Source organism: Centroberyx gerrardi, chromosome 13 (genome assembly GCF_048128805.1).
Source record: "Centroberyx gerrardi isolate f3 chromosome 13, fCenGer3.hap1.cur.20231027, whole genome shotgun sequence".
NCBI lineage: Eukaryota > Metazoa > Chordata > Actinopteri > Beryciformes > Berycidae > Centroberyx > Centroberyx gerrardi.
Genome location: NC_136009.1, coordinates 30,849,382 through 30,916,146, shown reverse-complemented (window position 1 = coordinate 30,916,146; position 66,765 = coordinate 30,849,382). Strand labels below are relative to the sequence as shown.

The 66,765-nt window shown below is 39.1% G+C and overlaps 2 protein-coding genes across 2 annotated transcripts; both read right to left on the bottom strand.

Annotated features, from left to right (window-relative positions):
- Positions 1-12,136: 12,136 nt before the first annotated feature.
- LOC139908976 (immunoglobulin lambda-1 light chain-like) lies at positions 12,137-17,651 on the bottom strand. The gene is made up of 5 exons (XM_078287902.1): positions 17,621-17,651; positions 17,175-17,528; positions 14,135-14,182; positions 12,509-12,845; positions 12,137-12,393 (listed from the first exon to the last, which is right to left on the bottom strand). Exons 1-5 carry the CDS (start codon positions 17,649-17,651, stop codon positions 12,222-12,224), a joined length of 942 nt encoding a protein of 313 aa, XP_078144028.1. The 3' UTR covers positions 12,137-12,221.
- Positions 17,652-25,923: 8,272 nt separating this feature from the next.
- On the bottom strand, positions 25,924-37,285 carry LOC139909992 (immunoglobulin lambda-1 light chain-like). The gene is made up of 6 exons (XM_078287901.1): positions 37,255-37,285; positions 36,835-37,164; positions 32,994-33,059; positions 31,326-31,760; positions 30,822-30,899; positions 25,924-26,027 (listed from the first exon to the last, which is right to left on the bottom strand). Exons 1-6 carry the CDS (start codon positions 37,283-37,285, stop codon positions 25,924-25,926), a joined length of 1,044 nt encoding a protein of 347 aa, XP_078144027.1.
- Between the last annotated feature and the right edge of the window lie 29,480 nt (positions 37,286-66,765).

Genomic DNA, 66,765 nt, shown 5'->3' with positions numbered 1-66,765 from the left:
GTTAGAGACCACTTCACATTCAAAATTGGATTTAAAAACTTTTAAAAATGAAAACTGAATTTATTATGTTGCTGCTCACATCATAATAAAGAGGATGAATTATTGTATATTTGATAAATTTCTCATTTAATTAATTGCCAGCAAATAAAAAACAAAACAACAAAAATACAGAATTCTGAATGTAGAACAAAATAAAAGCCACCAGCTGTTATTCAGAAATCTCACTACTATATTTAACAACTGGAAAAAATAAGAGAGAAATATTTCTATCAATCAAATATTGTTTTCACTATATACCATATTCTCTATACAGTGTTCAATTAGAATCAAAAACATCAATGATGAAGAATTGATTAGTTATTGGAAACCAGCTAATATTACCTAAATCCTCTGAAACACAACAGGCTGCTGCTGGCAGGAACTGTCCTTTAAAACACAAAACCATACACACTCATCCATAATCAATAACAAAGTGTTCCATAATACATTATTAATAGCAGAGAATTAGATAATACAGTCAATAACAAAGAATTAGAAAATATAGTCAATAATAGAAACAGAGACAAACAGATGCTGCTGTCCACTTGTTTTAATATTCTGATTTAAATGAATATTTTCTCCTTCCATTGGCTTTGAAACAGGAAACTGACTCACGGCAGAAAATATTTTTCCCTTGTTGTGTTTTAGTAAAATATAAACTTCAGTTCAGACAAAAACAGAATTGAATAGAGTCCAGATGTCAAACCGTCTCAGTTGTCAGAGTTTTAGTCCCAGTCCAGATGAAACCTGATCACCAAGAAAATCACACCGATATGGAGTTTGATTCTGTGATGATATGACATCAATATTTGAAAGTGAGATATTTTGAAGTGAGATTTCCTCTGACAAAATGCTTCATAGCACAAAGTCAAACCAAACGACGGTATTTTTAATGACGGAGACACTTTACAGACCGGATCCAACAGATTTTACAATGATTGAATAATAAAGTGAATAATGAAGTCTTCATGTGGTCTTTTAAAAGGATTTGAAAAGGTGAAACAGTCAGTATATATCCTGTCACCATGTTGAGAGGGAACTGGATTTATTTGGATTGTGTTGAACTAGATGTTTCCCTACAGAATTACACTTTCTGCATTAAAGGTTCAACCTGCCATCCAGTACAGAGAGAGAATACAGAGGAAAAACTACTTTGAAATTCTTACACTTTAGTCATTTAGTTGATGTTTTTATCCAGAATAACTGACAGTGATCATCAGGAATATTAGTTATCTGTTATCTGCTGCTGTGACCTCTGACCTCTGACCTCTGACCTCCCTGCTGATCTAGGAACTGAAGCTGATCAGAGGTGATGAAGCGGAGGTGCTGAAGAGGAGGTAATGAAGAGGTGATGAAGAGGAGGTGATGAAGAGTAGGTGATGAAGAGGAGGTAATTAAGAGGATGTGATGAAGAGGAGGTTATGAAGAGGAGGTGATGAAGAGGTGATGAAGAGGAGGTGATGAAGAGGATGTGATCAATATGTGATGAAGAGGAGGTGATGAAAAGGATATGATGAAGAGGACGTGAGGAAGAGGATGTGATGAAGAGGTGATGAAGAGGAGGTGATGAAAAGGATATGATGAAGAGGACGTGAGGAAGAGGATGTGATGAAGAGGTGATGAAGAGGAGGTGATGAAGAGGTGATGAAGAGGAGGTGATGAAGAGGTGACACTGTCTTGACAGAGGAGTGATTTGTCTTGTTGGAAGATGTTGAGTTAAATGGGAAACAGCACATTGGTTCATGTTTTTACTGAAGAAACAATACTGTTAGTGGATGTGACTGTTAAAGTGAAGTTCATACAGTCCAGTCCTTCAGTCAGACCAGAACCAACAGTGAATCCAACCTGATGACATCATGAAGGTTCTTCTGTTATTATTTCTGCAGCTGTGAAAACAACACAGAGCCATCTAGTGGAGAAAATGAAGAGAGAACACTGACTGACCTGAAGACTTACTACTACTACTGTTACTACTACTACTAATACTACTGTTACTACTACTACTAATACTACTACTGTTACTACTACTACTGTTACTACTACTACTAATACTACTGTTACTACTACTACTAATACTACTGTTACTACTACTACTGTTACTACTACTACTACTGATACTAGTATTACTACTACTACTGTTACTAGTATTACTACTATTACTACTACTACTGTTACTACTACTACTACTACTACTGTTACTACTACTACTGTTACTACTACTGTTACTACTACTACTACTGATACTAGTATTACTACTACTACTGTTACTAGTATTACTACTATTACTACTACTACTGTTACTACTACTACTACTACTACTACTGTTACTACTACTACTGTTACTACTACTGTTACTACTACTACTACTGATACTAGTATTACTACTACCACTACTGTTACTACTACTACTGTTAGTACTACTACTACTACTACTGGTACTACTACTGCTAATACTACTACTGTTACTACTACTACTAATACTACTACTGTTACTACTACTACTACTACTACTGTTACTACTACTAATACTACTACTGTTACTACTACTAATACTACTACTGTTACTACTACTACTACTACTACTACTGTTACTACTACTGTTACTACTACTACTACTACTACTATTACTGTTACTAGTATTACTACTACTACTACTGATACTAGTATTACTACTACTACTACTACTATTAGTATTATTACTATTATTACTACTAGCACTACTACTACTACTGATACTACTACTACTAGAGATAACAGTGTACAGCCAGATGAAGGTGCAGACAGGTTCAGGTAACAAAAAAGATAATTTTTGAGAGAATTTGAATTTAAAAAAGACATTTATTCATAGTCAGGCTATACAGTGTGATTGACCTATATCATAGAAGACTGAAAATATATACATTTGTTTAAAAACCTAAACAAAATAAAGCAATAAATACAAAGTAAAAAAGAGAACAAATTCAGAGATAGCAAGTCCTCCTCAACACAGCACAACACGTCCCCAACACCCCAGATGTTCACAAAAGCATCAATGTTATCAGTCAGTTTGTAATATTCAAACTCTACCCTGAGCCGGGCTGAACAGACCAGTCAGCATCAGACCAGGATCCACTGACCCCCGACCCTGAATCTGATTCTTTCTGCTTTTCCATATCGACAGTTTGGCCTCTTGACAGCATGTTAACCAGCACACACACAGACTTTTTTGACCATAGATAAAAAAAGTCAAAAGAAAAACCTCCGCCCAGACCCTGAGAGTCTAACAACCTAAATAAAGCAGTAAGTCTAGGACACAGGATGAAAAGATGTTGTAAAGACTGGACATCCCTCCCCTATTGTGGGATCAAGGTGCACCAGATGTCTGTTTGTAGCTACGGCCCAGTGTACGATCCTCCACTGGAGCTCACCCGTCCGTTTGTCAACGGGGGGTTTGTACAGGGACCAGCAGCCTCTTGGGGAAGATTCTGGGCCAAAAAACTCAGTCCACCTTCATCCCTGCCAGAGAGCGTCAGTGTGACACTTTAACACAGGTGCAGTAAACTGCCTTCTTACCCACAGTCTCAAAATCCCCTAACTCTGGTTCTGAAAGACAGTTCCTCCTCCTCCTGCCACTCCAACAGCAGGAGAGACAGTCAGAGAAGGAAAAACATCCTCACATCCATCATCCCACTGGTCTGACAGAGTCTGGTTTTCAGCAAACGCTCTGAGGGTCCAGGCAGGGACGCACAGACCTCCTCCTCCAACCTGTACAGCAGTCTAGAGGACTCGATGCCAACGGCTCCTCAAAGAGCCACATGCCTGGTGTCATCACAGCTTCTTGGTGGCACGGTGGCGCAGTGGTAGTGCTGTCGCCTCACAGCAAGAAGGTGCTGGGTTCGAATCCTGTCTGGGTTGCTGTTGGTGCCTAGTGCCCAGGTGGGTTATCTTGTAAAAAGGATGCATGTTCTCCCTGCGCTCACCTGGGGTTTCGTCCATATATCATCGATAAGAACCCTCCACTAAAAGCATGCAAGAAGATCATCGATGGCCAAAAGAGAAGTTGGTTCCTGGGCGCTGAGCCAGGATAGGATAAATGTGGAGGACATATTTTACGGCGCCATTAGAAGCATGTGTGTGAAAAATGGTTGTGACAAATAGAGACGGTTTTTGTTTAGAAAGTGAAGATCTTCCAGGACTGCAGGTCCGACCGGTAGAAAGGTGTCAAGCCGGTCAGGTCCACAACCTCAGGCCGGAGCAGGAACAGCTGCTTGTCGTATCCGAGGCCGCCGGCCCTCCTCAGTAACAACCGAGCGGCGTCCCGCCATCCGAGGCCGAAGCTGTAAAGCGGTCGTTGTGCAGTCTGGAGCCTGAACGCTGTTATCCTGGAGGGGAAGTCCATGAGGCCTTGACCTCCCTCATGTACCGGTAAGTACAGTGCAGCCGCATTAATCCAGTGTTGACCAGACCAGAAGAAGTCCACCATGATCCTCTGGATTTCCTCAATAAGGCCCCTTGGTGGAGGCAGGACTATCAGTCTGTGCCAAAGGGTCGAGGCCACCAAGTTATTGACAACCAGGGCCCTTCCCCTATAAGAAAGCTGAGGTAGCAACCACTTCCATTTAGACAGCCTGGTGCACACTTTCTCCACTACACCCTCCCAATTCTGCCTTCTGAGAGAGAGAGAGAGAGAGAGAGAGAGAGAGAGAGAGAGAGAGAGAGAGATAAAACCCCAACAGAGCGGCTCCACCTTAAATTCTGCAACACATCCTGCAGATCGGCCGAAGCTCCTCGAACCTCGCGGCGAGGGCGGAGCTCGGCAGAGTCCCGCTGCTGCTCGCTGTCCAGAAACCAGCCTGCAAGTTCTGGAGTCACCTGACCAATCAGATCCCAGCTCCTTACAACATGCTCCGGCCCACAGAGTCGCCCCTCACATCAACTGGCCCTGGAACATCATGTGGATGGAAACCGCTCCCAAAATACAATGTTTTATCAAATTGAAAAGAATATCAAAATTGATTACACCAACTATTGGCAAAACGAAATAAAAAAAATACAACAAATAGAAATGTTACGATGATCTGCAGAGAAAATATGAAATTGCAGATTATTAGTTAAAAACTGTAACAAAGTACAGAGTCAGTGAGCAGAACCTGGCTGTTGAAGAGGGACCACACAGAAAGACAGAATCTGCTCCAGGTCCAGTCAGGACAGACAGAGACAGAGAGTCCTCCTGCTGTCCTGTGTAAAATATAAAGAGGTCAGAGAAGTTTACCTTCCTGCATCATGTCCAACATCTAACATTTCATCTACTGACTGAGACAGAAAAGCTCAAAGTGTTGTTAGGAGAAAAGCAAGAAACGATCAACATTGCTGCAAAGTTTGTATCTAAATGCCACCAAATACAGGAGAAAATGTAAATATTGAAAATGATTTTGTAAATGTTGTCTAGTCAGAAATGCTCCCCACCCCTCCCAATGTCCTGTATTGTTATACACTGACTTCAATTATTTTGAATGTATTGACTTACTTTTACATGCTATTGATATGTATAGAATCTGTAGAATTGTTAGTTTATTATACATTATTTATTTACCTTTATCCGCAAATCTGCAAATGCTTTGGCAACATAGATCCTTTCTGTCATGCCAATAAAGCAGATTTGAATTGAACTTGAATTGAGAGAGAGAGAGAGAGAGAGAGAGAGAGAGAGAGAGAGAGATTAAAGAACTGAAAGATAAATACATTGATGACTGAACAAAGGAAATAAAAGACCATCACAAACTCAATAGTTACTCTCAACTCAATCAGGAATATCAACTGGCCAATTATCTTCAAATAAAACTTTTGAAAGAAAGAAAGATGCTTTCTAGATTCAGACTGTCCGACCACAACCTGGAGACTGAAAGGGAAGCAGCTGAAAACTCAGAGGCTGTAAACACTGTGATCTAAATAAGACAGAGACAGAGACACACTTTCTGTTTGAATGTCCAACATATAACTCCATGAGAGTGTTGCGGCCGTGGCCGTACCCCCAGAAGACTCCCTAGTGTTTCCTTGTGTTTCCCCTTCCCTGTGTTCCTAGTGCTCCCCTGTCTGTCTCTCTCTCTTGGTCTATGTTTTGTTTGTGTGTGTATTGGCGTGGGCGTGGTCTCCCTTCCTCGTTCTCCTGGCTCCCGGCTCTGCTCATCCTGCACACCTGTCACAATCTGCTCCTCGGTTTCCCTTGTCGACCACTCTTTCATCCCCAGCCCTCCACATTGCTCTCGGTCCCTGTCTCCAGCCCCTGCTCTCTTCTCCCAGGCCGTGTTCTTTCCTTCAACTCCCCAGTCCTGCCATCCTCTAGCCGTCCGCCAGATGTCCTGGGACTTTCCCTCCTTTCCTGATCACCTGTTTCCACTTCTCATCAGCCCTGCGGTCACCTGAGCTTTCCCTCCCGTCTCCCCACCTGCACCTCATTCCCTATCAGCCTTCACTACTTATACCAGTTCACTTGCTTTGTTCCCTGCCAGATCGTTAAGTCAAGTTGCCGTGTGCTTCATGTCTTGCTCTAGTTTCCGTATCCTGTTCTTCTGTTGTCCCTGAGGCCTGTTTTGGACCTTGCTTGTTTATTGGACTTTTTGATCCTTGCCTGCTCCTTGTCGGATTTGTTTGCCAGTTTGGACTGCCTTGTCCGGTTTTGACCCTTGCTTGCCTCACCATCCCGTAAGCCTTTGTACCTCATTGTGTAATAAAATCACTGAACTGCATCAGCTCTGCCTCAGGCGTCTGCATTTGGGTCCTATCCCCTGTGTTCCTGTACCCTGCTAGCACCAGCCGTGACAGAGAGACTTATTTTAATAGGTTAGTGGTGCAGGTGGGCAAGTGGCTCACTGAGTGCACTGCCCCCTCTCCTCAGCTGCTGATGGTTAGGAAGCTATATAGTGTCACTACTACCTCTGTCCATTGACTCTGATGAAGATGCAGTAGCATCGAAACGTTAGTCTTTGCACCTTCAATAAAAGGCTAAATTGTCCGTGTGCTCCAGTGAATCTTTTCTTCATTAAAACATTAAAACATCCTGAGTGTTTGTTCTGTCCTAAATGTCAAAGATAGGAAAAATCTAATTTTGTCATTTAAGAAGCAAGTCCTAAACTCCTGACCGTCTCCTGTCTCTTCTCAACTTCACTGAGGAAATCCTAACTAGGCCTGTCAATTAAAACTCTAATCAAACTATTATCGGCGATCATTTGCTAATGCCTGAATTCAAGTTAGAATGCACGAGAGAAGTTTAATTGCTGGAATTATTAGTATTTTGTCCAATAACTCGTCCATACATTGATAACTCTTTGTCCATTTTGACATATTGATAGTTCAGGTCAACTGCTACTGGGAAACCAATGATGTCACTGATTGGCCCATAGGGGGCGCTGTAATAAGCTCCCAAAGTCTGAGGCTCAGCCCCGCCGTCCTGTTAGTCGTAGAGATGTGAAACTTGGTACAGATATGTATCTGATCATGATGAACAGTTTTGCCTCTTGGACCAATAAGCTCCGCCTATAAAACATTCTGCCATTTTGGATTTTTGGAAAAAGCTTAAAAAATCTTCTTCTTATGAACCGCAGGTCAGAATGACTCCAGATTCGGTCTGCAGGCTTCTTGGACTTGCCTTTACTTTGTTTGAAAGTAGCTAAGGAATCAGGTAAAAGATGGCGGAGTTGTGACCAATGCAGTGGAACCGTTTGGTTCTATTTGACTTTCCAGCTGACAGTAGCGCTCCGCTGTAGCTGCGGCCTGCAGGCAGCAGGGGGCGACACCTCACTACAGATAGTCTGCTTCATCTGCTGTTACTGTTACCACAGAGTTCAGTCAGGATCTCCTGCCTGTCAACCAGCTGTTACATTACAAATATCATTTGTTGTATCTTAACATTTGTTCTTGTTGTTTTATTTGTTCTGTCTGGTGATTTGATGCAGACTGAGCTCAGTCAGCTCACTGCAGGATCAACTGACTGCTGCAGGAATCAAACATAGAATCTGAAGTGATAGAACCGTCATTCCTGTTCAGATCTACACTCATGGTTGACTTGTGCTGTTTGTCTTGTCTCCAGTCTCCTTCCAGTCCCAGTGCAGGGTGAAGCTGCTCTCTCTGGTTTACACAGTGATGATAGTGAAGAGCATGGTGTACTGCTGTGGACTCTCTCTCCTCATGATCCATACAAACAAGGGAGGCTCCACCAACACACATGCTGACTGACTGTTTTCTGACTGGATTACTAACTGGAGCGGCCTCGTCACTTATAAACAAATAAATATGACTAAAATCAAATGAATTATTAGATAGATATTGTCAATAAACTGCATCATCACTGTCTGAGTTGTGTGAAGATCCTTATTTTTATTGGATGCTCTCTGTCATTTCTCTGCTCTCTTGGCGCTGACTTTGGCAAAACGTCACGTGACGAAGGCTTTTAGTTTCCATCAGCTTGTGTAGAATTCAGCTGTAAAGAAAGCAGTTTTCTCCTGTTAGTTACTGAGTCGTATCTGCTGTCTCTATAGTGCAGACAGCTGCTTCAGTCAGATTTATCCCTCACTGATCACAACCACACTCCACATGTTTTTCTGCAGGAATCTATGAACTTTATGAAGCTATTTAACTAATGAACTGAACAGCAGTTCATTCCTCTGCGCTGTGAGGAATCAACGCTGACATCGAAGTTCTGCTTAGAAAAACAAAACACCGACATGTTTTTTTGTTCCTGAAACAGGAAACTGAGAGTCTTGGCTGCTGCTGCACAGAAACTTCACACTGAACCGTCTCAGTGTGTTTTTGTGCTTTCAGTCTGATAAATCATAATGTTTATTATATATGATTTCAAATGTTTTAGTGTAGCAGTGACGTCGAAGGAGGATTTCTGGAAATCTTGCTGCAGAGCGACTTGTGATGTGAGGCTGAAAATGCAAATAGAAAACACTGAAAAATGCACATCATGAATACATAAACAATTAGTAGACAACAACTTTTTTGAGTTAGGGTTACAACAAAGTCAGTCTTTTCAGATTTGAAGGAGAAATTTCTCATTTCCTCTGTGGAAACGACTGAATGAGTGAAATATATGAGCTTAGAATTATATGGTTCCATCTCCCTTCAGGAGTTTTGACATATTGAGCTTCAAAATGTTCAGCATCCACTGAGTTAAATGGAGTCGGGGCCTTTTGTTTTAGAAATGACAGACTCAAAAATAGGTAGAATAGGTTCCACAGGTTTATGTGACCAACTCAGTTTGGACAAAAAGTCACATAGAACCGTATAATTCCAAGGTCACAAACTGTCTGTTTGCATGTGAAATTAAGTTTTCACATGTGAAACAAATATTGTTTGACATGTAATGGAAGATGAAAAAAACACTTCAGCTATGAACTGAAATGTTCACATCTGAAGTAAAAACTGTCACATGATGTCAGAATACAATGTAAAACAAATCAAGACGTTCACATGTAAAAAGCAACATGTGTCCAAAATGCACATGTGCTTTGAATTCACATGTGACTTCGGTCAGGAAAATCCCACAGATTGAGTTGAGACTCTGTGGAAATAAAGCCGGGCTTCCTGGAAGGATTCTTAACCAAAATAAATAATTGTAACTGTCATTTTGTTGATATGACAAACCACAGTGAGCGGTGTGGAGCTGCAGTGAAACCACAGCCTGTCTGTTATCGTCAGCGTCACCCAGCAGCAAATCACATGTTGCTTCACTGGCAGCAGGACGGGTTTGATGAGTCCTGACTGCTGAACAACTTTCTTTAAAGCAATATTCCACTTAGTTTCAACATGGACTTATTTATTTGAAAAGCAGAATATAATCTCCTCACCAAGATCAGATGCAGCCGGACCAGTTTGTAGCGTTCAGATTTTGACTTCCCATTCATTTGAATGGAAAGTGACATTGAACACGTTGGTGAACAGATTCAACAACAGATCTGCTGCTGTGATTTCCAGCTGACTGTTGGTCCCACGCTTCAGAACAGAATCTCACCAAACAGCATTTTTATTGATAGAAGAGAACACAGCGGAGGGATACCATTTAGGAGAGATAGTTCCTGTTGGGGAGACCGGATCTACTTTTATTTGACTCATTTTAGTGTAAAGCAAGAATAGAAATGCAAAATGAGGACGGACCAGTTGCTGCTTTATTGTCTTCCAGCAGGATCTGTTGTTGAATCTGTTCACCAACGTGTTCAATGTCAGTTTTCAGGAGATTTTGGTGGCTCATTCAAACTCTACAAACTGGTCCAGCTGCATCTGGTCTTGGTGAGTAGTTTATATTGTGCTTTTCAAATAAATAACCCCCATGTTAAAACTAAGTGGAATATTGCTTTAAGATCCTCTGAATCACCTACAAGGCCTGGACCGGCCTGGAACCCGGTTCTATCTGTGAGCCGCTGACTCTTTATCGGCCCGTGACTTCACTTAGGTCCTCAGGTGGAGGTCTGCCGGTCGTCTCCAATTCTAGATTCCAAACTAAGGGAGAACGTGTCTCGGCAGTTTTGGCCCCAACTCTCTGGAATCGTCTCCCTCTGCCGATCAGATCAGAGTCTGTTGTCTCCTTTAAGCAGCTGCTGAAAACCCACTTCTACAGGCCGGCCTTCCTGACGAGGGGCTGGACGGGTCTCTGCTCTTTATTTGGTTAGGACTTGTGTGTATGGAGGAGTTTATGTGTGTATTGTATAGGTTTAACCTTTTCATCATCATGGGGTTTGAAATGCTTCATGCTTTTTACTGTTTTTACTTTCTATATGTATGGTTGTGTTGTTTTAAGATGCTTTTGTCTTCTCTTCAATCTTTTCTGTCTTTCATGTCTTTTCTGTCTTTGATCCTCTTGTTGGGAAGCGCTTTGTAAACTGTGAGTTTTAAAAAGTGTCTATTTAAGTGAAGCTTTACTGACTGACTTACTCCTGCTCCATCTTTCATATGATCTCCTCTTTCTCTCTATCTCTAGGAGGAAGAATAGCAGCATTAAAAAGCTAATCATGTTGTTGAGGAAGTGGTTTTGTTTCCACACAGTAAGACTGAAACAGAAACCACATCAGCTCGTTTACAGCCTGAACCCGACCCTTCCCGCCTCATCGCTGCTCAGCATTCACCAACATTATGATACACGAATGTTGACTTCATAAACACACAGTCTGAAATGTAACAACAGATTGGCAATTCACAAAGGGATTATTATTATTATTTCAGTCCCATTTATTTCTGTTTGAGTTCATCTTCCAGCAACATTTCAGCTGCTGACACTGTACAGCAAGCAGCAAACCTGACAAACATTATATAAAGTCAATGAACTGAAGCAAAACACACTTCATTACACTGAATAATGGAATTACCACTGAATTACTGACAAGGTCTTCATGAAAAAAAACAGATATTTCTCAGAGAAATTACAACCATCATGCTCAGTGTTCTTAAAATGACAAAATGTACAATTTCATGTCTTTATTTATATGGCACTTTTAAAAAAATGCTTACAAAGCGCTTCACAAAAATAAAATAAGAATAAAACGTTCCTGACAGAATGCAGATGTTAAGAAAAAAGAGAAGCAATAGTAGACAATAATAAACAATATATCTACTGCTGAGCAAAGCAATACGATATTATAGAGCAAAGCATTCATTGTTCAAATAAATGTTCAGAATATTATCATAGACAAAAAATTACAAATGCTGTAACTGATACTAACTTAAATATTTTGTAAAGTTTCTCTGAAAACAGATTAAAAAGATAAAAGGCAGCAGAAGAAACTATCTAGATGAAAGAAAGAAACTATATCAATGAAAATTTATATCTGAAAGTACAATGCTGCCTTCATAAAATCCTTTAATGATCTTAACACATCAAACATGTTCATTACATTTGTTTTAATAATAATGTCAAATTCACAATTTGGCTAAATAAGATAAACATAATCTGAATTGGTTATGATTGCTGCTCAGATTGTTCTGGTGAACTCAATTATGAGACAGATTGGATTATTTTTTTAAACTAATTTGTTAAAACTGTTTCTTTTTATTAATTAATACCAAATAAAATAACACAAATACACAATCATGAATCTGGAATAAAAAACTCAATTTTTTCCTCTATTGAAACAATTTGAAACAGGAACAACAAGATGAGAGAAACATTTGTACGGATGAAAAGCTGGACAGAAAGCAGAGGAACATGGCAGTCAGTCAGCATGTGTGTTGGTGGAGCCTCCCTTGTTTGTATGGATCATGAGGAGAGAGAGTCCACAGCAGTACACCATGCTCTTCACTATCATCACTGTGTAAACCAGAGAGAGCAGCTTCACCCTGCACTGGGACTGGAAGGAGACTGGAGACAAGACAAACAGCACAAGTCAACCATTCCTCTCTGTTTGCTCATTCATCCAACTATGGAAATGTTTTGCATTTAGTCTTCAGTAAAGCCGTTTAGATTCTGATCATCACACACTGTAAATCCCCCAAACTGTACAAATGATTTGTTGTGAATTTGCAAAGGCAGCAGGTGATCTTACAGTCAGTTTGTGCTGGTATCAGGGCTTCCACCGCGCCTCCTTGGTGCTTCACGGAGCAGACGTATGGATACGCCGCCGCCTTTTCCCGATCGATAAGCAGGATGGCGGCGGGGCGGCCCGGCTCTCCGAGCTCCACCGTCTCTCCCTCGGTAGTCCCGGTCTCCTCTCTCCTCCAGGAGAACCGGACCAGAGGAGGAAACATGGATGTGGCCAGACACAGCAGGGAGCTCTTCCCCTTCAGGTCCGCTCTGGACGCTGGGTACACGCTCACTTTGGGCTTCACGACTCGCTCAGCTGAGGTTTGACAAGACAGTCACACATTCATCTAGTCAACAGCAGTTTACAGCCAGAGATAAAACACCACATCACATCATGAAGCATACAACACACATTTACCATCAGATACCATACAACACACATTTACCATCAGATACCATACAACACACATTTACCATCAGATACCATACAACACACATTTACCATCAGATACCATACAACACACATTTACCATCAGATAATATATCAAATATATCAAATATATTTACCATCATATAAAGAGGACCACACTGGAAATAAGTTTTGGAAACTTTATGTGTTTTCCTCGATGATTTTAATTAATGCATGACTGATGGCTGTGCATTTTTTTTTATTATCAAATAAATGAATACATATAAATAATATATAAAATACATATGGTAAATATATTTTATATAGGCCTTTTATGTGATGATAAATATATTTTGAAATATGAAATCTATATAAAATAGATTTAACATCATCGACCATCAAAATATATTTACCATTAGATACCATATAAAATATATTAACCATCATTGAATAATTACAATTATTTATGATATTTTGTATATTCCTTTAGCAGTTTTAAAGCTGAATTAAAAATCTGGCTTAAAGCTAAACAAACATGCAACCACTGATTTGTAGACTGTAACTGACTTCATTTTTAAAGCACATGCACTCTGCACTGGTTTTTACATTTTGTATACTTCAATGTCTATTATGTGTTAATGTTGTGTGTTTGTATTTGCTGCAGATTGTATATATGTATGTTTTGAATTGTAACCTGCCAAGGGACTGCAGATGAAAATGAGCTCTAAGCTAAATCTGGTACAATACATCAAATGGTAACATTGATGTTTAACATTGTACATGGTCCCTTACAAATAAATAAGATAGATCAAATAATAAATAAAATATCTGTAACCTACAGATTAAGAGGATGTTATTATGGGCTGTATGAATATGAAGCAATAGAAATCCTTTTCCTCCATCATGATAATTCAGTCACATACATTGAATATCAGCCTGTGATAATATAGAATGGAATTAGAGAATCAGTGCTGAGTTTCTCAAATCACTTGGCAGATTTTTAAGATGTTCGGCTGCACAAGAAAATGATGAAGCAACACAAACGTCCTTCACATACTAATTTAGTTTTTAATGTATGAATGGCTGCATATTGAATTCTCAACCAGTGATGAAAGACTAACATGTAAAGCCTAAAGCAGCAGAAAACAAACTAAAGACACATTTTCACTGCAGGAAAAAGGAACATTTTGTCTTACCTGTCACATACAGTCTGGTGCCAGAGCCAAAGATCCCGTACAAGTAGCCTCCCACAGTGAAATATCCTGTAACATAAACTGTCTGTGTTGTTCCATCTGTCAGCTGAGGTGAACATGTCCAAATTATTGATCAAGTCTCATATTTGGGCTTCATGATGTTTCTCTAATGTTCATATCAACATGACTGTCAAATCTTCATTTCTGGTCCTTTATTTGAGCCACTGAGGCAGAAAGAGGCGGGATCCTAGATTCCTCCTAGATTTAAAATGAGTCCAACAGAGGAGACGTGTTGTCTATCAGTTTAGAAACATTTACTAAATTAGACTTTAACTCACTGGAAGTTGCTCTTCTGCGGCCGATTGAAACTGCTTTTGAAACTTTATTTGTCATTCCTACAGTTTCACAGCTTCACTCTTGAGCAGGGGGTTCAGCGCCTTGCTCAAGGGAACCTCAACAGGATTAAAGGAGGGGAGAGCGTTACTCCTTACTTTCCTTGGACACATTTGAACAAGGAGTCTTGGGATTTGAACCAGCGACCTCTCAGTCACAAACCTGCTTCTTTAACTTCCAGGTTTCTCTCTCCTGGAAGTGTGGAACCTTAAAGGTGCGTTCACATCAGCACCAGCAATCGGCTTGGCATCTCTCTCTCTCTCTCTCTCTCTCTGTGTCTCTATCTCTCTCTCTGTCTGTCTCTCTCTTCTCTATCATCCTTAACATTTGCAAAACAGTAAGTGCATTTCTCGAAACAATTCGTACAAACAGCACCACACACTGGATTACCTGCAAAAGCCGTAACTTGCTCAAAACCCTTAGTCTATCTCTCAAAAGTAAATATTTATGTCAGTGAACATGTCAGTGAACATGTCAGTGAACATGTCAGTGCCATCAGAATGACAAGTCCTTGTGTCATTGTTTACAAACAAGACAGTCAAAATGCTTAGCCATGTTGTCAATATAACAGTGACTCTGTAAGTATTTCTGATGTAAACTATGGCTCAGGTTTTGATGACAATGATTGAAAATGCACAAGGCTGCACTTTTTCTGTATGGCATGTATCAATTTCAACAGTACAAAGTTCCACATTACTGCATGTGGGAGACTGATTGCAAGAGATTGGACAGGATTCACATTTACGCTTTTACTGTTTGTACTGTAATTTGTTGACAGACCATGTCACTGCGATACAGAAAAGAAAAAGACAAGACTGTTTCACAGCACTGTATAGCACAAAGGAAAAAAATACAAAATTAGAAATGTAAACATCTATATATGCTTGCCAATTAAAGGTTCATGAGATGCACCTCTGAGATATTTTAGAGAACCGGTTGATCATTGGTTGATCAACCGGTAACCCTAACCCTACGCATCACACATTCCCCTTCTTTAGTGAAAGTCAAGATTCACCTGAGAGCAATTCATCAATTCAGGACACATTTACAAAAAAAGTCTAATAGAAATGTATAGAAAATATGCTTGACAGATTATGACAACTGGTTCAACCATTTTGCATGTAATGACTTATGCAATGAACTAATGCCTAGATGTTTTGGGGGGTAAGACTATTCAACAGAAAACCAGTATAATACATTTTGATCAACATGACATGAGCAATTGATAATGTAGGAAACAGCAGACAATTGTACATAATCATTTGCATGAATGTGCCAAAGCATTTGCAATTTGTTCAAAAGAATGAGAAATTGCTTTTATGATGTGCACAAGTGACTAGATGATGTGGAGGTTGAACAAGAAGTTTTGAGAATTTCAATTCTGATCTGAGAAATGTACCAAAGCCACAGAGAAAAACTGTAAAAGCCGGGTCTCCGATAATGGCCGGGGGCGTGGTCGACACGAACAAATAAAGGCCGGCCTCAAATACAGGCCGGGGAAAAAAACAAAGGAAACAAGACTAGCCCTCGGTGTGCCGAATCCTCCAACGGCGATATGAAATAACTGTATAGATTCTATTCTTAGCTTCAGTTAGCTTCAGCTTACATGCAAACAACGGTGGATACCGGTAAACTCCTGCTGCCTGTTTGTAACTGTAGTTTGTAGTTATATAATGTAACTGTAGTTTGTAGTAACGTGCAAGTGCCACAAAACGGCTACCTAACGAACCCCGACAGAAGCAGATCAGAAAACAAGGAGGCTTCGTACTAAAATATGAGCAAATATACTTATCAAACAGAGGGAATTAGAAATAAAGGCCTGTTTCTAATATGAGCCTGCTTCCAATAAAGGCCTGGTACCCTCTGCAGTTGAGGTAAATAAAGGCCCGGGCCGATATTAGAGGAATTACGGTAGTCTGAATCAGATTTCCTGGCAGTAATTTCTAAATTCTAAAAAAATCTGTCTGTCTGTCTGCCTGTCTGTCTGTCTGTCTGTCTGTCTGTCTGTCTTACATCTAATCATCAGATCAAATGTATAAATCAACCCCAGCAGTAAAGACCCTGGCAGGTTGATCATTAAATCTATCTGTGATTTTGTGGTACAGATGTGACGGTGTTACAGAGTATTTCCACTGTGTATTTCTGTCAAATGTATTTTAGTCTGAATCAGATTTCCTGGCAGTAATTTCTGACTTGATAACATTGTTGTTTGAAGTCAAAGCTCTTCTTCAAAGTTTAAAAATGGATATAATATTGGGGGGGTTACACTGTCCAAAGCTCAATGTGTACGCTTCTTTAGATGTGTACACATTGGAGGAAGCTGGAGAACTGAGGACTTGTACCTCAGTTTATTCAACACCCAGGATATTGGTTCTTTATCGGCAGATGGGTTTGAAGAACTCACGGTGGCAACGACACAATGTAAAGAAAAGCTTCAGAGCTCAGAGACATTTCTGTGTCTTCAGCAGTGTCCTCTAAGAACCAGATGACAACTGAGATGGGAGGTGAAATATCTGAACCTGGGCTGTGGTTTCCTGCTCTCAGATCAATGTCTCTTCCTCTGAGAAACAGAGTCGCCATCTGTTCATTTCTTGGTTAACGCTGCAGAGTTTTTGTACAGGGTGGAGGGATCACTTCTCACTGTGGGAACCTGACTTCAAACAGGAGCAGTAGTAGGTGGCTGAATGGAGGAGTTTTACTTTATTGATCCGCAACTCACAGCCGTTCTCTGTTCTTACAGCTGAGAAATCATCTTTTTGAGGATGGTTGTAACGTGAATCAACTTCACAATTCTTTGACACCCTCCTATTAATATTAAGAATCACTCTGAATGTTTCTGTCTCTTTCTTCTGGTACCAGAATACATAACTGTTCTGATCTGAATAGGTGTAACACTGGTCAGTGTTTTTACAGCTGAAGGAAACCTTCTCATCTTCTCTGCTGGTCAATGATAACTGGTCCTGAAGCAGCTCTGCTGCCATGGCAACCGCTGCTGTAGAGAAACGGACACATAAATGAAGGTTACTGTCACAGAGTTTGTTAAATGTTGAGTTTGTTGGATCCTGATTGGTTGGAAACACTCACCTAAACACAGAGAGCACAGAGCAACACTTGGGAGGAAAAGCATTTTCTCCAGTGACGTTTCCTCTGTTGAACCTGGTAGAAGTGCGGCTCCGGTTCAGCTGAGGCCAGATAAGGACGGCTTGTGAGATCACATGAGGGCCGCGTGGTTTCTAACAGGTCCTCAAACCTCCCATCGCTCCCTGCGGTGGACAGATAAGGCCGCCGGTTGTGATCGACAGCTCAGTTGAACCTATGGTGTAGTTTTCCATTGTGTCAGAGGTTTTAAAGGGGAGAGGAGGCGGACCAGAGGAGCAACAGGCAGCACACAGTTACCATCCAGATGGACGACTGGATCCTGGATCCTAGAACACATCAGAGAGTTAGTCACTATTTTAACACTGAACATAATCATCTGTATTCATAAAGCACTTTCCAAAACACAGTTACCATCCAGATGGACGACTGGATCCAGCATCAGCCTGCTGCTCTTTCACTAAATATGTCGTATTCTGTAGAAACTGCATCATGGTGGAAATGAGTCTCAACCCAACAAATAAATAAACTACAAATATAAACAAAATAAACAACATGATGACAGAGAAATGGCTTTTAGTATATATTTACTTTATATTATTATATACTAAATATATTGGATTACATTATGATCAGTCCAAGAAGCAGCAGAACTAATTTATGAATCTATTTCTCCCATTTGCATCTTAATAAAGAAAAACATTTATTATGTAAATTACTGCTGAATATTTAAAATATTAACAAAGGCAGCCTGACACAGTTATCATAGAAAACATCAATTAGACATTTTGCAAATCATATAAAATAAATATAATAAAATATATAAAATTTCTTGTAAAGTTACACTGAAATCAAATTGAAAACAATTTATTAATTTACCCTGGATGAAATGAACACAATACTGAATACAATTCAACTTTATTGAATATAATACTCCCATTTTAAAATCCCTTGATGTATATTAATCTAATTTTTGTTCTTTACCTTTTTATTAGTTTTTTTTTTTTTTTACATAATCCAACATTATTTTGTTAGAGACCACTTCACATTCAAATTTGGATTAAAAAAATAATAATAAAAACTCTGAATTTATTATGTTGCTGCTCAGATCATAATAAAGAGGATGAATTATTGTATATTTGTGAAATTTCTCATTTAATTAATTTCCAGCAATTAAAAAACCAAACAACAAAAATACAGAATTCTGAATGTAGAACAAAATAAAAGCCACCAGCTGTTATTCAGAAATCTCACTACTATATTTAACAACTGGAAAAAATAAGAGAGAAATATTTCTATCAATCAAATATTGTTTTCACTATATACCATATTCTATATACAGTGATCAATTAGACTCAAAAACATGAATGATGAAGAATTGATTAGTTATTGGAAACCAGCTAATATTACCTAAATCCTCTGAAACACAACAGGCTGCTGCTGGCAGGAACTGTCCTTTAAAACACAAAACCATACACACTCATCCATAATCAATAACAAAGTGTTCCATAATACACAATTAATAGCAGAGAATTAGATAATACAGTCAATAACAAAGAATTAGAAAATCTAGTCAATAATAGAAACAGAGACAAACAGATGCTGCTGTCCACTTGTTTTAATATTCTGATTTAAATGAATATTTTCTCCTTCCATTGGCTTTGAAACAGGAAACTGACTCACGGCAGAAAATATTTTTCCCTTGTTGTGTTTTAGTAAAATATAAACTTCAGTTCAGACAAAAACAGAATTGAATAGAGTCCAGATGTCAAACCGTCTCAGTTGTCAGAGTTTTAGTCCCAGTCCAGATGAAACCTGATCACCAAGAAAATCACACCGATATGGAGTTTGATTCTGTGATGATATGACATCAATATTTTAAAGTGAGATATTTTGAAGTGAGATTTCCTCTGACAAAATGCTTCATAGCACAAAGTCAAACCAAACGACGGTATTTTTAATGATGGAGACACTTTACAGACCGGATCCAACAGATTTTACAATGATTGAATAATAAAGTGAATAATGAAGTCTTCATGTGGTCTTTTAAAAGGATTTGAAAAGGTGAAACAGTCAGTATATATCCTGTCACCATGTTGAGAGGGAACTGGATTTATTTGGATTGTGTTGAACTAGATGTTTCCCTACAGAATTACACTTTCTGCATTAAAGGTTCAACCTGCCATCCAGTACAGAGAGAGAATACAGAGGAAAAACTACTTTGAAATTCTTACACTTTAGTCATTTAGTTGATGTTTTTATCCAGAATAACTGACAGTGATCATCAGGAATATTAGTTATCTGTTATCTGCTGCTGTGACCTCTGACCTCTGACCTCTGACCTCCCTGCTGATCTAGGAACTGAAGCTGATCAGAGGTGATGAGGAGGAGGTGATGAAGAGAGGGTGATGAAGAGGAGGTGATGAAGAGGAGGTGATGAAGAGTCCAGATGTGATGAAGAGGAGGTGATGAAGAGGAGGTGATGAAGAGTCCAGATGTGATGAAGAGGAGGTGAAGAAGAGTCCAGAGGTGATGAAGAGGAGGTGATGAAGAGTCCAGAGGTGATGAAGAGGAGGTGATGAAGAGGTGATGAAGAGGAGGTGATGAAGAGGTGATGAAGAGGAGGTGATGAAGAGGAGGATGTGACAAAGAGGTGATGAAAAGGATGTGATGAAGAGTCCAAAGTTGATGAAGACTCCAGAGGTGATGAAGAGGAGGTGATGAAGAGGTGATGAAGAGGAGGTGATGAAGAGGTGACACTGTCTTGACAGAGGAGGAGTGATTTGTCTTGTTGGAAGATGTTGAGTTAAATGGGAAACAGCACATTGGTTCATGTTTTTACTGAAGAAACAATACTGTTAGTGGATGTGACTGTTAAAGTGAAGTTCATACAGTCCAGTCCTTCAGTCAGACCAGAACCAACAGTGAATCCAACCTGATGACATCATGAAGGTTCTTCTGTTATTATTTCTGCAGCTGTGAAAACAACACAGAGCCATCTAGTGGAGAAAATGAAGAGAGAACACTGACTGACCTGAAGACTTACTACTACTACTGTTACTACTACTACTAATACTACTACTGTTACTACTACTACTAATACTACTACTGTTACTACTACTACTAATACTACTGTTACTGCTACTACTAATACTACTACTGTTACTACTACTACTAATACTACTACTACTGTTACTACTGTTACTACTACTACTACTGTTACTACTACTACTAATACTACTGTTACTACTACTGTTACTATTACTACTGTTACTACTACTGTTACTACTACTACTAATACTACTACTGTTACTACTACTACTACTACTACTGTTACTACTACTGTTACTACTACTACTACTACTACTACTGTTACTACTACTACTAATACTACTACTGTTACTACTACTACTACTACTACTACTGTTACTACTACTACTAATACTACTACTACTGTTACTTCGACTACTAATACTACTACTGTTACTACTACTACTACTACTACTACTACTGTTACTACTACTACTACTACTACTGTTACTGCTACTACTACTACTACTACTACTGTTACTACTACTACTACTACTACTGTTACTACTACTACTACTACTGTTACTACTACTACTAATACTACTACGGATACTAGTATTACTACTACTATTACTGCTACTACTAATACTACTACTGTTACTACTACTACTAATACTGTTACTAGTAGGCCTATTACTACTACTACTACTACTACTAATAATAATAATAATAATAATAATGATAATAAACTTTATTTGTAAGAGTATAACATATCAGTCACAAATCGAGTTAGGAGAGCCAAATAGAATGACCTCAGATTTGGACTCATTAAGCTGGAGGAGGTTTTGTGACATCCAGCACTTGATATCCGAGAGACAAGCCATAACACGTGAGATGTTATCAGCTGCACCGCTTTTAAGCGGGACATAGAGCTGGGTGTCATCCGCATAGCAGTGGAAATTAATATTATAATTGTGGAAGATCTGCCCCAAGGGAAGCATATAAATAGAAAATAATAAAGGACCAAGAATTGAACCTTGGGGAACACCACATGAGAGGGGGGCTGGGGATGAGGAGACTTCTCCCATTACAACAGAAGGACCTGTCAGAGAGGTAGGAGCGAAGCCAGGCAAGAGAAGTGTCCTTAATGCCAACCCAGTTTTCCAGGCGTTTATCAGGATACCGTGGTCGACTGTATCAAATGCAGAGCTCAAGTCAAGCAGGATTAAAACTGAACAAGCCCCAGAATCAGCGGCGAGCAATAAGTCATTTGAGACCTTAATAAGAGCTGTTTCTGTGCTATGCTGGGCACAGAAACCAGGTTGAAATTGCTCAAAAATGTTGCGGTTATTCATAAATTAAATTAATTGTGAGGCAATAGCCTTTTTTACAATTTTTGATAAAAAAGGTAAGTTCGAAATTGGTCGAAAATTGTTGAAAATGAGAGGGTCAAGTGTAGGTTTCTTCAGGAGAGGTCGGACTATTGCATGTTTAAAACTGGAGGGGAATGAGCCAGCACACAATGAGCAGTTAGTAATTGAAAGAATATTTGGACCAATTGTCTGAAATACCTCCTTCAGAAACCTAGTGGGGATGATATCTAATTGACAGGTAGATTAATTTAATTGAGAGATTATCTCCTCTAAGTCCAACATAGAAATGTGTTTAAAGTGAGTCACAGTGGCAGAGGGTTCAGTACAGATACAGAGGTTTCTGGATTCCGGTACAATCTGGAGCCTTATCTCATCAATTTTACTTAAGAAATGTTGGAGAAACTGCTCACATTTCTCAGTGGATGCTTCCATATGCTGACTAGGAGGAGGACTAACTACTGAGTTGACTGTTTGGAATAAGACCCTGGGGTTGTGGCAACTGTTAACAATCAAATTTGAGAAATAGGAATACCTTGCTTCCTTAACTGCATGCTGATAGGCCAACATCAAACTTTTATGGGTGACAAGAGATACCTTGAGTTTGTCTTTTTTCCATTTCCTCTCAGCTCTCCTGCATTGCCTCTTTAAATCTCTTGTATGGTCATTTAGCCACGGCAAGGCGTTGGGTTTTGTGCTTTTCATCTTAATAGGGGCGATGTCATCAAGGATAGTCGGGCATGTTCTGTTAAAATTATTTACTAGATCATTAGCAGAGAGCCCGTGCTGATTAAAAGTATTGCTATCTACTACTACTACTACTGTTACTAGTATTACTACTACTACTACTGTTACTAGTATTACTACTACTACTACAACTGTTACTAGTATTACTACTACTACTGTTACTAGTATTACTACTACTACTACTACTGTTACTAGTATTACTTTTACTAGTATTACTGCTACTACCTACTACTGTTACTACTACTAGTAGTACTACTACTGTTACTAGTATTACTGTTACTAGTATTACTGCTACTACTACTACTGTTACTACTACTACTAGTACTACTAGTACTACTACTACTGATACTAGTATTACTACCACTACTGTTACTAGTATTACTGCTACTTGTCAGTAAAAGAAAACGACACCTAAAACACTGAACTGTTCACTTTTTCCTCGTCTTTAACAGAAATGTGAAGTTGTGTTTTTGGTCTGTTAGACTGATCCTGGCACCATGGAGCTTCCCAACAGCATCTCTCTCTCCTACAGATGTGTTGTTGTTGTTTCTTCATTTAAAGGCGATATAATTCAGGTGTTTGCTGCCTCATTTCACAGACAGACTTTTTAAAAGCTTTTAAAACTCACTTTCTGGCCCCAACTGTTTTTTAACCAAATCTCTCCTGTTGTAATTCCCACTGGTCGCCAGTAGAGGCCGATAGAGGCGATAGATCATCTGTATGTAGATTTTACCGTTTGACCTCATTGATCTCTCTGTTTTATTGATCTGTCCTGTGTCTTTTATCTCTCCTGTTTGTGCAGCACTTTGTAACTTTATTTTGAAAAGTGCCTTATAAATACAGATTATTATTATATTGTGGCGGACTCTATGGACATTATTCACCATAATCTGTGGTTTGGGTATGTTTAACACACAGTTATATTGTGTGCGTCTCAGGGTTAAGCAGACACGGTCCCTTTAAGAAAGTCTGGTTTCCTGAGTGACGTCAGCTCGACGTAGTGTTGTTGTGTTTTTGGGCAGCGCGATGTAAATTCTCTTGCTCTGCTGGTTTCAAATAAATGACACACGAGTTGGTGTAGTCAACGAGAGAAGTTGTCCGTCTCCACATTCCTGCCACTTCTACAATATATTATTATAATGCACCTTGAACTACTTCTTCCTTCAGCCTCCAGTGTTCATTTTCACTGCATTTTTAAATCCAGTCACAGTCTCTTGTTCTTTTGATGAAAATAGCCTTAAAATTTAGTCAGAATTTATTCATGTCATATTGATTAAATTCAGTTATTTACTGAATAAAATGGCCTGTGGTTTTAGTCAACTAAATAATTACATTATAGTCAATGAAAATCCATCCAGTTCAACAGTTCAAAGTAGCAGAACTCTTTCAGTGCAGATTTACATTTTAACATTTTTCTGAACTCGACACTCAACCTTGTAACATTTTTTTTGTGAGAAATTGTGTAGAAAAGAGTTACTCCCTCTATAGAACTCAGTCTCCCATGATTCTCTACTCCCTCCCACTTGACCTTTACCCTACCACTTCACCTCACTGCCAAGCTGTCTATGATTAGGATTGATGCACTGTTTGTTTCCTTTGTCTGAGAATTGTGTTCCCACAACTTCCGAATTACCAGCGTTCCCGCTGCCCTTAAGATTGTGCGTAAATGACAAATGTAAGTGATGATTTACTTTGAATTATTATTAATTGTTAATGGTAAAATATTCTGAGTTCATGTACATCTGTTAATATATACCTGCTTCCTGCTTGATGCAGTAACTGGTGTTTGGATATGTCAGCTGTAGTCATTATTGGCAGTTATCTGTAGCGTTATATGTAGTATTGTAGCTGTTATTCTAGATTGTTATAGTCTATATAGTGTCTTTTGTAGATGAGTTACAGTTTAACTTAATTCAATAATTCCTCAGGTACCTGCAGTAATGTGCACATATGAATATTTGAATTGAACTTAATTGAGGTGATTATTCTGTTTATTGTATTCTTTCTTTTTTTCCTTGATTGTATTGCAGAACCACACAAACATACACACACAGAGACATGTATACAATATGAACTACAAATAAACTTCGATGCATCTATCTGGACTGGACTGTGGGACATTTTTCTTACAGCCTGACCGTTGTGCCATGGTGGTGATAATCTCCTGAACACCCCTTTCTAACATTGTGAGAAACATGAAATGAAAGCAGTTTGGTAATAAAAAACATCATGTGAGCGTCAATATCCAGGAAGTTTACCTGGATCAATAAACCTGCAGGGAGCAAGAGATTTCGTTTTTCAGAAATTAATTCTACTTTTTAGGTTTCACTTACTTTCAGTTGAACGGAAAATCTCATTTTGAATGAAAACATGAGAATATCAGTTTCAGTCAGATTAGTGGAATGAGAGAGTTTAGTGTTCAGGAGCCTCATTACAGAAAAACATCCTGAGTGTTTGTTCTGTCCTAAATGTCAAAGATAGGAAAAATCTAATTTTGTCATTTCAGAAGCAAATCCTAAACTCCTGACCGTCTCCTGTCTCTTCTCAGCTTCACTGAGGAAATCCTAACTAGGCCTGTCTATTAAAACTCTAATCGAACATTATCTGAATCGTCAATCATTTGCTAATGCCTGAATTCAAGTTAGAATGCACACAAGAGAATTTAGCAAGCTGTAACTACTGGAATTCTTATTATTATTATTATTAGTAGTAGTAGTAGTAGTAGTAGTAGTAGTAGTAGTAGTAGTAGTAGGAGCAGTGGTAGTAGTATTTTCCTGTATTTTGTCCAATAACTCGTCCATACATTGATAACTCTTTGTCCATTTTGACATATAGATAGTTCAGGTCAACTGCTACTGGGAAACCAATGATGTCACTGACTGGCCCATAGGGGGCGCTGTAATAAGCTCCCAAAGTCTGAGGCTCAGCCCCGCCGTCCTGTTAGTCGTAGAGATGTGAAACTTGGTACAGATATGTATCTGATCATGATGAACAGTTTTGCCTGTAGGACCGATAAGCTCCGCCTATAAAACATTCTGCCATTTTGGATTTTTTGAAAAACCTCCAAAAATATTCTTCTTATGAACCGCAGGTCAGAATGACACCAGATTCGGTCTGCAGGCTTCTTGGACTTGCCTTTACTTTGTTTGAAAGTAGCTAAGGAATCAGGTAAAAGATGGCGGAGTTGTGACCAATGCAGTGGAACCGTTTGGTTCTATTTGACTTTCCAGCTGACAGTAGCGCTCCGCTGTAGCTGCGGCCTGCAGGCAGCAGGGGGCGACACCTCACTACAGATAGTCTGCTTCATCTGCTGTTACTGTTACCACAGAGTTCAGTCAGGATCTCCTGCCTGTCAACCAGCTGTTACATTACAAATATCATTTGTTGTATCTTAACATTTGTTCTTGTTGTTTTATTTGTTCTGTCTGGTGATTTGATGCAGACTGAGCTCAGTCAGCTCACTGCAGGATCAACTGACTGCTGCAGGAATCAAACATAGAATCTGAAGTGATAGAACCGTCATTCCTGTTCAGATCTACACTCATGGTTGACTTGTGCTGTTTGTCTTGTCTCCAGTCTCCTTCCAGTCCCAGTGCAGGGTGAAGCTGCTCTCTCTGGTTTACACAGTGATGATAGTGAAGAGCATGGTGTACTGCTGTGGACTCTCTCTCCTCATGATCCATACAAACAAGGGAGGCTCCACCAACACACATGCTGACTGACTGTTTTCTGACTGGATTACTAACTGGAGCGGCCTCGTCACTTATAAACAAATAAATATGACTAAAATCACATGAATTATTAGATAGATATTGTCAATAAACTGCATCATCACAGTGTCTGAGTTGTGTGAAGATCCTTATTTTTATTGGATGCTCTCTGTCATTTCTCTGCTCTCTTGGCGCTGACTTTGGCAAAACGTCACGTGACGAAGGCTTTTAGTTTCCATCAGCTTGTGTAGAATTCAGCTGTAAAGAAAGCAGTTTTCTCCTGTTAGTTACTGAGTCGTATCTGCTGTCTCTATAGTGCAGACAGCTGCTTCAGTCAGATTTATCCCTCACTGATCACAACCACACTCCACATGTTTTTCTGCAGGAATCTATGAACTTTATGAAGCTATTTAACTAATGAACTGAACAGCAGTTCATTCGTCTGCGCTGTGAGGAATCAACGCTGACATCGAAGTTCTGCTTAGAAAAACAAAACACCGACATGTTTTTTTGTTCCTGAAACAGGAAACTGAGAGTCTTGGCTGCTGCTGCACAGAAACTTCACACTGAACCGTCTCAGTGTGTTTTTGTGCTTTCAGTCTGATAAATCATAATGTTTATTATATATGATTTCAAATGTTTTAGTGTAGCAGTGACGTCGAAGGAGGATTTCTGGAAATCTTGCTGCAGAGCGACTTGTGATGTGAGGCTGAAAATGCAAATAGAAAACACTGAAAAATGCACATCATGAATACATAAACAATTAGTAGACAACAACTTTTTTGAGTGTTTTTGAGAACAAAGTCACATGTGAAAAGCCTCATTGAATTCAAAGCTTCTTTTCAGATTTGAAGGTGAAATTTCTCATTTCCTCTGTGGAAACGACTGAATGAGTGAAATATATGAGCTTAGAATTATATGGTTCCATCTCCCTTCAGGAGTTTTGACATATTGAGCTTCAAAATGTTCAGCATCCACTGAGTTAAATGGAGTCGGGGCCTTTTGTTTTAGAAATGACAGACTCAAAAATAGGTAGAATAGGTTCCACAGGTTTATGTGACCAACTCAGTTTGGACAAAAAGTCACATAGAACCGTATAATTCCAAGGTCACAAACTGTCTGTTTGCATGTGAAATTAAGTTTTCACATGTGAAACAAATATTGTTTCACATGCAATGGAAGATGAAAAAAACACTTCAGCTATGAACTGAAATGTTCACATCTGAAGTAAAAACTGTCACATGATGTCAGAATACAATGTAAAACAAATCAAGACGTTCACATGTGAAAAGCAACACGTGTCCAAAATGCACATGTGCTTTGAATTCACATGTGACTTCGGTCAGGAAAATCCCACAGATTGAGTTGAGACTCTGTGGAAATAAAGCCGGGCTTCCTGGAAGGATTCTTAACCAAAAGAAATAATTGTAACTGTCATTTTGTTGATATGACAAACCACAGTGAGCGGTGTGGAGCTGCAGTGAAACCACAGCCTGTCTGTTATCGTCAGCGTCACCCAGCAGCAAATCACATGTTGCTTCACTGGCAGCAGGACGGGTTTGATGAGTCCTGACTGCTGAACAACTTTCTTTAAAGCAATATTCCACTTAGTTTCAACATGGACTTATTTATTTGAAAAGCAGAATATAATCTCCTCACCAAGATCAGATGCAGCCGGACCAGTTTGTAGCGTTCAGATTTTGACTTCCCATTCATTTGAATGGAAAGTGACATTGAACACGTTGGTGAACAGATTCAACAACAGATCTGCTGCTGTGATTTCCAGCTGACTGTTGGTCCCACGCTTCAGAACAGAATCTCACCAAACAGCATTTTTATTGATAGAAGAGAACACAGCGGAGGGATACCATTTAGGAGAGATAGTTCCTGTTGGGGAGACCGGATCTACTTTTATTTGACTCATTTTAGTGTAAAGCAAGAATAGAAATGCAAAATGAGGACGGACCAGTTGCTGCTTTATTGTCTTCCAGCAGGATCTGTTGTTGAATCTGTTCACCAACGTGTTCAATGTCAGTTTTCAGGAGATTTTGGTGGCTCATTCAAACTCTACAAACTGGTCCAGCTGCATCTGGTCTTGGTGAGTAGTTTATATTGTGCTTTTCAAATAAATAACCCCCATGTTAAAACTAAGTGGAATATTGCTTTAAGATCCTCTGAATCACCTACAAGGCCTGGACCGGCCTGGAACCCGGTTCTATCTGTGAGCCGCTGACTCTTTATCGGCCCGTGACTTCACTTAGGTCCTCAGGTGGAGGTCTGCCGGTCGTCTCCAATTCTAGATTCCAAACTAAGGGAGAACGTGTCTCGGCAGTTTTGGCCCCAACTCTCTGGAATCGTCTCCCTCTGCCGATCAGATCAGAGTCTGTTGTCTCCTTTAAGCAGCTGCTGAAAACCCACTTCTACAGGCCGGCCTTCCTGACGAGGGGCTGGACGGGTCTCTGCTCTTTATTTGGTTAGGACTTGTGTGTATGGAGGAGTTTATGTGTGTATTGTATAGGTTTAACCTTTTCATCATCATGGGGTTTGAAATGCTTCATGGTTTTTACTGTTTTTACTTTCTATATGTATGGTTGTGTTGTTTTAAGATGCTTTTGTCTTCTCTTCAATCTTTTCTGTCTTTCATGTCTTTTCTGTCTTTGATCCTCTTGTTGGGAAGCGCTTTGTAAACTGTGAGTTTTAAAAAGTGTCTATTTAAGTGAAGCTTTACTGACTGACTTACTCCTGCTCCATCTTTCATATGATCTCCTCTTTCTCTCTATCTCTAGGAGGAAGAATAGCAGCATTAAAAAGCTAATAATGTTGTTGAGGAAGTGGTTTTGTTTCCACACAGTAAGACTGAAACAGAAACCACATCAGCTCGTTTACAGCCTGAACCCGACCCTTCCCGCCTCATCGCTGCTCAGCATTCACCAACATTATGATACACGAATGTTGACTTCATAAACACACAGTCTGAAATGTAACAACAGATTGGCAATTCACAAAGGGATTATTATTATTATTTCAGTCCCATTTATTTCTGTTTGAGTTCATCTTCCAGCAACATTTCAGCTGCTGACACTGTACAGCAAGCAGCAAACCTGACAAACATTATATAAAGTCAATGAACTGAAGCAAAACACACTTCATTACACTGAATAATGGAATTACCACTGAATTACTGACAAGGTCTTCATGAAAAAAACCTGATATTTCTCAGAGAAATTACAACCATCATGCTCAGTGTTCTTAAAATGACAAAATGTACAATTTCATGTCTTTATTTATATGGCACTTTTTAAAAAATGCTTACAAAGCGCTTCACAAAAATAAAATAAGAATAAAACTTTCCTGACAGAATGCAGATGTTAAGAAAAAAGAGAAGCAATAGTAGACAATAATAAACAATATATCTACTGCTGAGCAAAGCAATACGATATTATAGAGCAAAGCATTCATTGTTCAAATAAATGTTCAGAATATTATCATAGACAAAAAATTACAAATGCTGTAACTGATACTAACTTAAATATTTTGTAAAGTTTCTCTGAAAACAAATTAAAAAGATAAAAGGCAGCAGAAGAAACTATCTAGATGAAAGAAAGAAACTATATCAATGAAAATTTATATCTGAAAGTACAATGCTGCCTTCATAAAATCCTTTAATGATCTTAACACATCAAACATGTTCATTACATTTGTTTTAATAATAATGTCAAATTCACAATTTGGCTAAATAAGATAAACATAATCTGAATTTGTTATGATTGCTGCTCAGATTGTTCTGGTGAACTCAATTATGAGACAGATTGGATTATTTTTTAAAACAAATTTATTAAAACTGTTTCTTTTTATTAATTAATACCAAATAAAACAACACAAATACACAATCATGAATCTGGAATAAAAAACTCAATTTTTTGCTCTATTGAAACAATTTGAAACAGGAACAACAAGATGAGAGAAACATTTGTACGGATGAAAAGCTGGACAGAAAGCAGAGGAACATGGCAGTCAGTCAGCATGTGTGTTGGTGGAGCCTCCCTTGTTTGTATGGATCATGAGGAGAGAGAGTCCACAGCAGTACACCATGCTCTTCACTATCATCACTGTGTAAACCAGAGAGAGCAGCTTCACCCTGCACTGGGACTGGAAGGAGACTGGAGACAAGACAAACAGCACAAGTCAACCATTCCTCTCTGTTTGCTCATTCATCCAACTATGGAAATGTTTTGCATTTAGTCTTCAGTAAAGCCGTTTAGATTCTGATCATCACACACTGTAAATCCCCCAAATTGTACAAATGATTTGTTGTGAATTTGCAAAGGCAGCAGGTGATCTTACAGTTTGTACGATTTTGTAAGGTTTGTGCTGGTATCTGGGCTTCCACCGCGCCTCCTTGGTGCTCGAGACTGCTCAAGACTGGAGACGAGACAAACAGCAGGAAATGTTTTGCATTTAGTCTTCAGGAAAAATCAAGAACAAAACACATCTGCACATCCAGAAGAAAGGTGCCGGATCAAAGAAAATATCAAGTGAAGGACAGAAGATCCGCACACAGAAACGCTCCCATATGAAAACTTTATAAAGAAGTGACGTTTGGAGCAACAAGCTCTTCCTCAAACTGATTCCAAACAGCAGAGAATCTCCATCTGAAATACCCAGAAACCCTAGCAGAAAATCAGGTGACATAACACACCTGTTCCAAGGTGATGATCATACACAACAACATGTAGAAAACTCTAGACCAAAACAGTCAGTTTAAATGTAGCTTGTGCTCCTCACAGCTGTAAAGCCCCAAACTGTCCAAATGCTGAGTAGTGAATGTGCAGCAGCAGGTGATCTTACAGTCAGTCTGGTGAGCTGTGTCTCTTTCTGGAGGGCCGCTGGCTGCAGCAGCTGTTGTTGGAGCCACAGGAGGCTCTGAAATAGAAAAGGAGTCCAATGTGAAAAATGAAGCTAAATCAGCGCTAAACACAAGCGGCCGGCCTTCATTACCTGCTGGTATCCGGGCTTCCACCGCGCCTCCTTGGTGCTTCACGGAGCAGACGTATGGATACGCCGCCGCCTTTTCCCGATCGATAAGCAGGATGGCGGCGGGGCGGCCCGGCTCTCCGAGCTCCACCGTCTCTCCCTCGGTAGTCCCGGTCTCCTCTCTCCTCCAGGAGAACCGGACCAGAGGAGGAAACATGGATGTGGCCAGACACAGCAGGGAGCTCTTCCCCTTCAGGTCCGCTCTGGACGCTGGGTACACGCTCACTTTGGGCTTCACGACTCGCTCAGCTGAGGTTTGACAAGACAGTCACACATTCATCTAGTCAACAGCAGTTTACAGCCAGAGATAAAACACCACATCACATCATGAAGCATACAACACACATTTACCATCAGATACCATACAACACACATTTACCATCAGATACCATACAACACACATTTACCATCAGATAATATATAAAATATATAAAATATATTTACCATCATATAAAGAGGACCACATTGGAAATAAGTTTTGGAAACTTTATGTGTTTTCCTCGATGATTTTAATTAATGCATGACTGATGGCTGTGCTTTTTTTTTGATTATCAAATAAACAAATACATATAAATAATATATAAAATACATATGGTAAATATATTTTATATAAGCCTTTTATATGATGGTAAATATATTTTAATATAGAACATCTATATAAAATAGATTTAACATCATCGACCATCAAAATATATTTACCATTATATACCATATAAAATATATTAAGCATCATTGAATAATTTAAATTATTTATGATATTTTGTATATTCCTTTAGCAGTTTTAAAGCTGAATTAAAAATCTGGCTTAAAGCTAAACAAACATGCAACCACTGATTTGTAGACTGTAACTGACTTCATTTTTAAAGCACATGCACTCTGCACTGGTTTTTACATTTTGTATACTTCAATGTCTATTATGTGTTAATGTTGTGTGTTTGTATTTGCTGCAGATTGTATATATGTATGTTTTGAATTGTAACCTGCCAAGGGACTGCAGATGAAAATGAGCTCTAAGCTAAATCTGGTACAATACATCAAATGGTAACATTGATGTTTAACATTGTACATGGTCCCTTACAAATAAATGAGATAGATCAAATAATAAATAAAATATCTGTAACCTACAGATTAAGAGGATGTTATTATGGGCTGTATGAATATGAAGCAATAGAAATCCTTTTCCTCCATCATGATAATTCAGTCACATACATTGAATATCAGCCTGTGATAATATAGAATGGAATTAGAGAATCAGTGCTGAGTTTCTCAAATCACTTGGCAGATTTTTAAGATGTTCGGCTGCACAAGAAAATGATGAAGCAACACAAACGTCCTTCACATACTAATTTAGTTTTTAATGTATGAATGGCTGCATATTGAATTCTCAACCAGTGATGAAAGACTAACATGTAAAGCCTAAAGCAGCAGAAAACAAACTAAAGACACATTTTCACTGCAGGAAAAAGGAACATTTTGTCTTACCTGTCACATACAGTCTGGTGCCAGAACCAAAGATCTTGTACCAGTTTCCTCCCACAGTGAAATATCCTGTAACATAAACTGTCTGTGTTGTTCCATCTGTCAGCTGAGGTGAACATGTCCAAATTATTGATCAAGTCTCATATTTGGGCTTCATGATGTTTCTCTAATGTTCTTATCAACATGACTGTCAAATCTTCATTTCTGGTCCTTTATTTGAGCCACTGAGGCAGAAAGAGGCGGGATCCTAGATTCCTCCTAGATTTAAAATGAGTCCAACAGAGGAGACGTGTTGTCTATCAGTTTAGAAACATTTACTAAATTAGACTTTAACTCACTGGAAGTTGCTCTTCTGCAGCCGATTGAAACTGCTTTTGAAACTTTATTTGTCATTCCTACAGTTTCACAGCTTCACTCTTGAGCAGGGGGTTCAGCGCCTTGCTCAAGGGAACCTCAACAGGATTAAAGGAGGGGAGAGCGTTACTCCTTACTTTCCTTGGACACATTTGAACAAGGAGTCTTGGGATTTGAACCAGCGACCTCTCAGTCACAAACCTGCTTCTTTAACTTCCAGGTTTCTCTCTCCTGGAAGTGTGGAACCTTAAAGGTGCGTTCACATCAGCACCAGCAATCGGCTTGGCTTCCCATTGACGTCAATGGAAAAGCAGGTGAAGGTGTTGACTTCCATTAACTAACTAGATCTTCAGCTGCAGATGATGTTGCTCTCTGAACAGAGAAATGTTCTCTCTGGTATCTAGATCCACTGAATTTCCACCTAAATAAACGCTTCAATTGGGCCGGAACGATCCGGCAGCCTCAGTTTAAAGAAAAGTTTTACCCATATACATAAATATAAGGTGTTTCCTCTCTGGTCTGCCAGTCTTTCCCCTATATCTATATTATCTATATCTATATCTATATCTATATATCTATATCTATATTCTATCTATATTGTCATGGCGGTCCGCCACAGTAAGATCATGCCGTCATGTTAAAAATATTGGCAGCGGGTTTGTGCTCCTTCTCTTGTCTAATGTTGTCTGTGTAGAAACAATGCTGACTGTCATACAGCTGACTGAACTTTACACTTTACTGATTCACTTTATATCCTCCATCTTCTTCACTTTCTTCACACACTCTCACATTAAATCTCTCTCTCTCTCTCTCTCTCTGTGTCTATATCTCTCTCTCTCTCTGTCTCTCTCTCTCTCCCTCTCTCTTTCTCTCTCTCATCAGAAACAACTGTCTGTCTGTCTGTCTGTCTGTCTCTCTGTCTGTCTGTCTTACATCTAATCATCAGTTCAAATGTATAAATCAACCCCAGCAGTAAAGACCCTGGCAGGTTGATCATTAAATCTATCTGTGATTTTGTGGTACAGATGTGACGGTGTTACAGAGTATTTCCACTGTGTATTTCTGTCAAATGTATTTTACCATAAATCCTCTAATAGTGGCCTGTAGTCAATTACAGTTTTTCTCAGTCGCTTTGGTACATTTCTCGAATCATCCTTAACATTTGCAAAACAGTAAGTGCATTTCTCAAAACACTTCGTACAAACAGCACCACACAATGGATTACCTGCAAAAGCCGTAACTTGCTCAAAACCCTTAGTCTATCTCTCAAAAGTAAATATTTATGTCAGTGAACATGTCAGTGAACATGTCAGTGAACATGTCAGTGCCATCAGAATGACAAGTCCTTGTGTCATTGTTTACAAACAAGACAGTCAAAATGCTTAGTCATGTTGTCAATATAACAGTGACTCTGTAAGTATTTTCTGATGTAAACTATGGCTCAGGTTTTGATGACAACGATTGAAAATGCACAAGGCTGCACTTTTTCTGTATGGCATATTTCAATTTCAACAGTACAAAGTTCCACATTACTGCATGTGGGAGATTGATTGCAAGAGATTGGACAGGATTCACATTTATGCTTTTACTGTTTGTACTGTAATTTGTTGACAGACCATGTCATTACGATACAGAAAAGAAAAAGACAAGACTGTTTCACAGCACTGTATAGCACAAAGGAAAAAAATACAAAATTAGAAATGTAAACATCTATATATGCTTGCCAATTGAAGGTTCATGAGATGCACCTCTGAGATATTTTAGAGAACCGGTTGATCATTGGTTGATCAACCGGTAACCCTAACCCTACGCATCACACATTCCCCTTCTTTAGTGAAAGTCAAGATTCACCTGAGAGCAATTCATCAATTCAGGACACATTTACAAAAAAAGTCTAATAGAAATGTATAGAAAATATGCTTGACAGATTATGACAACTGGTTCAACCATTTTGCATGTAATGACTTATGCAATGAACTAATGCCTAGATGTTTTGGGGGGTAAGACTATTCAACAGAGAACCAGTATAATACATTTTGATCAACATGACATGAGCAATTGATAATGTAGGAAACAGCAGACAATTGTACATAATCATTTGCATGAATGTGCCAAAGCATTTGCAATTTGTTCAAAAGAATGAGAAATTGCTTTTATGATGTGCACAAGTGACTAGATGATGTGGAGGTTGAACAAGAAGTTTTGAGAATTTCAATTCTGATCTGAGAAATGTACCAAAGCCACTGAGAAAAACTGTAAAAGCCGGGTCTCCGATAATGGCCGGGGGCGTGGTCGACACGAACAAATAAAGGCCGGCCTCAAATACAGGCCGGGGAAAAAAACAAAGGAAACAAGACTAGCCCTCGGCGTGCCGAATCCTCCAACGGCGATATGAAATAACTGTATAGATTCTATTCTTAGCTTCAGTTAGCTTCAGCTTACATGCAAACAACGGTGGATACCGGTAAACTCCTGCTGCCTGTTTGTAACTGTAGTTTGTAGTTATATAATGTAACTGTAGTTTGTAGTAACGTGCAAGTGCCACAAAACGGCTACCTAACGAACCCCGACAGAAGCAGATCAGAAAACAAGGAGGCTTCGTACTAAAATATGAGCAAATATACTTATCAAACAGAGGGAATTAGAAATAAAGGCCTGTTTCTAATATGAGCCTGCTTCCAATAAAGGCCTGGTACCCTCTGCAGTTGAGGTAAATAAAGACCCGGGCCGATATTAGAGGAATTACGGTAGTCTGAATCAGATTTCCTGGCAGTAATTTCTAAATTCTAAAAAAATCTGTCTGTCTGTCTGTCTGTCTGTCTGTCTGTCTGTCTCTCTGTCTGTCTGTCTTACATCTAATCATCAGATGAAATGTATAAATCAACCCCAGCAGTAAAGACCCTGGCAGGTTGATCATTAAATCTATCTGTGATTTTGTGGTACAGATGTGACGGTGTTACAGAGTATTTCCACTGTGTATTTCTGTCAAATGTATTTTAGTCTGAATCAGATTTCCTGGCAGTAATTTCTGACTTGATAACATTGTTGTTTGAAGTCAAAGCTCTTCTTCAAAGTTTAAAAATGGATATAATATTGGGGGGGTTACACTGTCCAAAGCTCAATGTGTACGCTTCTTTAGATGTGTACACATTGGAGGAAGCTGGAGAACTGAGGACTTGTACCTCAGTTTATTCAACACCCAGGATATTGGTTCTTTATCGGCAGATGGGTTTGAAGAACTCACGGTGGCAACGACACAATGTAAAGAAAAGCTTCAGAGCTCAGAGACATTTCTGTGTCTTCAGCAGTGTCCTCTAAGAACCAGATGACAACTGAGATGGGAGGTGAAATATCTGAACCTGGGCTGTGGTTTCCTGCTCTCAGATCAATGTCTCTTCCTCTGAGAAACAGAGTCGCCATCTGTTCATTTCTTGGTTAACGCTGCAGAGTTTTTGTACAGGGTGGAGGGATCACTTCTCACTGTGGGAACCTGACTTATAACAGGAGCAGTAGTAGGTGGCTGAATGGAGGAGTTTTACTTTATTGATCCGCAACTCACAGCCTTTCCCCTTTCTTACAGCTGAGAAATCATCTTTTTGAGGATGGCCGTAACCCGAATTAATGTCACAACTCCTCTTATCAATATAAAGAATTACTCTGAATGTTTCTGTCTCTTTCTTCTGGTACCAGAATACATAATCGCTGTAACACTGGTCAGTGTTTTTACAGCTGAAGGAAACCTTCTCATCTTCTCTGCTGGTCAATGATAACTGGTCCTGAAGCAGCTCTGCTGCCATGGCAACCGCTGCTGTAGAGAAACGGACACATAAATGAAGGTTACTGTCAGAGTTTGTTAAATGTTGAGTTTGTTGGATCCTGATTGGTTGGAAACACTCACCTAAACACAGAGAGCACAGAGCAACACTTGGGAGGAAAAGCATTTTCTCCAGTGACGTTTCCTCTGTTGAACCTGGTAGAAGTGCGGCTCCGGTTCAGCTGAGGCCAGATAAGGACGGCTTGTGAGATCACATGAGGGCCGCGTGGTTTCTAACAGGTCCTCAAACCTCCCATCGCTCCCTGCGGTGGACAGATAAGGCCGCCGCTTGTGATCGACAGCTCAGTTGAACCTATGGTGTAGTTTTCCATTGTGTCAGAGGTTTTAAAGGGGAGAGGAGGCGGACCAGAGGAGCAACAGGCAGCACACAGTTACCATCCAGATGGACGACTGGATCCTGGATCCTAGAACACATCAGAGAGTTAGTCACTATTTTAACACTGAACATAATCATCTGTATTCATAAAGCACTTTCCAAAACACAGTTACCATCCAGATGGACGACTGGATCCAGCATCAGCCTGCCGCTCTTTCACTAAATATGTCGTATTCTGTAGAAACTGCATCATGGTGGAAATGAGTCTCAACCCAACAAATAAATAAACTACAAATATAAACAAAATAAACAACATGATGACAGAGAAATGGCTTTTAGTATATATTTAGTTTATATTATTATATACTAAATATATTGGATTACATTATGATCAGTCCAAGAAGCAGCAGAACTAATTTATAAATCTATTTCTCCCATTTGCAGTTTAATAAAGAAAAACATTCATTATGTAAATTACTGCTGAATATTTAGAATATTAACAAAGGCAGCGTGACACAGTTATCATAGAAAACATCAATTAGACATTTTGCAAATCATATAAAATAAATATAATAAAATATATAAAATTTCTTGTAAAGTTACACTGAAATCAAATTGAAAACAATTTATTAATTTACCATGGATGAAATGAACACAATACTGAATACAATTCAACTTTATTGAATATAATACTCCCATTTTAAAATCCCTTGATGTATATAAATCTAATTTTTGTTCTTTACCTTTTTATTAGTTTTTTTTTTTTTTTTACATAATCCAGCATTCTTTTGTTAGAGACCACTTCACATTCAAAATTTGGATTAAAAAATAAAAATAAAAACTCTGAATTTATTACGTTGCTGCTCAGATCATAATAAAGAGGATGAATTATTGTATATTTGATAAATTTCTCATTTAATTAATTTCCAGAAATTAAAAAACAAAACAACAAAAATACAGAATTCTGAATGTAGAACAAAATAAAAGCCACCAGCTGCTATTCAGAAATCTCACTACTATATTTAACAACTGGAAACAGAAATGATAAAAAATAAGAGAGAAATATTTCTATCAATCAAATATTGTTTTCACTATATACCATATTCTATATACAGTGATCAATTAGACTCAAAAACATGATTGATGAAGAATTGATTAGTTATTGGAAACCAGCTAATATTACCTAAATCCTCTGAAACACAACAGGCTGCTGCTGGCAGGAACTGTCCTTTAAAACACAAAACCATACACACTCATCCATAATCAATAAGAAAGTGTTCCATAATACATTATTAATAGCAGAGGATTAGATAATACAGTCAATAACAAAGAATTAGAAAATATAGTCAATAATAGAAACAGAGACAAACAGATGCTGCTGTCCACTTGTTTTAATATTCTGATTTAAATGAATATTTTCTCCTTCCATTGGCTTTGAAACAGGAAACTGACTCACGGCAGAAAATATTTTTCCCTTGTTGTGTTTTAGTAAAATATAAACTTCAGTTCAGACAAAAACAGAATTGAATAGAGTCCAGATGTCAAACCGTCTCAGTTGTCAGAGTTTTAGTCCCAGTCCAGATGAAACCTGATCACCAAGAAAATCACACCGATATGGAGTTTGATTCTGTGATGATATGACATCAATATTTTAAAGTGAGATATTTTGAAGTGAGATTTCCTCTGACAAAATGCTTCATAGCACAAAGTCAAACCAAACGACGGTATTTTTAATGACGGAGACACTTTACAGACCGGATCCAACAGATTTTACAATGATTGAATAATAAAGTGAATAATGAAGTCTTCATGTGGTCTTTTAAAAGGATTTGAAAAGGTGAAACAGTCAGTATATATCCTGTCACCATGTTGAGAGGGAACTGGATTTATTTGGATTGTGTTGAACTAGATGTTTCCCTACAGAATTACACTTTCTGCATTAAAGGTTCAACCTGCCATCCAGTACAGAGAGAGAATACAGAGGAAAAACTACTTTGAAATTCTTACACTTTAGTCATTTAGTTGATGTTTTTATCCAGAATAACTGACAGTGATCATCAGGAATATTAGTTATCTGTTATCTGCTGCTGTGACCTCTGACCTCTGACCTCTGACCTCCCTGCTGATCTAGGAACTGAAGCTGATCAGAGGTGATGAGGAGGAGGTGATGAAGAGGATGCTATGAAGAGGAGTTGAAGAAGAGGAGGTGATGAAGAGGATGTGATGAAGAGTCCAGAGGTGATGAAAAGTCCGGAGGTGATGAAGAGGAGGTGATGAAGATGAGGATGTGATGAAGAGGAGGTGATGGAGAGGAGGAGGTGATGAAGAGGAGGTGATGAAGAGGTGATGAAGAGGAGGTGATGAAGAGGATGTGATGAAGAGGAGGTGATGAAGAGGAGGTGATGAAGAGGTGATGAAGAGGAGGTGATGAAGAGGAGGTGATGAAGAGGTGATGAAGAGGAGGTGATGAAGAGGTGATGAAGAGGAGGTGATGAAGAGGAGACACTGTCTTGACAGAGGAGGAGTGATTTGTCTTGTTGGAAGATGTTGAGTTAAATGGGAAACAGCACATTGGTTCATGTTTTTACTGAAGAAACAATACTGTTAGTGGATGTGACTGTTAAAGTGAAGTTCATACAGTCCAGTCCTTCAGTCAGACCAGAACCAACAGTGAATCCAACCTGATGACATCATGAAGGTTCTTCTGTTATTATTTCTGCAGCTGTGAAAACAACACAGAGCCATCTAGTGGAGAAAATGAAGAGAGAACACTGACTGACCTGAAGACTACTACTACTACTGTTACTACTACTACTAATACTACTACTGTTACTACTACTACTAATACTACTACTGTTACTACTACTACTAATACTACTACTGTTACTACTAATACTACTACTGTTACTACTACTACTAATACTACTACTGTTACTACTAATACTACTACTGTTACTACTACTACTAATACTACTACTGTTACTACTACTACTAATACTACTACTGTTACTACTACTACTAATACTACTGTTACTACTACTACTAATACTACTACTGTTACTACTACTACTAATACTACTACTACTGTTACTACTGTTACTACTACTACTACTGTTACTACTACTACTAATACTACTGTTACTACTACTGTTACTACTACTACTGTTACTACTACTGTTACTACTACTACTAATACTACTACTGTTACTACTACTACTACTACTACTGTTACTACTACTGTTACTACTACTACTAATACTACTACTGTTACTACTACTACTACTACTACTACTGTTACTACTACTACTAATACTACTACTGTTACTACTACTACTACTACTACTACTGTTACTACTACTACTAATACTACTACTGTTACTTCGACTACTAATACTACTACTGTTACTACTACTACTACTACTACTACTGTTACTACTACTACTACTACTACTGTTACTGCTACTACTACTACTACTACTACTGTTACTACTACTACTACTACTACTACTGTTACTACTACTACTAATACTACTGTTACTTCTACGACTAATACTACTACTGTTACTACTACTACTAATACTACTACTGTTACTACTACTACTACTACTACTGTTACTACTACTACTACTACTACTACTGTTACTGATACTACTACTACTACTACTACTGTTACTACTACTACTACTACTGTTACTACTACTACTAATACTACTACGGATACTAGTATTACTACTACTATTACTGCTACTACTAATACTACTACTGTTACTACTACTACTAATACTGTTACTAGTAGGCCTATTACTACTACTACTACTACTACTAATAATAATAATAATAATAATAATGATAATAAACTTTATTTGTAAGAGTATAACATATCAGTCACAAATCGAGTTAGGAGAGCCAAATAGAATGACCTCAGATTTGGACTCATTAAGCTGGAGGAGGTTTTGTGACATCCAGCACTTGATATCCGAGAGACAAGCCATAACACGTGAGATGTTATCAGCTGCACCGCTTTTAAGCGGGACATAGAGCTGGGTGTCATCCGCATAGCAGTGGAAATTAATATTATAATTGTGGAAGATCTGCCCCAAGGGAAGCATATAAATAGAAAATAATAAAGGACCAAGAATTGAACCTTGGGGAACACCACATGAGAGGGGGGCTGGGGATGAGGAGACTTTTCCCATTACAACAGAAGGACCTGTCAGAGAGGTAGGAGCGAAGCCAGGCAAGAGAAGTGTCCTTAATGCCAACCCAGTTTTCCAGGCGTTTATCAGGATACCGTGGTCGACTGTATCAAATGCAGAGCTCAAGTCAAGCAGGATTAAAACTGAACAAGCCCCAGAATCAGCGGCGAGCAATAAGTCATTTGAGACCTTAATAAGAGCTGTTTCTGTGCTATGCTGGGCACAGAAACCAGGTTGAAATTGCTCAAAAATGTTGCGGTTATTCATAAATGAAATTAATTGTGAGGCAATAGCCTTTTTTACAATTTTTGATAAAAAAGGTAAGTTCGAAATTGGTCGAAAATTGTTGAAAATGAGAGGGTCAAGTGTAGGTTTCTTCAGGAGAGGTCGGACTATTGCATGTTTAAAACTGGAGGGGAATGAGCCAGCACACAATGAGCAGTTAGTAATTGAAAGAATATTTGGACCAATTGTCTGAAATACCTCCTTCAGAAACCTAGTGGGGATGATATCTAATTGACAGGTAGATTAATTTAATTGAGAGATTGTCTCCTCTAAGTCCAACATAGAAATGTGTTTAAAGTGAGTCACAGTGGCAGAGGGTTCAGTACAGATACAGAGGTTTCTGGTTCCGGTACAATCTGGAGCCTTATCTCATCAATTTTACTTAAGAAATGTTGGAGAAACTGCTCACATTTCTCAGTGGATGCTTCCATATGCTGACTAGGAGGAGGACTAACTACTGAGTTGACTGTTTGGAATAAGACCCTGGGGTTGTGGCAACTGTTAACAATCAAATTTGAGAAATAGGAATACCTTGCTTCCTTAACTGCATGCTGATAGGCCAACATCAAACTTTTATGGGTGACAAGAGATACCTTGAGTTTGTCTTTTTTCCATTTCCTCTCAGCTCTCCTGCATTGCCTCTTTAAATCTCTTGTATGGTCATTTAGCCACGGCAAGGCGTTGGGTTTTGTGCTTTTCATCTTAATAGGGGCGATGTCATCAAGGATAGTCGGGCATGTTCTGTTAAAATTATTTACTAGATCATTAGCAGAGAGCCCGTGCTGATTAAAAGTATTGCTATCTACTACTACTACTACTGTTACTAGTATTACTACTACTACTACTGTTACTAGTATTACTACTACTACTACAACTGTTACTAGTATTACTACTACTACTGTTACTAGTATTACTACTACTACTACTACTGTTACTAGTATTACTTTTACTAGTATTACTGCTACTACCTACTACTGTTACTACTACTAGTAGTACTACTACTGTTACTAGTATTACTGTTACTAGTATTACTGCTACTACTACTACTGTTACTACTACTACTAGTACTACTAGTACTACTACTACTGATACTAGTATTACTACCACTACTGTTACTAGTATTACTGCTACTTGTCAGTAAAAGAAAACGACACCTAAAACACTGAACTGTTCACTTTTTCCTCGTCTTTAACAGAAATGTGAAGTTGTGTTTTTGGTCTGTTAGACTGATCCTGGCACCATGGAGCTTCCCAACAGCATCTCTCTCTCCTACAGATGTGTTGTTGTTGTTTCTTCATTTAAAGGCGATATAATTCAGGTGTTTGCTGCCTCATTTCACAGACAGACTTTTTAAAAGCTTTTAAAACTCACTTTCTGGCCCCAACTGTTTTTTAACCAAATCTCTCCTGTTGTAATTCCCACTGGTCGCCAGTAGAGGCCGATAGAGGCGATAGATCATCTGTATGTAGATTTTACCGTTTGACCTCATTGATCTCTCTGTTTTATTGATCTGTCCTGTGTCTTTTATCTCTCCTGTTTGTGCAGCACTTTGTAACTTTATTTTGAAAAGTGCCTTATAAATACAGATTATTATTATATTGTGGCGGACTCTATGGACATTATTCACCATAATCTGTGGTTTGGGTATGTTTAACACACAGTTATATTGTGTGCGTCTCAGGGTTAAGCAGACACGGTCCCTTTAAGAAAGTCTGGTTTCCTGAGTGACGTCAGCTCGACGTAGTGTTGTTGTGTTTTTGGGCAGCGCGATGTAAATTCTCTTGCTCTGCTGGTTTCAAATAAATGACACACGAGTTGGTGTAGTCAACGAGAGAAGTTGTCCGTCTCCACATTCCTGCCACTTCTACAATATATTATTATAATGCACCTTGAACTACTTCTTCCTTCAGCCTCCAGTGTTCATTTTCACTGCATTTTTAAATCCAGTCATAGTCTCTTGTTCTTTTGATGAAAATAGCCTTAAAATTTAGTCAGAATTTATTCATGTCATATTGATTAAATTCAGTTATTTACTGAATAAAATGGCCTGTGGTTTTAGTCAACTAAATAATTACATTATAGTCAATGAAAATCCATCCAGTTCAACAGTTCAAAGTAGCAGAACTCTTTCAGTGCAGATTTACATTTTAACATTTTTCTGAACTCGACACTCAACCTTGTAACATTTTTTTTGTGAGAATGTGTGTAGAAAAGAGTTACTCCCTCTATAGAACTCAGTCTCCCATGATTCTCTACTCCCTCCCACTTGACCTTTACCCTACCACTTCACCTCACTGCCAAGCTGTCTATGATTAGGATTGATGCACTGTTTGTTTCCTTTGTCTGAGAATTGTGTTCCCACAACTTCCGAATTACCAGCGTTCCCGCTGCCTTTAAGACTGTGCGTAAATGACAAATGTAAGTGATGATTTACTTTGAATTATTATTAATTGTTAATGGTAAAATATTCGGAGTTCATGTACATCTGTTAATATATACCTGCTTCCTGCTTGATGCAGTAACTGGTGTTTGGATATGTCAGCTGTAGTCATTATTGGCAGTTATCTGTAGCGTTATATGTAGTATTGTAGCTGTTATTCTAGATTGTTATAGTCTATATAGTGTCTTTTGTAGATGAGTTACAGTTTAACTTAATTCAATAATTCCTCAGGTACCTGCAGTAATGTGCACATATGAATATTTGAATTGAACTTAATTGAGATGATTATTCTGTTTATTGTATTCTTTCTTTTTTTCCTTGATTGTATTGCAGAACCACACAAACATACACACACAGAGACATGTATACAATATGAACTACAAATAAACTTCGATGCATCTATCTGGACTGGACTGTGGGACATTTTTCTTACAGCCTGACCGTTGTGCCATGGTGGTGATAATCTCCTGAACACCCCTTTCTAACATTGTGAGAAACATGAAATGAAAGCAGTTTGGTAATAAAAAACATCATGTGAGCGTCAATATCCAGGAAGTTTACCTGGATCAATAAACCTGCAGGGAGCAAGAGATTTCGTTTTTCAGAAATTAATTCTACTTTTTAGGTTTCACTTACTTTCAGTTGAACGGAAAATCTCATTTTGAATGAAAACATGAGAATATCAGTTTCAGTCAGATTAGTGGAATGAGAGAGTTTAGTGTTCAGGAGCCTCATTACAGAAAAACATCCTGAGTGTTTGTTCTGTCCTAAATGTCAAAGATAGGAAAAATCTAATTTTGTCATTTCAGAAGCAAGTCCTAAACTCCTGACCGTCTCCTGTCTCTTCTCAGCTTCACTGAGGAAATCCTAACTAGGCCTGTCTATTAAAACTCTAATCGAACATTATCTGAATCGTCAATCATTTGCTAATGCCTGAATTCAAGTTAGAATGCACACAAGAGAATTTAGCAAGCTGTAACTACTGGAATTCCTATTATTATTATTATTATTATTATTAGTAGTAGTAGTAGTAGTAGTAGTAGGAGCAGTGGTAGTAGTATTTTCCTGTATTTTGTCCAATAACTCGTCCATACATTGATAACTCTTTGTCCATTTTGACATATAGATAGTTCAGGTCAACTGCTACTGGGAAACCAATGATGTCACTGACTGGCCCATAGGGGGCGCTGTAATAAGCTCCCAAAGTCTGAGGCTCAGCCCCGCCGTCCTGTTAGTCGTAGAGATGTGAAACTTGGTACAGATATGTATCTGATCATGATGAACAGTTTTGCCTGTAGGACCGATAAGCTCCGCCTATAAAACATTCTGCCATTTTGGATCTTTTGAAAAACCTCCAAAAATATTCTTCTTATGAACCGCAGGTCAGAATGACACCAGATTCGGTCTGCAGGCTTCTTGGACTTGCCTTTACTTTGTTTGAAAGTAGCTAAGGAATCAGGTAAAAGATGGCGGAGTTGTGACCAATGCAGTGGAACCGTTTGGTTCTATTTGACTTTCCAGCTGACAGTAGCGCTCCGCTGTAGCTGCGGCCTGCAGGCAGCAGGGGGCGACACCTCACTACAGATAGTCTGCTTCATCTGCTGTTACTGTTACCACAGAGTTCAGTCAGGATCTCCTGCCTGTCAACCAGCTGTTACATTACAAATATCATTTGTTGTATCTTAACATTTGTTCTTGTTGTTTTATTTGTTCTGTCTGGTGATTTGATGCAGACTGAGCTCAGTCAGCTCACTGCAGGATCAACTGACTGCTGCAGGAATCAAACATAGAATCTGAAGTGATAGAACCGTCATTCCTGTTCAGATCTACACTCATGGTTGACTTGTGCTGTTTGTCTTGTCTCCAGTCTCCTTCCAGTCCCAGTGCAGGGTGAAGCTGCTCTCTCTGGTTTACACAGTGATGATAGTGAAGAGCATGGTGTACTGCTGTGGACTCTCTCTCCTCATGATCCATACAAACAAGGGAGGCTCCACCAACACACATGCTGACTGACTGTTTTCTGACTGGATTACTAACTGGAGCGGCCTCGTCACTTATAAACAAATAAATATGACTAAAATCACATGAATTATTAGATAGATATTGTCAATAAACTGCATCATCACAGTGTCTGAGTTGTGTGAAGATCCTTATTTTTATTGGATGCTCTCTGTCATTTCTCTGCTCTCTTGGCGCTGACTTTGGCAAAACGTCACGTGACGAAGGCTTTTAGTTTCCATCAGCTTGTGTAGAATTCAGCTGTAAAGAAAGCAGTTTTCTCCTGTTAGTTACTGAGTCGTATCTGCTGTCTCTATAGTGCAGACAGCTGCTTCAGTCAGATTTATCCCTCACTGATCACAACCACACTCCACATGTTTTTCTGCAGGAATCTATGAACTTTATGAAGCTATTTAACTAATGAACTGAACAGCAGTTCATTCCTCTGCGCTGTGAGGAATCAACGCTGACATCGAAGTTCTGCTTAGAAAAACAAAACACCGACATGTTTTTTTGTTCCTGAAACAGGAAACTGAGAGTCTTGGCTGCTGCTGCACAGAAACTTCACACTGAACCGTCTCAGTGTGTTTTTGTGCTTTCAGTCTGATAAATCATAATGTTTATTATATATGATTTCAAATGTTTTAGTGTAGCAGTGACGTCGAAGGAGGATTTCTGGAAATCTTGCTGCAGAGCGACTTGTGATGTGAGGCTGAAAATGCAAATAGAAAACACTGAAAAATGAATACATAAACAATTAGTAGACAACAACTTTTTTGAGTTAGGGTTACAACAAAGTCAGTCTTTTCAGATTTGAAGGTGAAATTTCTCATTTCCTCTGTGGAAATGACTGAATGAGTGAAATATATGAGCTTAGAATTATATGGTTCCATCTCCCTTCAGGAGTTTTGACATATTGAGCTTCAAAATGTTCAGCATCCACTGAGTTAAATGGAGTCGGGGGCCTTTTGTTTTAGAAATGACAGACTCAAAAATAGGTAGAATAGGTTCCACAGGTTTATGTGACCAACTCAGTTTGGACAAAAAGTCACATAGAACCGTATAATTCCAAGGTCACAAACTGTCTGTTTGCATGTGAAATTAAGTTTTCACATGTGAAACAAATATTGTTTCACATGTAATGGAAGATGAAAAAAACACTTCAGCTATGAAGTGAAATGTTCACATCTGAAGTAAAAACTGTCACATGATGTCAGAATACAATGTAAAACAAATCAAGACGTTCACATGTGAAAAGCAACACGTGTCCAAAATGCACATGTGCTTTGAATTCACATGTGACTTCGGTCAGGAAAATCCCACAGATTGAGTTGAGACTCTGTGGAAATAAAGCCGGGCTTCCTGGAAGGATTCTTAACCAAAATAAATAATTGTAACTGTCATTTTGTTGATATGACAAACCACAGTGAGCGGTGTGGAGCTGCAGTGAAACCACAGCCTGTCTGTTATCGTCAGCGTCACCCAGCAGCAAATCACATGTTGCTTCACTGGCAGCAGGACGGGTTTGATGAGTCCTGACTGCTGAACAACTTTCTTTAAAGCAATATTCCACTTAGTTTCAACATGGACTTATTTATTTGAAAAGCAGAATATAATCTCCTCACCAAGATCAGATGCAGCCGGACCAGTTTGTAGCGTTCAGATTTTGACTTCCCATTCATTTGAATGGAAAGTGACATTGAACACGTTGGTGAACAGATTCAACAACAGATCTGCTGCTGTGATTTCCAGCTGACTGTTGGTCCCACGCTTCAGAACAGAATCTCACCAAACAGCATTTTTATTGATAGAAGAGAACACAGCGGAGGGATACCATTTAGGAGAGATAGTTCCTGTTGGGGAGACCGGATCTACTTTTATTTGACTCATTTTAGTGTAAAGCAAGAATAGAAATGCAAAATGAGGACGGACCAGTTGCTGCTTTATTGTCTTCCAGCAGGATCTGTTGTTGAATCTGTTCACCAATGTGTTCAATGTCAGTTTTCAGGAGATTTTGGTGGCTCATTCAAACTCTACAAACTGGTCCAGCTGCATCTGGTCTTGGTGAGTAGTTTATATTGTGCTTTTCAAATAAATAACCCCCATGTTAAAACTAAGTGGAATATTGCTTTAAGATCCTCTGAATCACCTACAAGGCCTGGACCGGCCTGGAACCCGGTTCTATCTGTGAGCCGCTGACTCTTTATCGGCCCGTGACTTCACTTAGGTCCTCAGGTGGAGGTCTGCCGGTCGTCTCCAATTCTAGATTCCAAACTAAGGGAGAACGTGTCTCGGCAGTTTTGGCCCCAACTCTCTGGAATCGTCTCCCTCTGCCGATCAGATCAGAGTCTGTTGTCTCCTTTAAGCAGCTGCTGAAAACCCACTTCTACAGGCCGGCCTTCCTGACGAGGGGCTGGACGGGTCTCTGCTCTTTATTTGGTTAGGACTTGTGTGTATGGAGGAATTTATGTGTGTATTGTATAGGTTTAACCTTTTCATCATCATGGGGTTTGAAATGCTTCATGGTTTTTACTGTTTTTACTTTCTATATGTATGGTTGTGTTGTTTTAAGATGCTTTTGTCTTCTCTTCAATCTTTTCTGTCTTTCATGTCTTTTCTGTCTTTGATCCTCTTGTTGGGAAGCGCTTTGTAAACTGTGAGTTTTAAAAAGTGTCTATTTAAGTGAAGCTTTACTGACTGACTTACTCCTGCTCCATCTTTCATATGATCTCCTCTTTCTCTCTATCTCTAGGAGGAAGAATAGCAGCATTAAAAAGCTAATAATGTTGTTGAGGAAGTGGTTTTGTTTCCACACAGTAAGACTGAAACAGAAACCACATCAGCTCGTTTACAGCCTGAACCCGACCCTTCCCGCCTCATCGCTGCTCAGCATTCACCAACATTATGATACACGAATGTTGACTTCATAAACACACAGTCTGAAATGTAACAACAGATTGGCAATTCACAAAGGGATTATTATTATTATTTCAGTCCCATTTATTTCTGTTTGAGTTCATCTTCCAGCAACATTTCAGCTGCTGACACTGTACAGCAAGCAGCAAACCTGACAAACATTATATAAAGTCAATGAACTGAAGCAAAACACACTTCATTACACTGAATAATGGAATTACCACTGAATTACTGACAAGGTCTTCATGAAAAAAAACTGATATTTCTCAGAGAAATTACAACCATCATGCTCAGTGTTCTTAAAATGACAAAATGTACAATTTCATGTCTTTATTTATATGGCACTTTTTAAAAAATGCTTACAAAGCGCTTCACAAAAATAAAATAAGAATAAAACGTTCCTGACAGAATGCAGATGTTAAGAAAAAAGAGAAGCAATAGTAGACAATAATAAACAATATATCTACTGCTGAGCAAAGCAATACGATATTATAGAGCAAAGCATTCATTGTTCAAATAAATGTTCAGAATATTATCATAGACAAAAAATTACAAATGCTGTAACTGATACTAACTTAAATATTTTGTAAAGTTTCTCTGAAAACAAATTAAAAAGATAAAAGGCAGCAGAAGAAACTATCTAGATGAAAGAAAGAAACTATATCAATGAAAATTTATATCTGAAAGTACAATGCTGCCTTGATAAAATCCTTTAATGATCTTAACACATCAAACATGTTCATTACATTTGTTTTAATAATAATGTCAAATTCACAATTTGGCTAAATAAGATAAACATAATCTGAATTTGTTATGATTGCTGCTCAGATTGTTCTGGTGAACTCAATTATGAGACATTGGATTATTTTTTTAAACTAATTTGTTAAAATTGTTTCTTTTTATAAATTAATACCACATAAAACAACACAAATACACAATCATGAATCTGGAATAAAAAACTCAATTTTTTGCTCTATTGAAACAATTTGAAACAGGAACAACAAGATGAGAGAAACATTTGTACGGATGAAAAGCTGGACAGAAAGCAGAGGAACATGGCAGTCAGTCAGCATGTGTGTTGGTGGAGCCTCCCTTGTTTGTATGGATCATGAGGAGAGAGAGTCCACAGCAGTACACCATGCTCTTCACTATCATCACTGTGTAAACCAGAGAGAGCAGCTTCACCCTGCACTGGGACTGGAAGGAGACTGGAGACAAGACAAACAGCACAAGTCAACCATTCCTCTCTGTTTGCTCATTCATCCAACTATGGAAATGTTTTGCATTTAGTCTTCAGGAAAAATCAAGAACAAAACACATCTGCACATCCAGAAGAAAGGTGCCGGATCAAAGAAAATATCAAGTGAAGGACAGAAGATCCGCACACAGAAACGCTCCCATATGAAAACTTTATAAAGAAGTGACGTTTGGAGCAACAAGCTCTTCCTCAAACTGATTCCAAACAGCAGAGAATCTCCATCTGAAATACCCAGAAACCCTAGCAGAAAATCAGGTGACATAACACACCTGTTCCAAGGTGATGATCATACACAACAACATGTAGAAAACTCTAGACCAAAACAGTCAGTTTAAATGTAGCTTGTGCTCCTCACAGCTGTAAAGCCCCAAACTGTCCAAATGCTGAGTAGTGAATGTGCAGCAGCAGGTGATCTTACAGTCAGTCTGGTGAGCTGTGTCTCTTTCTGGAGGGCCGCTGGCTGCAGCAGCTGTTGTTGGAGCCACAGGAGGCTCTGAAATAGAAAAGGAGTCCAATGTGAAAAATGAAGCTAAATCAGCGCTAAACACAAGCGGCCGGCCTTCATTACCTGCTGGTATCCGGGCTTCCACCGCGCCTCCTTGGTGCTTCACGGAGCAGACGTATGGATACGCCGCCGCCTTTTCCCGATCGATAAGCAGGATGGCGGCGGGGCGGCCCGGCTCTCCGAGCTCCACCGTCTCTCCCTCGGTAGTCCCGGTCTCCTCTCTCCTCCAGGAGAACCGGACCAGAGGAGGAAACATGGATGTGGCCAGACACAGCAGGGAGCTCTTCCCCTTCAGGTCCGCTCTGGACGCTGGGTACACGCTCACTTTGGGCTTCACGACTCGCTCAGCTGAGGTTTGACAAGACAGTCACACATTCATCTAGTCAACAGCAGTTTACAGCCAGAGATAAAACACCACATCACATCATGAAGCATACAACACACATTTACCATCAGATACCATACAACACACATTTACCATCAGATACCATACAACACACATTTACCATCAGATACCATACAACACACATTTACCATCAGATACCATACAACACACATTTACCATCAGATACCATACAACACACATTTACCATCAGATAATATATAAAATATATAAAATATATTTCCCATCATATAAAGAGGACCACATTGGAAATAAGTTTTGGAAACTTTATGTGTTTTCCTGGATGATTTTAATTAATGCATGACTGATGGCTGTGCATTTTTTTTTTATTATCAAATAAACAAATACATATAAATAATATATAAAATACATATGGTAAATATATTTTATATAGGCCTATTATATGATGGTAAATATATTTTAATATAGAACATCTATATAAAATAGATTTAACATCATCGACCATCAAAATATATTTACCATTATATACTATATAAAATATATGAACCATCATTGAATAATTACAATTATTTATGATATTTTGTATATTCCTTTAGCAGTTTTAAAGCTGAATTAAAAATCTGGCTTAAAGCTAAACAAACATGCAACCACTGATTTGTAGACTGTAACTGACTTCATTTTTAAAGCACATGCACTCTGCACTGGTTTTTACATTTTGTATACTTCAATGTCTATTATGTGTTAATGTTGTGTGTTTGTATTTGCTGCAGATTGTATATATGTATGTTTTGAATTGTAACCTGCCAAGGGACTGCAGATGAAAATGAGCTCTAAGCTAAATCTGGTACAATACATCAAATGGTAACATTGATGTTTAACATTGTACATGGTCCCTTACAAATAAATGAGATAGATCAAATAATAAATAAAATATCTGTAACCTACAGATTAAGAGGATGTTATTATGGGCTGTATGAATATGAAGCAATAGAAATCCTTTTCCTCCATCATGATAATTCAGTCACATACATTGAATATCAGCCTGTGATAATATAGAATGGAATTAGAGAATCAGTGCTGAGTTTCTCAAATCACTTGGCAGATTTTTAAGATGTTCGGCTGCACAAGAAAATGATGAAGCAACACAAACGTCCTTCACATACTAATTTAGTTTTTAATGTATGAATGGCTGCATATTGAATTCTCAACCAGTGATGAAAGACTAACATGTAAAGCCTAAAGCAGCAGAAAACAAACTAAAGACACATTTTCACTGCAGGAAAAAGGAACATTTTGTCTTACCTGTCACATACAGTCTGGTGCCAGAGCCAAAGATCCCGTACAAGTAGCTTCCCACAGTGAAATATCCTGTAACATAAACTGTCTGTGTTGTTCCATCTGTCAGCTGAGGTGAACATGTCCAAATTATTGATCAAGTCTCATATTTGGGCTTCATGATGTTTCTCTAATGTTCATATCAACATGACTGTCAAATCTTCATTTCTGGTCCTTTATTTGAGCCACTGAGGCAGAAAGAGGCGGGATCCTAGATTCCTCCTAGATTTAAAATGAGTCCAACAGAGGAGACGTGTTGTCTATCAGTTTAGAAACATTTACTAAATTAGACTTTAACTCACTGGAAGTTGCTCTTCTGCGGCCGATTGAAACTGCTTTTGAAACTTTATTTGTCATTCCTACAGTTTCACAGCTTCACTCTTGAGCAGGGGGTTCAGCGCCTTGCTCAAGGGAACCTCAACAGGATTAAAGGAGGGGAGAGCGTTACTCCTTACTTTCCTTGGACACATTTGAACAAGGAGTCTTGGGATTTGAACCAGCGACCTCTCAGTCACAAACCTGCTTCTTTAACTTCCAGGTTTCTCTCTCCTGGAAGTGTGGAACCTTAAAGGTGCGTTCACATCAGCACCAGCAATCGGCTTGGCATCTCTCTCTCTCTCTCTCTCTCTCTCTCTGTCTCTATCTCTCTCTCTGTCTGTCTCTCTCTTCTCTATCATCCTTAACATTTGCAAAACAGTAAGTGCATTTCTCGAAACACTTCGTACAAACAGCACCACACACTGGATTACCTGCAAAAGCCGTAACTTGCTCAAAACCCTTAGTCTATCTCTCAAAAGTAAATATTTATGTCAGTGAACATGTCAGTGAACATGTCAGTGAACATGTCAGTGCCATCAGAATGACAAGTCCTTGTGTCATTGTTTACAAACAAGACAGTCAAAATGCTTAGCCATGTTGTCAATATAACAGTGACTCTGTAAGTATTTTCTGATGTAAACTATGGCTCAGGTTTTGATGACAATGATTGAAAATGCACAAGGCTGCACTTTTTCTGTATGGCATGTATCAATTTCAACAGTACAAAGTTCCACATTACTGCATGTGGGAGACTGATTGCAAGAGATTGGACAGGATTCACATTTACGCTTTTACTGTTTGTACTGTAATTTGTTGACAGACCATGTCACTGCGATACAGAAAAGAAAAAGACAAGACTGTTTCACAGCACTGTATAGCACAAAGGAAAAAAATACAAAATTAGAAATGTAAACATCTATATATGCTTGCCAATTGAAGGTTCATGAGATGCACCTCTGAGATATTTTAGAGAACCGGTTGATCATTGGTTGATCAACCGGTAACCCTAACCCTACGCATCACACATTCCCCTTCTTTAGTGAAAGTCAAGATTCACCTGAGAGCAATTCATCAATTCAGGACACATTTACAAAAAAAGTCTAATAGAAATGTATAGAAAATATGCTTGACAGATTATGACAACTGGTTCAACCATTTTGCATGTAATGACTTATGCAATGAACTAATGCCTAGATGTTTTGGGGGGTAAGACTATTCAACAGAGAACCAGTATAATACATTTTGATCAACATGACATGAGCAATTGATAATGTAGGAAACAGCAGACAATTGTACATAATCATTTGCATGAATGTGCCAAAGCATTTGCAATTTGTTCAAAAGAATGAGAAATTGCTTTTATGATGTGCACAAGTGACTAGATGATGTGGAGGTTGAACAAGAAGTTTTGAGAATTTCAATTCTGATCTGAGAAATGTACCAAAGCCACTGAGAAAAACTGTAAAAGCCGGGTCTCCGATAATGGCCGGGGGCGTGGTCGACACGAACAAATAAAGGCCGGCCTCAAATACAGCCCGGGGAAAAAAACAAAGGAAACAAGACTAGCCCTCGGCGTGCCGAATCCTCCAACGGCGATATGAAATAACTGTATAGATTCTATTCTTAGCTTCAGTTAGCTTCAGCTTACATGCAAACAACGGTGGATACCGGTAAACTCCTGCTGCCTGTTTGTAACTGTAGTTTGTAGTTATATAATGTAACTGTAGTTTGTAGTAACGTGCAAGTGCCACAAAACGGCTACCTAACGAACCCCGACAGAAGCAGATCAGAAAACAAGGAGGCTTCGTACTAAAATATGAGCAAATATACTTATCAAACAGAGGGAATTAGAAATAAAGGCCTGTTTCTAATATGAGCCTGCTTCCAATAAAGGCCTGGTACCCTCTGCAGTTGAGGTAAATAAAGACCCGGGCCGATATTAGAGGAATTACGGTAGTCTGAATCAGATTTCCTGGCAGTAATTTCTAAATTCTAAAAAAATCTGTCTGTCTGTCTGTCTGTCTGTCTGTCTGTCTGTCTCTCTGTCTGTCTGTCTTACATCTAATCATCAGATCAAATGTATAAATCAACCCCAGCAGTAAAGACCCTGGCAGGTTGATCATTAAATCTATCTGTGATTTTGTGGTACAGATGTGACGGTGTTACAGAGTATTTCCACTGTGTATTTCTGTCAAATGTATTTTAGTCTGAATCAGATTTCCTGGCAGTAATTTCTGACTTGATAACATTGTTGTTTGAAGTCAAAGCTCTTCTTCAAAGTTTAAAAATGGATATAATATTGGGGGGGTTACACTGTCCAAAGCTCAATGTGTACGCTTCTTTAGATGTGTACACATTGGAGGAAGCTGGAGAACTGAGGACTTGTACCTCAGTTTATTCAACACCCAGGATATTGGTTCTTTATCGGCAGATGGGTTTGAAGAACTCACGGTGGCAACGACACAATGTAAAGAAAAGCTTCAGAGCTCAGAGACATTTCTGTGTCTTCAGCAGTGTCCTCTAAGAACCAGATGACAACTGAGATGGGAGGTGAAATATCTGAACCTGGGCTGTGGTTTCCTGCTCTCAGATCAATGTCTCTTCCTCTGAGAAACAGAGTCGCCATCTGTTCATTTCTTGGTTAACGCTGCAGAGTTTTTGTACAGGGTGGAGGGATCACTTCTCACTGTGGGAATCTACCTTCCAACAGGAGCAGTAGTAGGTGGCTGAATGGAGGAGTTTTACTTTATTGATCCGCAACTCACAGCCGTTCTCTGTTCTTACAGCTGAGAAATCATCTTTTTGAGGATGGCTGTAACTTGAATCAACGTCACAATTCTTCCTATTAATATTAAGAATCACTGTGAATGTTTCTGTCTCTTTCTTCTGGTACCAGAATACATAATCTCTGTAACACTGGTCAGTGTTTTTACAGCTGAAGGAAACCTTCTCATCTTCTCTGCTGGTCAATGATAACTGGTCCTGAAGCAGCTCTGCTGCCATGGCAACCGCTGCTGTAGAGAAACGGACACATAAATGAAGGTTACTGTCACAGAGTTTGTTAAATGTTGAGTTTGTTGGATCCTGATTGGTTGGAAACACTCACCTAAACACAGAGAGCACAGAGCAACACTTGGGAGGAAAAGCATTTTCTCCAGTGACGTTTCCTCTGTTGAACCTGGTAGAAGTGCGGCTCCGGTTCAGCTGAGGCCAGATAAGGACGGCTTGTGAGATCACATGAGGGCCGCGTGGTTTCTAACAGGTCCTCAAACCTCCCATTGCTCCAGATAAGGCCGCCGGTTGTGATTGACAGCTTAGTTGAACCTATGGTGTAGTTTTCCATTGTGTCAGAGGTTTTAAAGGGGAGAGGAGGCGGACCAGAGGAGCAACAGGCAGCACACAGTTACCATCCAGATGGACGACTGGATCCTGGATCCTAGAACACATCAGAGAGTTAGTCACTATTTTAACACTGAACATAATCATCTGTATTCATAAAGCACTTTCCAAAACACAGTTACCATCCAGATGGACGACTGGATCCAGCATCAGCCTGCTGCTCTTTCACTAAATATGTCGTATTCTGTAGAAACTGCATCATGGTGGAAATGAGTCTCAACCCAACAAATAAATAAACTACAAATATAAACAAAATAAACAACATGATGACAGAGAAATGGCTTTTAGTATATATTTACTTTATATTATTATATACTAAATATATTGGATTACATTATGATCAGCCCAGGAAGCAGCAGAACTAATTTATAAATTTATTTCTCCCATTTGCAGTTTAATAAAGAAAAACATTCATTATGTAAATTACTGCTGAATATTTAGAATATTAACAAAGGCAGCGTGACACAGTTATCATAGAAAACATCAATTAGACATTTTGCAAATGATATAAAATTCAAATTTCTTGTAAAGTGACACTGAAATCAAATTGAAAAATAATTCATTAATTTACCATGGATGAAAAAAAAATAAATAAATTGAACACAAACTGATTACAATTAAACTATTTTTAATATAATACTCCCATTTTAAAATCCATTGATGTATAATAAGCTACTTTCTGTTCTTTACATATATATATTTTACATAATCCAACACTCTTTTGTTATAGAGACCACTTCACATTAAAAATTTGGATTAAAAATATTTAAAAATAAAAACTCTGAATTTATTATGTTGCTGCTCAGATCATAATAAAGAGGATGAATTATTCTTTTTTTGATTTGTGAAATTTCTCATTTAATTAATTTCCAGCAAATAAAAAACAAAACAACAAAAATACAGAATTCTGAATGTAGAACAAAATAAAAGCCACCAGCTGTTATTCAGAAATCTCACTACTATATTTAACAACTGGAAACAGAAATGATAAAAAATAAGAGAGAAATATTTCTATCAATCAAATATTTTTTTCATTATATACCATATTCTCTATACAGTGATCAATTAGACTCAAAAACATGAATGATGAAGAATTGATTAGTTATTGGAAACCAGCTAATATTACCTAAATCCTCTGAAACACAACAGGCTGCTGCTGGCAGGAACTGTCCTTTAAAACACAAAACCATACACACTCATCCATAATCAATAAGAAAGTGTTCCATAATACACTATTAATAGCAGAGAATTAGATAATACAGTCAATAACAAAGAATTAGAAAATATAGTCAATAATAGAAACAGAGACAAACAGATGCTGCTGTCCACTTGTTTTAATATTCTGATTTAAATGAATATTTTCTCCTTCCATTGGCTTTGAAACAGGAAACTGACTCACGGCAGAAAATATTTTTCCCTTGTTGTGTTTTAGTAAAATATAAACTTCAGTTCAGACAAAAACAGAATTGAATAGAGTCCAGATGTCAAACCGTCTCAGTTGTCAGAGTTTTAGTCCCAGTCCAGATGAAACCTGATCACCAAGAAAATCACACCGATATGGAGTTTGATTCTGTGATGATATGACATCAATATTTTAAAGTGAGATATTTTGAAGTGAGATTTCCTCTGACAAAATGCTTCATAGCACAAAGTCAAACCAAACGACGGTATTTTTAATGACGGAGACACTTTACAGACCGGATCCAACAGATTTTACAATGATTGAATAATAAAGTGAATAATGAAGTCTTCATGTGGTCTTTGAAAAGGATTTGAAAAGGTGAAACAGTCAGTATATATCCTGTCACCATGTTGAGAGGGAACTGGATTTATTTGGATTGTGTTGAACTAGATGTTTCCCTACAGAATTACACTTTCTGCATTAAAGGTTCAACCTGCCATCCAGTACAGAGAGAGAATACAGAGGAAAAACTACTTTGAAATTCTTACACTTTAGTCATTTAGTTGATGTTTTTATCCAGAATAACTGACAGTGATCATCAGGAATATTAGTTATCTGTTATCTGCTGCTGTGACCTCTGACCTCTGACCTCTGACCTCCCTGCTGATCTAGGAACTGAAGCTGATCAGAGGTGATGAGGAGGTGATGAAGAGGTGATGAAGAGGAGGTGATGAAGAGGAGTTGGTGAAGAGGAGGTGATGAAGAGGAGGTGATGAAGAGGATGTTATGAAGAGGTGATGAAGAGGAGGTGATGAAGAGGATGTGATGAAGGGGAAGTGATGAAGATGTGATGAAGAGGAGGTGATGAAGAGGAGGTAATGAAGAGGATTTGATGAAGAGGAGGTGATGAAGAGTATGGAGTTGATGAAGAGGAGGTGATAAAGAGGAGGTGATGAAGAGGTGATGAAGAAGATGTTATGAAGAGGTGATGAAGAGGATGTAATGAAGAGGAGGTGATGAAGAAGTAATGAAGAGGATGTAATGAAGAGGAGGTGAGGAAGAGGTGATGAAGAGGAGGTGATGAAGAGGTGATGAAGAGGAGGTGATGAAGAGGAGATGTAGAGGATGTGATGAAGAGGATGTGATGAAGAGTCCAGAGGTGATGAAGAGGAGGTGATGAAGAGTCCGGAGGTGATGAAGACCAGGTGATGAAGAGGAGGTGATGAAGAGTCCAGAGGTGATGAAGAGGAGGTGATGAACAGGAGGTGAAGAGGAGGTGATGAAGAGGATGTGATGAAAAAGAGGTGATGAAGAGGTGATGAAGAGGATGTCATGAAGAGGTGATGAAGAGGAGGTGATGAAGAGCCCAGATGTGATGAAGAGGAGGTGATGAAGAGTCCAGAGGTGATGATGAGGAGGTGATGAAGAGTCTGGAGGGTTCAGTCAGCAGCAGTGATGCTGTCAGGCTGCAGGTGAACTGTGTGATGTCACTCTTCCTTCAGCCTCCCTCTCTTCCTGCCAGGAGGCGTTCAAGGCCTCCGTTTACGCTGGGAAAATACAGTTTCCTCCTCTAGCTGAGGAACAGTTTGTATTCCTGACCCACTTTAACATGAGCAGCAGTGATTTACAACCTTTACCTGCAACTCAGCACGTTCTCTCCTGAACCTAAAATCAACTTTACAGCTGTGACTCTGCTGGAGAGCAAATAAGAGGCAGGAGGTTTTATCCAGCCGTCACAGACAGTCTGCACCAGCTGATCATAATACAGATCATAATAATAATAATAATAATAATAATAATAATGATAATAATATAAAGCAGCTTTCTTAACAAAGTGACAGAATCAGGAGACACTGTCTTGACAGAGGAGGAGTGATTTGTCTTGTTGGAAGATGTTGAGTTAAATGGGAAACAGCACATTGGTTCATGTTTTTACTGAAGAAACAATACTGTTAGTGGATGTGACTGTTAAAGTGAAGTTCATACAGTCCAGTCCTTCAGTCAGACCAGAACCAACAGTGAATCCAACCTGATGACATCATGAAGGTTCTTCTGTTATTATTTCTGCAGCTGTGAAAACAACACAGAGCCATCTAGTGGAGAAAATGAAGAGAGAACACTGACTGACCTGAAGACTGACTACTACTACTGTTACTACTACTACTAATACTACTACTGTTACTACTACTACTAATACTACTACTGTTACTACTACTACTACTACTACTACTGTTACTACTACTACTAATACTACTACTGTTACTACTACTACTAATACTACTACTGTTACTACTACTACTACTAATACTACTGTTACTACTACTACTAATACTACTACTGTTACTACTACTACTAATACTACTACTGTTACTACTACTACTACTGTTACTACTACTAGTACTACTGTTACTACTACTACTAATACTACTACGGATACTAGTATTACTACTACTACTATTACTACTACTACTGTTACTACTACTAGTACTACTGTTATTACTACTACTAATACTACTACTGATACTAGTATTACTACTACTACTGTTACTACTACTACCACTACTACTACTGATACTAATACTACTAGAGATAACAGTGTACGGCCAGATGAAGGTGCAGACAGGTTCAGGTAACAAAAAAGATAATTTGAATTTAAAAAAGACGTTTATTCATAGTCAGGATATACAATATGATTGACCTATATCATAGAAGACTGAAAATAAAAAAATAAATAAACAAAATAAAGCAATAAATACAAGGAAAAAAGATAACAAATTCAGAGATAGCAAGTCCTCCTCAACACAGCACAACACGTCCCCAACACCCCAGATGTTCACAAAAGCATCAATGTTATCAGTCAGTTTGTAATATTCAAACTCCACCCTGAGCCGGGCTGAACAGACCAGTCCGCATCAGACCAGGATCCACTGACCCCCGACCCTGAATCTGATTCTTTCTGCTTTTCCATATCGACAGTTTGGCCTCCTGACAGCATGTTAACCAGCACACACACAGACTTTTTTGACCATAGATAAAAAAAAGTCAAAAGAAAAACCTTCCCCCAGACCCTGAGAGTCTAACAACCTAAATAAAGCAGTAAGTCTCGGACACAGGATGAAAAGATGTTGTAAAGACTCCTCCCTAGAACAGACAGGACATCCCTCCCCTATTCTGGGATCAAGGTGCACCAGATGTCTGTTTGTAGCTATGGCCCCGTGTACGATGCCGGTGAGGTCCACAACCTCAGGCCGGAGCAGGAACAGCTGCTTGACGTATCCGAGGCCGCCGGCCCTCCTCAGTAACAACCGAGCGGCGTCCTGCCATCCGAGGCCTAACCCTAACCCTAACCCTCTCAACTCAATCAGGAATATCAACTGTCCAATTACCTTCAAATAAAACTTTTTAAAGAAAGAAAGATGCTTTCTAGATTCAGACTGTCCGACCACAACTGGAGACTGAAAGGGAAGCAGCTGAAAACTCAGAGGCTGTAAACACTGTGATCTAAATAAGACAGAGACAGAGACACACTTTCTGTTTGAATGTCCAACATATAACTCCATGAGAGTGTTGCGGCCGTGGCCGTACCCCCAGAAGACTCCCGAGTGTTTCCTTGTGTTTCCCCTTCCCTGTGTTCCTAGTGCTCCCCTGTCTGTCTCTCTCTCTTGGTCTATGTTTTGTTTGTGTGTGTATTGGCGTGGGCGTGGTCTCCCTTCCTCGTTCTCCTGGCTCCCGGCTCTGCTCATCCTGCACACCTGTCACAATCTGCTCCTCGGTTTCCCTTGTCGACCACTCTTTCATCCCCAGCCCTCCACATTGCTCTCGGTCCCTGTCTCCAGCCCCTGCTCTCTTCTCCCAGGCCGTGTTCTTTCCTTCAACTCCCCAGTCCTGCCATCCTCTAGCCGTCCGCCAGATGTCCTCGGACTTTCCCTCCTTTCCTGATCACCTGTTTCCACTTCTCATCAGCCCTGCGGTCACCTGAGCTTTCCCTCCCGTCTCCCCACCTGCACCTCATTCCCTATCAGCCTTCACTACTTATACCAGTTCACTTCCTTTGTTCCCTGCCAGATCGTTAAGTCAAGTTGCCGTGTGCTTCATGTCTTGCTCTAGTTTCCGTATCCTGTTCTTCTGTTGTCCCTGAGGCCTGTTATGGACCTTGCTTGTTTATTGGACTTTTTGATTCTTGCCTGCTCCTTGTCGGATTTGTTTGCCAGTTTGGACTGCCTTCTCCGGTTTTGACCCTTGCCTGCCTCACCATCCCGTAAGCCTTTGTACCTCATTGTGTAATAAAATCACTGAACTGCATCAGCTCTGCCTCAGGCGTCTGCTTTTGGGTCCTATCCCCTGTGTTCCTGTACCCTGCTAGCACCAGCCGTGACAGAGAGAGACTTATGTTAATAGACTGATTAGTGGTGCAAGTGGCTCACTGAGTGCACTGCCCCCTCTCCTCAGCTGCTGATGGTTAGGAAGCTATAGAGTGTCACTACTACCTCTGTCCATTGACTCTGATGAAGATGCAGTAGCATCGAAACGTTAGTTTTTGCACATTCAATAAAAGGCTAAATTGTCCGTGTGCTCCAGTGAATCTTTTCTTTATTAAAACATCCTGAGTGTTTGTTCTGTCCTAAATGGCAAAGATAGGAAAAATCTCATTTTGTCATTTCAGAAGCGAGTCCTAAACTCCTGACCGTCTCCTGTCTCTTCTCAACTAAACTGAGGAAATCCTAACAAGGCCTGTCTATTAAAACTCTAATCGAACAATTATCTGAATCAGCGATCATTTGCTAATGCCTGATTTCAAGTTAGAATGCACGAGAGAAGTTTAATTGCTGTGATTCTTATTATTATTATTATTAGTAGTAGTAGTAGTAGTATTTCCCTGTATTTTGTCCAATAACTCGTCCATACATTGATAACTCTTTGTCCATTTTGACATATTGATAGTTCAGGTCAACTGCTACTGGGAAACCAATGATGTCACTGATTGGCCCATAGGGGGCGCTGTAATAAGCTCCCAAAGTCTGAGGCTCAGCCCCGCCGTCCTGTTAGTTGTAGAGATGTGAAACTTGGTACAGATATGTATCTGATCATGATGAACAGTTTTGCCTCTTGGACCCATAAGCTCCGCCTATAAAACATTCTGCCATTTTGGATTTTTGGAAAAAGCTTCAAAAATCTTCTTATGAACCGCAGGTCAGAATGACTCCAGATTCGGTCTGCAGGCTTCTTGGACTTGCCTTTACTTTGTTTGAAAGTAGCTAAGGAATCAGGTAAAAGATGGCGGAGTTGTGACCAATGCAGTGGAACCGTTTGGTTCTATTTGACTTTCCAGCTGACAGTAGCGCTCCGCTGTAGCTGCGGCCTGCAGGCAGCAGGGGGCGACACCTCACTACAGATAGTCTGCTTCATCTGCTGTTACTGTTACCACAGAGTTCAGTCAGGATCTCCTGCCTGTCAACCAGCTGTTACATTACAAATATCATTTGTTGTATCTTAACATTTGTTCTTGTTGTTTTATTTGTTCTGTCTGGTGATTTGATGCAGACTGAGCTCAGTCAGCTCACTGCAGGATCAACTGACTGCTGCAGGAATCAAACATAGAATCTGAAGTGATAGAACCGTCATTCCTGTTCAGATCTACACTCATGGTTGACTTGTGCTGTTTGTCTTGTCTCCAGTCTCCTTCCAGTCCCAGTGCAGGGTGAAGCTGCTCTCTCTGGTTTACACAGTGATGATAGTGAAGAGCATGGTGTACTGCTGTGGACTCTCTCTCCTCATGATCCATACAAACAAGGGAGGCTCCACCAACACACATGCTGACTGACTGTTTTCTGACTGGATCACTAACTGGAGCGGCCTCGTCACTTATAAACAAATAAATATGACTAAAATCAGATGTATTATTAGATGGATATTGTCAATAAACTGCATCATCACAGTGTCTGAGTTGTGTGAAGATCCTTATTTTTATTGGATGCTCTCTGTCATTTCTCTGCTCTCTTGGCGCTGACTTTGGCAAAACGTCACGTGACGAAGGCTTTTAGTTTCCATCAGCTTGTGTAGAATTCAGCTGTAAAGAAAGCAGTTTTCTCCTGTTAGTTACTGAGTCGTATCTGCTGTCTCTATAGTGCAGACAGCTGCTTCAGTCAGATTTATCCCTCACTGATCACAACCACACTCCACATGTTTTTCTGCAGGAATCTATGAACTTTATGAAGCTATTTAACTAATGAACTGAACAGCAGTTCATTCCTCTGCGCTGTGAGGAATCAACGCTGACATCGAAGTTCTGCTTAGAAAAACAAAACACCGACATGTTTTTTTGTTCCTGAAACAGGAAACTGAGAGTCTTGGCTGCTGCTGCACAGAAACTTCACACTGAACCGTCTCAGTGTGTTTTTGTGCTTTCAGTGTGATAAATCATAATGTTTATTATATATGATTTCAAATGTTTTAGTGTAGCAGTGACGTCGAAGGAGGATTTCTGGAAATCTTGCTGCAGAGCGACTTGTGATGTGAGGCTGAAAATGCAAATAGAAAACACTGAAAAATGAATACATAAACAATTAGTAGACAACGTTTTTGAGTTTTTTGAGAACAAAGTCACATGTGAAAAGCCTCATTGAATTCAAAGCACATGTGCTTTTTGTTGCTTTTCAGATTTGAAGGTGAAATTTCTCATTTCCTCTGTGGAAACGACTGAATGAGTGAAATATATGAGCTTAGAATTATATGGTTCCATCTCCCTTCAGGAGTTTTGACATATTGAGCTTCAAAATGTTCAGCATCCACTGAGTTAAATGGAGTCGGGGCCTTTTGTTTTAGAAATGACAGACTCAAAAATAGGTAGAATAGGTTCCACAGGTTTATGTGACCAACTCAGTTTGGACAAAAAGTCACATAGAACCGTATAATTCCAAGGTCACAAACTGTCTGTTTGCATGTGAAATTAAGTTTTCACATGTGAAACAAATATTGTTTCACATGTAATGGAAGATGAAAAAAACACTTCAGCTATGAACTGAAATGTTCACATCTGAAGTAAAAACTGTCACATGATGTCAGAATACAATGTAAAACAAATCAAGATGTTCACATGTGAAAAGCAACACGTGTCCAAAATGCACATGTGCTTTGAATTCACATGTGACTTCGGTCAGGAAAATCCCACAGATTGAGTTGAGACTCTGTGGAAATAAAGCCGGGCTTCCTGGAAGGATTCTTAACCAAAAGAAATAATTGTAACTGTCATTTTGTTGATATGACAAACCACAGTGAGCGGTGTGGAGCTGCAGTGAAACCACAGCCTGTCTGTTATCGTCAGCGTCACCCAGCAGCAAATCACATGTTGCTTCACTGGCAGCAGGACGGGTTTGATGAGTCCTGACTGCTGAACAACTTTCTTTAAAGCAATATTCCACTTAGTTTCAACATGGACTTATTTATTTGAAAAGCAGAATATAATCTCCTCACCAAGATCAGATGCAGCCGGACCAGTTTGTAGCGTTCAGATTTTGACTTCCCATTCATTTGAATGGAAAGTGACATTGAACACGTTGGTGAACAGATTCAACAACAGATCTGCTGCTGTGATTTCCAGCTGACTGTTGGTCCCACGCTTCAGAACAGAATCTCACCAAACAGCATTTTTATTGATAGAAGAGAACACAGCGGAGGGATACCATTTAGGAGAGATAGTTCCTGTTGGGGAGACCGGATCTACTTTTATTTGACTCATTTTAGTGTAAAGCAAGAATAGAAATGCAAAATGAGGACGGACCAGTTGCTGCTTTATTGTCTTCCAGCAGGATCTGTTGTTGAATCTGTTCACCAACGTGTTCAATGTCAGTTTTCAGGAGATTTTGGTGGCTCATTCAAACTCTACAAACTGGTCCAGCTGCATCTGGTCTTGGTGAGTAGTTTATATTCTGCTTTTCAAATAAATAACCCCCATGTTAAAACTAAGTGGAATATTGCTTTAAGATCCTCTGAATCACCTACAAGGCCTGGACCGGCCTGGAACCCGGTTCTATCTGTGAGCCGCTGACTCTTTATCGGCCCGTGACTTCACTTAGGTCCTCAGGTGGAGGTCTGCCGGTCGTCTCCAATTCTAGATTCCAAACTAAGGGAGAACGTGTCTCGGCAGTTTTGGCCCCAACTCTCTGGAATCGTCTCCCTCTGCCGATCAGATCAGAGTCTGTTGTCTCCTTTAAGCAGCTGCTGAAAACCCACTTCTACAGGCCGGCCTTCCTGACGAGGGGCTGGACGGGTCTCTGCTCTTTATTTGGTTAGGACTTGTGTGTATGGAGGAGTTTATGTGTGTATTGTATAGGTTTAACCTTTTCATCATCATGGGGTTTGAAATGCTTCATGGTTTTTACTGTTTTTACTTTCTATATGTATGGTTGTGTTGTTTTAAGATGCTTTTGTCTTCTCTTCAATCTTTTCTGTCTTTCATGTCTTTTCTGTCTTTGATCCTCTTGCTGGGAAGCGCTTTGTAAACTGTGAGTTTTAAAAAGTGTCTATTTAAGTGAAGCTTTACTGACTGACTTACTCCTGCTCCATCTTTCATATGATCTCCTCTTTCTCTCTATCTCTAGGAGGAAGAATAGCAGCATTAAAAAGCTAATCATGTTGTTGAGGAAGTGGTTTTGTTTCCACACAGTAAGACTGAAACAGAAACCACATCAGCTCGTTTACAGCCTGAACCCGACCCTTCCCGCCTCATCGCTGCTCAGCATTCACCAACATTATGATACACGAATGTTGACTTCATAAACACACAGTCTGAAATGTAACAACAGATTGGTAATTCACAAAGGGATTATTATTATTATTTCAGTCCCATTTATTTCTG

What these genes read in the sequence shown, in the direction of transcription:
- LOC139908976 (XM_078287902.1), bottom strand. Translation starts at nt 17,651, where the DNA reads ATGCTTTTCCTCCCAAGTGTTGCTCTGTGCT. An exon ending in CACCAGACTGTATGTGACAG is followed by an intron (nt 12,846 to 14,134) that starts GTAAGACAAAAT and finishes GTCAAACCTCAG; the next exon opens with CTGAGCGAGTCGTGAAGCCC. An exon ending in AAATTCACAACAAATCATTT is followed by an intron (nt 12,394 to 12,508) that starts GTACAGTTTGGG and finishes GAGGAATGGTTG; the next exon opens with ACTTGTGCTGTTTGTCTTGT.
- LOC139909992 (XM_078287901.1), bottom strand. Translation starts at nt 37,285, where the DNA reads ATGCTTTTCCTCCCAAGTGTTGCTCTGTGCT. An exon ending in CACCAGACTGTATGTGACAG is followed by an intron (nt 31,761 to 32,993) that starts GTAAGACAAAAT and finishes GTCAAACCTCAG; the next exon opens with CTGAGCGAGTCGTGAAGCCC. An exon ending in CACAGCTCACCAGACTGACT is followed by an intron (nt 30,900 to 31,325) that starts GTAAGATCACCT and finishes TCTCGTCTCCAG; the next exon opens with TCTTGAGCAGTCTCGAGCAC.